Source organism: Oncorhynchus kisutch, unplaced genomic scaffold, assembly GCF_002021735.2.
Source record: "Oncorhynchus kisutch isolate 150728-3 unplaced genomic scaffold, Okis_V2 scaffold1493, whole genome shotgun sequence".
Lineage (NCBI taxonomy): Eukaryota > Metazoa > Chordata > Actinopteri > Salmoniformes > Salmonidae > Oncorhynchus > Oncorhynchus kisutch.
The window spans coordinates 1-72,089 of record NW_022263438.1 but is presented as its reverse complement, the minus strand read 5'-3'; the positions used below and the strand labels follow the sequence as shown (position 1 = coordinate 72,089).

The following is a 72,089-nucleotide window of genomic DNA, read 5'->3' as shown; positions in this document are numbered from 1 at the left end:
CGATTGCTCAGTTTTGCCGGGAAGCCAGCTCTAGGAAGAATCTTGGTGGTTCCAAACTTCTTCCATTTAAGAATGATGGAGGCCACTGTGTTCTTGGGGAACTTCAATTTTTTTGGTACCCTTCCCCAGAGCTATGCCTCAACACAATCCTATCTCGGAGCTCTGTGGACAATTCCTTTGCCCTCATGGCTTGGTTTTTGCTCTGACATGCATTGGCAACTGTGGGACCTTATATTCACAGGTGTGTGCCTTTCTAAATCATGTCCAATCAATTGAATTTACCACAGGTAGACTCCAATCAAGTTGTAGAAACATCTCAAGGATGATCAATGGAAACAGGATGCACCAGTGCTCAAGGTCGAGTCTCATAGCAAAGGGTCTGAATACTTATGTAAATAAGGTATTTCTAAAAAACAGTTTTCGCTCTGTCATAATTGCGTGTAGATTGATGAAGATTTGTATTCTTCATCCATTTTAGAAAAAGGCTGTAACGTAACAAAATGTGGAAAAAGGGAAATGGTCTGAATAAAATCCGAATGCTAGGGCCCCGAAACAGTGGAGAAGTTGAGCTTCACACTTCAACGCTCTTCGTTGTTGAGGAAATGGATCCCTACTATGCTGTTTAGTTTCTGCACCTACGTCACATCACAGAGACTACCTTTAAGTAGAGAGGACAATGCCATGCTGACTCATGTGTTTACATGTGTGGGTGGGGTGGGTGGGGATAAGTCTTAAGAGAGTGGGAACGATGCTGAATCGGCGTAAACAAAGAGGAGCTCTCTAGAAGTGTAAGGGAATTTTTATCAGCTTTTGAAGGAGCATAACTACACCAAGTTTCCTCCCACTACAGTTTATGATATACCATGTTAAAGCTCTTACATTTGATAGAAGCCTCACTGGTGAAATCCAGACACATTTTGTTGAGGTGGATGGGCCAATAAAAAAATGACTTGAAATTCATGTTGAATGCTGTTTAAATATCGTCCATATTCAATTAGAAATATTTCAAATACTTCTCCCACTGATAATGCCTCGGCTCTAAAGCACCTGAGTGTGTTTTTTTAAGCACTGTTATTCTAGAAGGACTGATATAGTATGGCGTATGCCGAATGTTAAATCACGGAATATGGGTTTTCGGATAACGTGGTCAGTTAAAGTTGTAGAGCTTTTGCATTGAAAAATGGAAAAGCTACTGTGCAAATTCCGGTGGTTTTCTAGTGGAACAAATTAGGCCTACCACATGAGGGCAGCATAGAACAATTGTTGGCGCTGTATGTTGACAGCTCTCTGGATATCTGTTCTCTATTTGAAACAGCCCACTGTACGCACATAATATTATACGGTTTATTATAAGGTTTAACATTGATAACACCAGCCTTAGAATATCCATAGATTTTTATGTATGCCTCTAATGTGCCAATGTCCATTGTTAGAGACCAGCGAGTGAGCTGCGCATCATTGGGTGAGTGGGTAAAACTCAGTCAGTAAAAGCATATTGTAGCCTAAAATATGTCTCCTCACACCTAAGTCCAGGCCAGGGTTACTCAACTCTTACCCTACGAGGTCCGGAGCCTGCTGGCTTTCTGTTCTACATTATTATAAAGGTGTTTTCTGTTCCTCAAAGTGTTCTAGTACTGCAGAACTCCCCGGGTCACCCCCCTCTCGCGCTCAATTTTTGTTCCGGCACCTCTCCATTGACAAATTAAGCACTGGAGAGAGAGATTGCATTCCCTTCCTCTACATCAGGGGTGTCAAACTCATTCCATGGAGGGCGAAGTGTCCGTGGGTTTTAGTTTTTTCCTTTCAATTAAGACCTAGACAACCAGGTAAGTGGAGTTCTTTACTATGAGTTCTTTACTATTCTTTACTAAGTCCCCACTGGAATGAATTTCACACACGTCCCCCCCCGTCTCCTCTTTATCCCATCTCCCTCACTCCCCCTTCTATCAACCCCTCCACCGTCTCTGGATAAGATGGTGACATTTTGATATGGATTCATTTCTCGATGACATTGACATTCTTTTGACATTTTGAGTCATTTAGCAGACGCTGTTATCCAGACCGATATACAGTGGTAAATGCATACATTTTTCGTACTGTTTCCACGTGGGAATTGTACCCACAACAACCGTGGCATTGCAAGCACCGTTCTTTACCAGCTGAGCCAGGACCAAGAGGTATGGACAGCGTAACCACATTCCCAGTCTACGTTTTAAAGGGACAACTAAGACCCCTGTGTTGCAGGGTTCCCCACTATGGCCCAGCTGTGCTCAAAGTCAATGTTCTGTGTCTGCATGCACTCTATATGAAAGTGTTCAACTTCTAAATATATTAGCTATATCAAAAATGTCTGAATTTGTAATTGTGCTAATCATAGACAGTGATAGCAATAGCCTACATATAGGTCAGGGATGGGCCACTCCAGTCCTTAGGGGCCTGATTGGTGACACACTTTGGCCCCCGTATTAGCCGACACACATCTGACTCCAATAATCAACTAATCATGCTATTCAGTTTATAATACAATGAGTTTAAGATGGTGTGTTAGCTAGGGCTGGGAAACCATGTGACACCAGTCAGCCCCTCTCTGACTGGATATGCACATCCCTGATATAGGTGATCAATTAGTTCATTGATGACCTTTAGTTGACATTCCCACTCCACTTCCAGGATGAGGAAGAATACTACTCTTCTTCCCCTTTCTTCTGCTATACATGCAGACACAGAACATTGACTTTGAGCGCAGCTTGGCCATGGAGTAGGTTGAGGGGGTGATAGAAGGGGGAGTGAGGGAGATGGCATAAAGAGGAGACGGAGGGGGGACGTGTGTCAAATTCATTCCAGTGGGCCAAGTGTGGGTTTTCGCTCCTCCCTTGTACTATATTTTGTTCAGTGCCCAGAGCCCTTTGGAAGACAGCTCCCCTGAGCAGTCTGACCGGTCGCCCCCGAGGCCTCCATATACCCTCTCTGTCCTTGTGGCTGCCAATCTGGAGCCTCGTTCGCCTACCCAGGGCAGGCCCCTGTGGGACTCGCAAGGCTTCCCTGGGCTCTGATGAAAGCCATAACCGGCCACCCAGGAGCCTGGACCTCCACACCCGCCCACCCAGGGTAGGCCCCGCGGGATCCCCAAGATTCCTCGCTCTGCCCGGCCTCTGAAGCTGCTGGAGATGGCCACTTCACGACTAGAGCCTACCCCACGCCTCTGGAGACCCCCCTCCTCCCGCATGCTCGGCACCTTCCTGCCGCCATGCGGGAAAGCCCTGCCCCCCCTGGCCCCCAAGGGGAAGAGCAAGGCAGGGAAGTGTGAGGCAACCACTTTCCAGGCATCCGTCCCTGGTATTGATGCCGTTGGCAGTAATAAAATGTTCTGTCTGTTAGGCCTTTTTGCAGTCAATTTGCCGTCTATACTGAACAAAAATATAAACGCAACATGTAAAGTGTTGGTCCCATGTTTCATGAGCTGGAATAAAATATCCCAGAAATGTTCCATAGGCACAACATTTTTATTTACTTTAATTTTGTTTACATCCCTGTTAGTGAGCATTTCTTCTTTGCCAATATAATCAATCCACCTGACAGTTGTGGCATATCAAGAAGCTGATTAAACAGCATGATCATTACACAAGTGCACCTTGTGTTGGGGACAATGAAAGGCAACTCTAAAATGTGCAGTTTTGTCACGCAACACAATGTCACAGATGTCTCAAGTTTTAAGGGAGCATGCAGTTGGCATGCTGACTGCAGGAATGTCCACCAGAACTGTTGCCAGAGAATTCAATGTTAATTTCTCTACCATAAGCCATCTCCAACGTCATTTTAGAGAATTTGGCAGTACGTCCAACCAGCCTCACAACCGCAGACCACGTGTAACCACACCAGCCCAGGACCTCCACATCTGGCTTCTTCACCTGCGGGATCATCTGAGACCAGCCACCCGGACAGCTGATAAAACTGAGGTGTATTTCTGTCTGTAATAAAGCCCTTGTGTGGGGAAAAACTCAGTCTGATTGGCTGGGCCTTGCTCCACAGTGGGTGGGCTAATCTCCCAAGTGGGTGGGCATATGCCCTCACAGGCCCACCGATGGCTGCGCCCCTGCCTAGTCATGTAAAATCCGTAGATTAAGGCCTATCCTCTATATGAACTGTAACTCAGTAAAATCATTGAAATTGTTGCGTGTTGCATTTTATATTTTTGTTCAGTATACAAATTCTTTGTAATTATGTTCCGGCCCCCTGACCGTCCGCTCAAGAAAGAATTGGCCAGCGGCTGAATGTAGTTGATGTAGTATACTGTAGCTCTCTAATGATGTTTGGGTCTTTTCAGACCCGAAGCCTCAGGGGCTCCCACCATGGTATGATCGGAGAGGGGACACTTCAAGAGCTGAGCCGTACCATCACAGGTCAGTCTAATAGCTAATACACCACTTTAGCTGCTCTACTTGGCCTAGTTATATGTGTAAGTTTTTATTTTTTTTTACCTTTATTTTACTAGGCAAGTCAGTTAAGAACAAATTCTTATTTTCAATGACGGCCTAGGAACAGTGGGTTAACTGCCTGTTCAAGGGCAGAACAACAGATTTTGTACCTTGTCAGCTCAGGGATTTGAACTTGCAACCTTTCGCTTACTAGTCCAATGCTCTAACCACTAGGCTACACTGCCGCCCCAAGTGTCAGGGTCAAATCTCTCAATCAATTCCTGTACTAGACTGGCTGAGCTCCACTGGACCCCCCTCCCCGTTCTCCAGGACTATCTAAAGTGGGGAAAGAAATATTAGCAGAGAGACATGCCTCAAAAGAGACTGGCTCAACAGGAAGTCCGATCTCCAGTACCACATTCCAATTGAAATTACTGCCGTCCTCTCCTTGACTTGGAGTGAGCCCTCCGATGACGTATCTATGACGTTTCCCAGAGTAAGTCCTTCCCAAGAGGAAGGGAGTGGGAAAGTGTGGGGGAAAAATGGGGAAAGAAAGAAGACTTCCGATCTCAAACACACTTTCAGATCAGATGGAGGACATAACCAGGGAAACAACTGTCTGAACTGGACACCCACATACTCCAGGACTGAAGAATCCAAAGTAGGGAAACCTTGGAGATGTCAATGACTTTGTTGGATCTCCGACTGTGTTGGATCTCTCACTCCTGTGTTGGATCTCCGACTGTGTTGGATCTCTTACTCCTGTGTTGGATCTCCGACTGTGTTGGATCTCCGACTGTGTTGGATCTCTGACTCCTGTGTTGGATCTCCGACTGTGTTGGATCTCTGACTCCTGTGTTGTATCTCTCACTCCTGTGTTGGATCTCCGACCGTATTGGATCTCTGACTCCTGTGTTGGATCTCCGACCGTGTTGGATCTCTGACTCCTGTGTTGGATCCCCGACTGTGTTGGATCTCTGACTCCTTTGTTGGATCTCTGACTCCTGTGTTGGATCTCTGACTCCTGTGTTGTATCTCTCACTCCTGTGTTGGATCTCTCACTCCTGTGTTGGATCTCTCACTCCTGTGTTGGATCTCCGACTGTGTTGGATCTCCGACTGTGTTGGATCTCCGACTCCTAGCCAGGAGGACGGTATCCCCATATAGCATGCCCCTGGGCTGGTCAACCATCTACTGGATGACACAAGGACTCACATTGCTTGAGCTGGTATTTATATATATTTTTTAATATTTCCTATAACTGTTGAATGTCAGAATTGAGCTTCTAATGTCTTATTTGCAGCCTAGTCAGAATTCTCCACCATGAATATAAAACATGTCATAGAATGCCAGACAGTATGATTGAGGAGAATGTTATAACAGGCTACATTAATGCCAGGTCCAAAATCAATGGTGAGTACAGATTCCCAGGACCAATGTGATGGTGAGTACAGATTCCCAGGACCAATGGGATGGTGAGTACAGATTCCCAGGACCAATGGGATGGTGAGTACAGATTCCCAGGACCAATGAGATGGTGAGTACAGATTCTCCATGTTGAATGTGATGGACCAATGGGAAGGTCAGTACATGTCCCCAGGACTAATGGGATGCTGAGACTAGACATCCAGGACCAATGGGTTGGTGAGTATATACTCCCAGGACCAATGGAATGGTAAGTACATATTCCCAGGACCAATAGGATGGTGACTATTGACTCCCAGGACCAATGGGATGGTGAGTATCCTATAGACTCCCAGGACCAATGGGATGGCGAGTATACAGCGCATTCGGAAAGTATTCAGACCTATTGAATTTTCCCACATTTGGTTACGGTACAGCCTTATTCTAAAATCGATTAAATTAAACATTTACCTCTACACACAATACCCCACAATGACAAAGCGAAAACAGGTTTTTAGAAATTTTAGCAAATTTATTAAAATTAAAAAATAAACATAGTTAAGAGTGCATGTCAGAGCAAAAACCAAGCCATGAGGTCAAAGGAATTGTCCGTAGAGCTCCGAGACAGGATTGTGTCAAGGCACAGATCTGGGGAAGGTTACCAAAACATTTCTGCAGCATTGAAGGTCCCCAAGAACACTGTGGCCTCCATCATGCTTAAATGGAAGACGTTTGGAACCACCAAGACTCTTCCTAACACTAGCCACCCAGCCAAACTGAGCAATCGGGGGAGAAGGGCCTTGGTCAGGGAGGTGACCTAGAACCCGATGGTCACTCAGACAGCGCTCCAGAGTTCCTCTTTTGAGATGCGAGAACCTTCCAGAAGGACAATAATCTCTGCAGCACTCCACCAAGCATGCCTGAATGGTAGTTGCCAGACGAAAGCCACTCCTCAGTAAAAGGCACATGACAGCCCACTTAGAGTTTGCCAAAGAGCACCTAAAGGACTATGACCATGACAAACAAGATTCTCTGGTCTGATGACAGATTGAACTCTTTGTCCTGAATGCCAAGCATCATTACTACAATTTATTTAACTAGGCAAGTCAGTTAAGATTAAATTATTATTTACAATGACGGCCTACTGGGGAACAGTGGGTTAACTGCCTTGTTCAGGGGCAGAACGACAGATTCTTACCTTGTCAGCTCGGGGATTCGTGCCAGCAACAGTTATGTTACTGGCCCAATGCTCTAACCATTAGGCTACCTGCTTTCCCAATGAAGCATGGTGGTGGAAGCATCATGCTGTGGGGATATTTTTCAGCGGCAGGGACTGGGAGACTATTCAGGATCGAGGGTAAGATGAATGGAGCAAAGTAAAGATAGATCCTTCATGAAAACCTGCTCCAGAGCGCTCAGGACCTCAGACTGGGGCGAAGGTTCACCTTCCAACAAGACAACGACCCTAAGCACACAGCCAATACAAGGCAGGAGTGGCTTCGGGACAAGACTCTAAATGTCTTTGAGTGGCCCAGCCAGAGCCCAGACTTGAACCCAATCAAACATCTGTGGACAGGCCTGAAAATAGCTGTACAGCGACGCTCCCCATCTAACCTGACAAAGCTTGAGAGGATCTGCAGAGAAGAATGGGAGAAACTCCCCAAATACAGGTGTGCCAAAGGTGCTTTAACAAAGTAATGAGTTAAGGATTAATGTGATGTTTCAGGTTTTTTTTTATACATTTACAAATAAATTTAAAAAAAATAGTTTTTGCTTTGTCACTATGGGGCATTGTGTGTAGATTGATGAGGGATTTTTTTTTTTTTAATAAGGCTGTAACGTTAGAAAATGTGGAAAAAGTCCACGGGTCTGAATACTTTCAGAATTAACTGTAGATTGCTGGACCTGTGGGAGTAGGCCTATTACCTGTCAGGATGGTAAGTTAAGACTCCATGACGACCAGCTGCTGTTGGAGAGATTCACCCCTGATATATAGGTAAGAGGTCCAATCACCTTCTCACTCTCACACACACACACACACACACACACACACACACACACACACACACACACGCACACGCCAAGTTATCTGATGACACACACAAGCGTGACAGCACAGATACACACACACACACACACACACACACGTGAAATGGAACTGAGAGCACTGCGGGACACTGACTACATATTTCTCACCATCTTTGTGTGTGAAGGTTGCAGGTAGCTGTGGCAGTCAGACAGACGTACCTGCAGTCAAGAGGCAAATCCAAGTGGAGACGACGACAAAGATAAACAAACAGCTCCAACCATGACCACCTCAGATTTTTTTATTTTAATTACACTATGAATGTCATCAGAATGGTAGTGAGGTCTCATTTATTTGAATCAACTCAATAGAATGACTCTCTCTCCTCTCTGTCTGTATATCCTTCATGAATCGATCCTTCTGGCCCTACAGAATATTCAGACTTGCCATTATGAATTAGTCAGTTAATGGCAGGACAAAGACGGCCTGCAAGTCATTTTCATAATCTGGAGTATTAATAGCTCAGAGAGGCGAGAGAGAGAGTCCTGTCGAAAGGTAAATATGTAGGGAAGATGAAACAGGGGAGACTGTTTTCAATTAGCCAAACATAAATTACATTCAATGATTTGATTAGCCTTTCCTGTCTGTGACAGTGAGCCCAATAGTGGTTTAGGTTACAGGTTACAGGTTACAATACAATAATCTACAAGAGGAATGGGAGAGATGACAGCGAAGTATTACTGCAGTTTAATGTCAGTGACCTAGACACATGGAAGCAATAACCAGTTTCTATTGGAATGCAGGCGATTTCATTTCATTTCAAATGGTGTTATATTTCACTTCACACTGTATGCACAAATGTAGTGAAACCAGCCTATTTGAACCTGAGAGGTATATTGGGTTGTACGTAGGAGGTTAGCTAGAGTGTGTCCGTCTGTCCTCCTTAAATTTAGATGAGGGTTTTGGCACCATCGAATGACATAATGACAGGCTTTCTCTCTCTCTGTCATTGTCACTTTCTCGGTCTCTGTTTGACCCTCTTCCCCTTTATCCCCCTCAACTTACTCATCACTTTCCCACCCTTTTTCCATCCCTCAAACAACAACCCAGAGAGTGAGTGATGAGGGAGGGGTGAAGACAGGTGACCTTTAAATCATTTACTTTTAACCACCCTCTCTCTCTCTCTCTCTCTCTCTCTCTCTCTCTCTCTCTCTCTCTCTCTCTGTTTATTTCGTCTTCCCCGACCGCACACAAAAGCAGCACCTCACCTCTCAATAACGGTTTCCTTTATATAATATCAAATGTCATCGGTCACGTACACGTATTCAGCAGATGTTCTTGCGGGTGTAGCGAAATGCTTGTGTTCCTAGCTCCAACAGTGCAGTTAGTATCTAGGAATTCACAATTTTGCTTTTTTCCAGAGTACAATCCACATTAGTACTAGAAAGCTAATTTCCCATCATGTGATTAAAGTATAATTTAGTTTTCCCCCCAAAAAAATTAAAGGTAGACTCAGCAATATGACGTAGTAGAGGGAATTAAACAGCACAGTGGGTAAATTTCCACAACACGTAAGAGTGTTTGAAGCAGGTTTATTGACAAAGTCACGAAGAATTGAAGAAACCCCCTTTGGGCTGTGATAAAAAAAATGTGCCTCTTGGGTGAAAATGATAGCTTGAGGGTTAAAACTCAAAACAGGCTCCCATTGCACCCTTCATTCCGTTCCTCGTGTTTCTATATACCATTCTGTCAAGGAGGCCTTCTTTATACTGAAACTAGATGTTCCAATGGGCTCAGGGGTCATGACTATTCAGGGCTCAGACCTGAGATGGTGCTAGTAACTGTTCCTGGGTTAAAGCCAGGGTTAAAATGATCTGTTTTGATTGTGTTTGACTATGGGCATGGCCCCGGGCCAATGCCATTAACACAACCCAGGCTAAGACATTTACCAAGACAGACACGCTCGCAATTAACCTTTCAAATCTTCCCAGTTCACCCGCATAATCATAGCCATTATAGCAGACTGTATCTTCGGGCATCAAGGAGACGGGAACACAATCACATCTGAAGCTTAAAAACGATGTTTGTTTTTTTTACTATGTATTTACTCTGTCAATGTTGACATTGGTGGGCTGTAAATAAGTTATTGCAATTTTCACTCTAAAACTCTTTCAACAACAAGCCAAAGCATAACTTCTAGGCCCACGCAGTGTGTTTAAAACGTTTATTTGGAACAGCAAACAAAAATCACTTCTGCAACAGCGCTCCAAAAAATGACACTAGAAAACGGGTGTTCTGTGCACGGTATGCATTTGCTACGTGTACCCCTGCAACTGCAGCGTTGATGGTGATAACGCATGGGTTAAATCGGATCAAGCGTTAACCGGCGACAGCCGACACCCGGCAAAGATGATGTTCTGGTGTTGTCAGAGGTGTAATTGCGTTGGGAGCTGTCAAATCGGTGAGCAGCTGCTCTTGTGTGATCATTGTCATGAAGCTACACCTGTCCCACTCGCGTTAGAAGTTCACGAGAAAATTGAGCCTGTTTCAGAGATAATGACGCTCAAACTGAAAGTCATTCAAGGAAATAATTAAGTTTCTATCGTCCTAATCGAGGTGTAGGTTGCATCACATTCCAGTCTTCAAACTTGTAAACAATGCCGCGTGTATCCGTGCAGCCAATGGCAATGCCCGCTTTAGGTATAATGCCGGGAGCCGCTTGTGGATTTCACAGCTCTAACACATTTCCACCTTCGACACCGCCAAAAATAACCGCTATGTCCGCTAAAGCGGAACTGATTGAATCGAGACCTAAATTTGCTCATAAATCCCCCCCCCCCCCCCCCCCCCCCCCCCTCCTCTCTGATTTAGAGGGGTTGGGTTAAATGCGGAAGGCACATTTCAGTTGAATGCATTCAGTTGTACAACTGACTAGGTATCCCCCTTTATCGATGGCAATTTGAATGCACAGAGACACCGTGAAGAGATCCCGAGGCCCATTGTCGTGCCATACATCACCATCACCAAATCTTTGAAATTGTTGCATGTTGCGTTTAATACGGTTTATACGTTCATCCATGACAAATTCTTCACACCAATTTACTGAATGTTCTGTGAATCTATTTCAGAAGATAACTTTTAGGTTATTATTAGCAAACAGTTCTGATATCACACAACTTCACATTTCCCTTCTTCACATAAAGTAATTGACCCAGGGAGTAAATGTGCCAGTCCATAAAAGTGTAGAGCCGGGCCCGAAGGGGAAAGTGTTTTGTACAGCTAGTGTACCTGAATCGGGCCCGGCTCTACAATGGGGCAAAAGGGGGCATTGCTTTAGTATTATGTCCCTATATAACACACTCATATTTAAATAGACTCACTGCAGTTATCTGAAACTTCGCATCCATCCTGCAAACCACACTCTCTCTCCGCTCTCCGAGTAGGCCGTTGTTGTTGTTGGCCATAGAAATACAATTTCAAAATACAATCGCAGGTTGGAAAGCAAATGCCTAATGCTGAAAAGAAAAGACTACTATGACTGTAGAAGCTACCAATTTTCTTTTTTTCTCAACAACTAGACATTTTTAGCGAACAGCAATTTTTTTTCCTGTTGCCTATACTGTAGCCTATTGTACTGTATATACAGTGCCTTAATTAAGAAACCTATGTACACCCCTTGACTTTTTCCAAATGTTGTTGTCTAACAGCCTGAATTTCAAATGGACATTGCCCCATATTGACACTGTACCCGCTATATATAGCCTCATTATTGATATTTTATTGTGTTACTTTTATAATTTTTTACTTTAGTTAATTTTTTTATTTTCTTAACTCTTTCTTGAACTGCATTGTTGGTAAAGGATCGGTGTCCCGCTAACAGGACAACTTCCGGTGAAACTGGAGGGCGCACAATTTAAATAAATAATCATAAATATTATGGATTTGAAACATTTAGGTACATATAAGTGTCCTATATTGGCAGAAAGCTTACATTCTTGTTAATCTAACTACACTGTTAGATTTACAGTAGCTTTTACAGCAAAAACATGCCATGTGATTGTTTGAGGACGGCGCCCCACATCAAAAATATTTTTCCACCGGCACAGGTTTCATACATTCAGATATAAAGATTAAATATTCACTTTTGAAAATCTTTCTCTGATTTGTCATCCAAAGGGTCCCAGCTTTAAAATGAATGTGTCGTTTGTTAGATCAAATCCTTCTTTATTTCCCAAAAAGTCTAAGTTGGCACCATCAATTTGAGTAATCTACTCGTTCAATTGCAGGGAAAGGAATCCTAAAATCTACCTCTAAACTTAGTTTCAACAAGTCAAAATACGTTTCTATTTACTCCTCAGATACCAGACAATGTAATCAAATTATAATATTTATTTTGGAAAGAAGTATGTTCAATAGGAAACTGATTTTAGTAGGTGGGTAATTTCTTCATGGCGAGCGCAAACACGGATTTCTAAGACTTGTCCTTCTGTATTTCATATTCGTTTACAAGCCTAAAACCTTGAACATAGACTGCTGACACCCTGTGGAAGCCATAGGAATTGCAATTTGCATTTCTCTGGCATTTCTAAGGGGATGGTCTCTCAAAAAAAATATTCTGGTTGGTTTTTCTTTGGATTTTCTCCTACCCTATATATTGTGTTAAATTCTCCTACATTATTTTAACATTTCTACAAACTTTCAAAGTGTTTTATTTCCAATGGTACCAATTATATGCATATCCTGGCTTCAGGGCCTGAGCTACAGGCAGTTTACTTTGGGCACGTCATCGAGGCAGGAAATTGAGAAAAAAGGTGCATAGCCCTAAGATGTTAACTTGATTTTTTTGAGGATTACCGTGCCTTCAGAAAGTATTCCTACTTATTCCACATTGTGTTGTGTTACAGCCTGAATTCACCCATTTTCACACAATACACCATAATTATGAAGTTAAAACACGTTATTAGAAATGTTTGCAAATTATCACTTCATATTATTTTCTGAATGCTATGTCAAATTGGTTGTTACTCATCGCTATACAACCATTTTCAGGACTTATTGTATATTTTCATGTAGATTTAAGTCAACACTGTAACTCGGCCACTCAGGAACATTCACTGTCTTCTTGATAGTGTAGATTTGGCCTTGTGTTTTAGGTTAGTATCCTGCTGAAAGGTGAATTAATTTCCCAGTGTCTGGTGGAAAGCAGACTGAACCAGCTTCTCCTCTAAGATTTTGCCTGTGTTTAGCTCTATTCTGTTTATTTTGTATCCTGAAAAACTCCCCAGTCCTTAGCAATTACAAGCATACAGTACCTATAACATGATGCTGCCACCACCATGCTTGAAAATATGGAGAGTGGTACTCAGTAATGTGTTTTTTTGTATTTCCTAATATTGTACAATCTGTGCATTCCGTCTTTTCATTGGCATGGGCTATTGGTTGCATTCACGACAAGGCCATTTTAATCTCAGTTTGTCAATGTCAGAGTAGTCACTCATTTCAGTCAATTATGTGGTATAAAAACAAGATTCCAGTCATGTAGGCTAAATTACATACAATAGCATGAAATGTGTTCATGAAAGGCAACAAAAATTCCGGACAGTGCAAATCCCATAAACTCCTCTGCTGAACTATATTCCACTGGGCACACATTTGTTGAATTAATGTTTGTTTCTTCATCATTTGTCAACCGACTGTGACCTGAAATCTATAAACACCAGTACTGTTTCCTCTCATTTCAACCAGCTTTGTAAACATTAAAACATTCAACTCAAACATTCAACAACTTAACCTGGCTAACAGGTTGTTACATCAATCTTATTTCAACATAATCATCAGAACTATGTATATGTTGAAATTGGGTTGAAAATTCCACGTAGAAATGATACAATTACATTGAATGAAAATAAATTGTATGTTGGGTGGTGGAAATTTTGTTGAATTTCCTAGTTGATTAGACATTTTATTTGACCTTGTTTCAATGTTGATAGTAAAATGGTATGCTTGAATCAACGTCTTGCTGGGAGGTATATTGAAATAATATGTAAAGCCACTGTCCATGGATTCCTGCCTGAACAGTGACTCCTACTGGTATGTGAGGAGTAATGCACTTCCGTACTCATTTGCATAGACTACCTACTGTAAATAACATTGAATAGTTGAAAGCAATTCCTCTTGCTTTTCTTACACAAGCTGTTTGTGAAAGTCAATTCAGAGCGAGGTTGGGTTTATGTAGGCTACGTTGACGTCTGATTTACCCAACGGATACCATCATTCCAATGTGAAGGTATACTTTCATTCATCCATGGTTGTTGGAGTCTTTGGAAGTTTAGAGGTAGTTACCGTTAGCCCAATAATGGGATGCCAAATTCATGATATTAATAATACACTTTTACCTTTGGATATTGTCTTTTCTATATGTTATTCATTACATGCACTGAGTGTACAAAACATGAAGAAGTTCTCTCTGCTACAGCACGGCAAGCGGTACCGGAGAGCCAAGTCTACTTCCAATAGGCTCCTTAACAGCTTCTACCCCAAGCCATAAGACTGCTGAACAATTCATCAAATGGCCACCCGGACTGATTGACAAATAAGATTTGATTTGATTTGATCACCTGCCCTTTCCATGACATAGACTGACCAGGTGAATCCAGGTGAATCCAAGTGATCCCTTATTGATGTCACATGTTAAATTCACTTCAATCAGTGTAGATGAAGGGGAGGAGGCAGGTCAGAGAAGGATTTTTAATCATTGAGACATGGATTGTGCATGTGTGCCAACATTCAGAGGGTGAATCGGCAAGACAAAAGATTTAAGTGCCTTTGAACTTTCAATGCACTTCAAATGAATTTGATTTAATCCTAGACTGGTTTTGTTTGAGATGGAGATGTGAATTCAACGTATGAATTACCAACTTGAAGATGACATTTGTATAAAAGATATCCAACGGTAAATGTTTTATTAATGACATGAACTTGGCACTCTATCTATATGACTAATGTTTAGTTCGTTTTTGTTCAATCACTTAGGTGCAATTTTTGGTGCAATGTTTTTTTTTTTGTGGTACATTTTCTATGAACAAAAACCTAAACAGATCATCAAAATGGCTCGTGTTTCAAAACTCTAAGCACAAGTCACGTTCAGCGCACCAACTCATGCATATTCAGTCTACGTATCTGCTTTTCAAAATGCAATATTTCGATATGATTTGCTTGTCATTTCTTAAGAATACAATTAATTATCACTATGTAGTGCCTAGTTAATGTATTATTTTATTTAACGTTTATTTAACTAGGCAAGTCCATTAGGAACAAGTTCTTCTTTACAATGATGGCCTATGTATAGTTTGATAACTGCTGAACACGCAATTTCTATATTGTTACTTTTATACATGTATCAATTTGATATCAATTTATGTTGGAAGGTAAAACCAAATCCTATGTGGATGTAAATGCATCATAATTCTCCATCAGCCAGTGTCCTTCAATAGATCAAAGTGGAAAGACTCCATCTGGAATGATAGTGTCGTGTACAATGCACTGCTATAAGAATGCACTGTATAAGAATATATTCTACTCATTATCTGAATTTCATTAAAGGGTGTAGAAGGGGAAAAACTCCACCCAAAAACAATATTTTGGTATTTGTTTCATTAGTCAATTGTTGACCTAGTCCCAAAATGTTTTGCTTGTCAGCAATCAAGTTTTCAAGATACGTAACTTTCAAAACACAGGAATCAACCACGTATGACGCATTTTGCATCATATGATTATCATACGGGGATTTCTGTATTTTGAATGTGACAAGCAAAACATTCTTGGACCATATCAACCAGTGGTGGAAAAAGTACACAACTGTCATACTTGAGTAAAAGTAAAGATGCCTTAATAGAAAATTGGTGAAAGTCAACCAGTAAAATACTACTTGAGTAAAAGTTGTAAAAAATATTTGGGTTTTAAATATACTTAAGTATCAAAGGTAAATGTAATTTCTAAAATATATTTAATCAAAAGTGAAAGTAAAATTCCTTATATTAACTAAACCAGACGGCAGCATTTAGTTTTTTATTTATGGATAGCCAGGGGCACACTCCAACACTCAGACATAATTTATAAACTAAGCATGTGTTTCGTGATTCCGCCAGATCAGAGGTTGCAGGGATGACCAGGGATGTTCTCTTGATACGTGTGAATGAGGCCATTTCCCTGTCCTGCTAAGAATTCAAAATATAACGAGTACTTTTGGGTGTCAGGAAAAATGTATGGTGTAAAAAGTACATTATTTTCTTTAGAAATGTAGTAAAGTAAAAGTTAACAAATATAACTAAAGTATGGATACCCCCAAAAAACAACTTAAGTAAAAATACTTTAAAGTACTACTTTGGGTGGAATTTTACTTTAAGAATGAACAAAAATTCAGGAGCGAGGACCAGGCTTCAATGCAACCCTTAACTAGTTGCCTTGAACGCAGCTCCCTAGCAACTCAACAAGCACCAGCTGCTAACCATTACCAATCAGCCTCCTACTGTTTGCGACACTTAACTAGTTGCCTTGAACATAACTCTTCAAACAATCTCCAACTGCTAACTGCTAATCAGCCTCCACACCTGTTCTCACTCTTCTTATTAAACACCACTTCCACCCTATTTAAAACCAACCAGTCATTCTTTGTCCCCCCCCCCCACCTTCAAAAAAAGTCATTTCCTTTCACTTAGGTTCCTTCAAGGATCTTATGGGGGTTGCTGTCACCACAGCAGCCTGACTGCCTTTGCCTGACAGTGATGTCTACCTGTAACTCCAAGCCAAACCCGACAGCAGAGGTATCAAACTCATTCCCTGGAGGGCTGAGTGTATGCTGATTCATTTTTTTGTTTAGTTATTTCCTTTCAATTTGTGTCCAATTAAGACCTAGACACCCAGGTGAGGGGAGTTCCTAACTAATCAGGGACCTTAATTGATCAAGTACAACAGACGAGCGAAAACCGGTAGACACTTGGCCCTCCGTGGAATGAGTTTGACACATGTGCCCTATAAGAGTCAACGTCCCTGGATCCTTCATCTGCAGCCCTTGGCTTCATCTGGTCCATTCATGCATCCTTCAATTTCCTCAAATATGCTAAACCCATTTAAATTTCTGGTCCTTACACTTGTGAATACACTGTAAGCTGATACATTTATACAATGTAGGGTTGCAAAATTCTGGGAACTTTCAATCAATTCCATGGTTTTCCATAAATCCTTGTTGGATGATTCTGGAATACCTCCTTTTTCCCCATCTGATTCCCGGAATCCTCCAACCAGGATATCTGGCAAAAACAAGAATTTATTGAAAGTTGCTGGAATTTTACAACCCTAATGCAATCCATTTCAAGTTTTAGTCAAATACTGTATGGAAAACCTGAATACTATCCATTCCTTCTAAAGAAGCACTTCAAAAAGAACAGTTTCAGTATTTTGCTGTTAGATTAGTGAGCCTATCATTATCTGATGTATTGGTATCTAAACAAAATGTTCACATGGTATTTCACGGAAAACTAAGATTTTTCGTGAATGACTCCAGGGTGAAAGATGTGTGAAACACCAATTCACAAGGTTCAGAACACAAGATTACAAGGTGTTATCAGTTTTGAGTTGTGTACTTGGAGTTTTGAAAATATATTACTTACATCTGATGATTGAACTAACATTAGCCCAATAGAAAGATGTCAAATTCATAGTATTAATTATAAACGTTTACCTTTTGAGTATCTTAATCATGTTGAGCTCCCAATCCTATTGCAATTGGTTGCCTTAGGGCTCGCACACGTCGCACCAAATGTGGATCTAGCATTTGTCTGCCGTTATGTTCAGCGGGCTGGGTTTTAGGGACCAACCCCTTGTAGACATCTGTTGAAATTCCTTTGCGCGATTCTACATGTAAAATCAGTGCTCACTCGGTTCGTAAATTACATTCAGAGTTGTGTGTACACTCTCAGCCAGAAAAGGCTGTTGATGTGTCTGAGCCCTTACAATTGTACATTGATTAAAAATATTTAAAAAAAACTGACTGTGTGTCACAGGAGGCTGCAGAGGGGAGGACGGCTCATAATAATGGCCGGAACGGCACCAATGGAATGTGTCAAACGCCTGTAAACCATGTCTTTGCTGTATTTGATACCGTTCCCGCATATTCCACTCCGGCCATTACCACGAGCCTCCCCAATTAAGATGCCACCAACCTCCTGTGTGTGCGTGTGAGGCAGGAAGGGATGGAGGGATAGCCTACAGAGAAATTTAATTGCAGACTTGTTCATATAATATTAGCATATAATTTTATGCAGGTTTGGATTTGTGTCTGAGTGCATAAGAGAGAGAACCATATGTGTTGCATTGTGCACTTATGGAAGGAGGTTAGCCACATGTTTTAGGAGGGGAAATAATGTAGAAATTCATGCAGGGTGTGTGATTGACATCTCTGGAGGGAGAGCGAAAGGGAGATGGAGAAGGGAGGGTAGTGTGGGGACACCACACAATCTCTCTTTTCAATCACTTTTCTATATGCTCTGAGGGGAAAGTGTTCTCACTCTTAAGTCTATATGAGCATCTGTGGTACAGGCACTGGCTGGGCTCAGAGAGAGAGAGAGAGCGAGAGAGGGGGCATGCTCACAGCACAGGGAAGGAGGGAAGAGAAGAGAGACAGTCACAGAAGTGAAGAGACGTGACAGAGAGGAGAGACGCGTACTGCCTCTCAGGAAAAGCAAGGCACAGTACAAGTAGGCTTCTCTCTTATCTTACACACTCTGTGCACACTACTACACACTGCACAGCTATGCATACAAACACACAGAATGCACATAATTACAGTTTAAATCAATGTTGCTTGTTTTATTGTGGAATACAGAAAATATGAACATTTGAAAAATATATTGTGAAATTTGAAATTCTATTCTATACCCCCCCCCCAAAAAAAAAATATACTAAAACTATGTATCGTTAGTTTGATGGATGATTTCTTAAAATTGTTAATGGTTCAAATGGTATCCGATATTAGAATGTGTAATCACGTGTTATTTGTTCAATCACAAATGTACTATTATCCTGATATTCGTGTTAGTTTTGCATTAGCCAGACTTTTTGTTGTGTTTTTTGTTGTTGTTGTTGTCTGCCTGATCCTTCAGTGTACTCGATCAGATAGTGTGCCATAACGACTTTGAATCTGTTGCCCTGCTATCATGACGGACCAATGTGTTTCAGGAGCATTTTGATGGTTATCTCTGTTGCCGTACTGTTTTTAAGCTCACTTCAAAGTAAATCCTTTCACAGTTGAAATGCCACCCAATACTAGACCGCAATACCACTCCGAGTTTCGGACTGACTTTCATCTCGATGTCTCTCTCTGCTTGGACAAGATCCTACGCAGCCTGTGAAGACCTGACGACCCAAATCAAATGCACTCTAGGCTCTCGACATTGTGCCACGGAGACGCCGTTCACAAATGCATTTCATTACGTACAGTTGTTTGTCATGTCACCGCGCAATGACTTGGGCAACATGTTCAATCCCTCCTTCTTCCTCACCACCTGTTGCTTTACCATATTCAGAGTGAACCTTCATCTATTTTTCTCTGTATGTCCGTCTACCCATCTCTGTATGTCCGTCTACCCATCTCTGTATGTCCGTCTACCCATCTCTGTATTTCTCTGTATTTCTCTGTATTTCTTGGCTGAAGCATATTTGATAATGGCCGATCACAATCCAATTCCTCAAAGTAGGCTGTGATGATGAGGCCACTAATAATCTCATTTTCCTAATCTATTAAATAATGATAGTCGCCCACATGAACTAGAGAAAAAAAAAAACATTTTAATTGATAAAGCCATCTGATTAATCGCACACACACAACATGCGTCAGTGCAGGCGTGAAACGGTTGGGTTCTGGATGAGATGTCGAGCTCCCCTGTTTTGCAGTCAGAGGGTTTTCAGCTCTCATCAAGGCTCAGAAATGAGACTGGGAGAGCTCCATCAGGTGCATGGCAACAGCATTACAGGGGATGCACATCTGAGGCGCCGGCGCTTAGACCAAGTGAGTAAAGTGAGTGTAGCCAATAAGGTGGGCGGTCACGGTATTAAAGAGACTGGACAGGAGAGACATGACGTTTGCACAGACGCCCTCACCCCCTCCCCCCAAACAAAATGAAATTCTAGTTAGTACATACATAGAGAAAGAGAGAGGCCCAACACGGCGGCGGTGACGTTTTCTCATTGTTTCGCCCACCAAGCATTGAGTTTTTGTTTTGAGGTCAATGAGATAGTGTCGAATTCGGTGAGCAGAAAAATGAATGGCTTTTTTGCTATGTAAGGTTTATTTGATCGAATAGAAGTTTCGTAAGTTGTTACAAGTGTGCTGATATAATTAGGACACGTGACATCCTGGTATCTTTGAGAAGAAACACTTTTTAGCGGAGTGGTCTCGAGATGGCTATGCATTTTCATGGCATGAGACTAGTAGCATAGTATCTCTCCAATGAATACAAGCGTTTGACGTCAACAACCCTCATTGAATATTCAAAGAAGGATTACCATAATGCGATCTATGCACCAATCAAAGGAAGGATAGGCAGGAGCTAGACAGCCCGCCGTGCCACTTTGTGGACAACGAGAGACACGTATCTTGTCAGTACATCTATAATCTTTGGTATATATTAAGTTAGCAGCCAAGGGAGACGGGGCTGCTGAGGGTCAAGGTTATGAACTTAGATATTGGTTCAACTATATTCTTTGCTCTATCATGCTGTAAATGATAGGAACCACTGGAGGAAGCTCTAACTGCCACAATGGAGTGACTCCCTATGTTGTGCTGTAGGGGAGCAGTGTACTGAGATGGATCCCATCCTGGAGGAGGTCCTGAGTGGAGCTAACACTACTGGAGGCCCCTCCCTGAACCACAGCAACAACCCCCTGGACGTGTTCTCTGGCATGCAGCTGCTGCTGCGCTTCAAGCCCCTCTTCCTGCCCCTCTACTGCCTTCTGGTGGCCGTGGCCGGCATAGGCAACTCCATCCTGCTGGCCTGTATCCTGGCCGACAAGAAGCTCCACAATGCCACCAACTTCTTCATCGGTAACCTGGCGGCCGGCGACCTACTGATGTGCCTGACCTGTGTCCCTCTGACCGCCTCGTACGCCTTCGACAGCCGCGGCTGGGCCTTCGGACGCCCTCTCTGCCACCTGGTGCCGCTGCTGCAGGCCGCCACCGTCTTCGCCTCTGTGCTGTCCCTCACGGCCATCGCTGTGGACCGATACGTGGTGGTGGCCCACCCAGTGAGGAGGAGGATCTCTGTCGGGGGCTGTGGTGCGGTGGCTCTGGGGGTGTGGGGGTTGTCTCTGGCCCTGGCTGCCCCTCCTTCCCTCCACACGCGCTACCTAGACCTGAGGCCCCGTGGGGTGGAGCTGGTGGTGTGTGAGGAGTTCTGGCCGAGCTCTGGCCAGCTCAGGCTGCTCTACTCCTGCTGTATCCTGGTAGCCTCCTACATGATCCCTCTGCTGTCAGTCAGCGTATCCTACTGTGCCATCACAGTGCACCTGAGACGACACACGCTGCCCGGAGAGCCCTCACACTGCCAGCAGCGCTGGAGCCAGAGGAGGAGGAAAACCTTCTCTCTCCTGGTGGCCTCCGTGCTTGCCTTTGCCCTCTGCTGGCTGCCCCTGCAGGTGAGAACACACGGTTGTGCGTGCACACACACAGGCACAGGTACAATGCACTCACAATGATAGCCCACTGCACTTTCCTGATAGCCCGTTAACTTTCCTGACATTGTTGACATTTTTATATAATTAAGCAGATTTCTTTGAGAAAATATGAAGAAAGAGCATTTTAGGGGCAGTTACATCACCTAGGCTGTGCGTAATCCCAATGTAATCTCAATGTAATCCTAATGTAATCCCAATGTTATCCTAATGCATGTGACCCACTGACTGTGTGCATTCCTCCTCCCTCCCTACAGGTGCTGAACCTGCTGCTGGACCTGGACCCAGACTACCACATTGTGGGCAAGCGCTATGTCAACGTGCTGCAGGTGTGCTGCCACCTGGTGGCCATGAGCTCCGCCTGCTACAACCCCTTCATCTACGCCTCCCTGCACAGTAAGGTCTGGCTGCACCTCAAGGGCTACCTGTGCCCTTACTGCCGCCAGGAGCCCCCAGGGGGCCAGCTCCTCTCCCGCTCCACCTCCCGGAACCCGGCCACCTGCCTCAGCCTGCTCTCTGAGGTCTCTGCCCCCGCCAAGGAGACCCCGGGAGCCATCGGTCCTGAGTCCGACCCCACCAACGACAGCACCCTCTGAAAACATCAGGAACATCACGGTATGGTTTATAGGTAGGGGTCAAAGGTCATACACCACAGCAGCAGCCATTACATATATCTCATATACGCGTTAGAGACGACAACGGGTGTCCAGCCAGACACCCGCTGTAGGAGCAGGGAGGAGGGAGGAGGGGGAGAACGAGGAGAGACGGTGTGACAGGGGTTTTAGACTGATCTGTGGAGACCGTCACCCCTGTGGATAGTTCGTTCTGTTTGCCTTGGGTGTCACTACATAAGCCCTGCTGCCAAAGACGATGAGCAGGTCTCCCAGCCATTGCGAGGCAGAGAGTGTAAACACTGTCACGACCATGGGCTGGGATGCAGGTCTGGCAGCGGCAGCGGGGGAGATGACCCTTCTCTGAACTCCTCACTCTCCAAATGGATTACAAACTCAACAGAGGAGGACGGCAGGGCAAAAACAGTCTGCAAAGACAGCTCGCTCTTTTCGGTCGTTCCCTCATTCGACTATGCTTTTGCCTGATTTTTGAAATCTTTCATACTTTCTCTCCCTCTTTTTAAATCTCTCTTTCCGATTTATTTCAATGTATGTCGCTATAGTTTTATATTGATTCCTCTCTCTTTTTCTCTGCCCCCCCCCCCTTTCCCTATCTGTCTCCCCCCCTTCTCTTTCTTTTCGCCTGGGCGATATGGGACTGATTCCCCAGCCCAGTGCTAGTTACTGTAGGTGTGTTGGAGTATCTTTGAATAGGTGTTGATCCCTGCAGTTGTCCTCTGCAGTCTCAAACCCAATCAGCTCCCTGGAACGCAATTAACCCAAAGCGAAGTGTTATCTGTTCAGTTACCAACAGTGACAATATGGCTGCCATATTAACTGACTGGACAGGAACAGCACCCAGTCTGCCAAATGTACCTCACAATTGGATTAGTTCCTTATCTGTTGCTGGTTAGCCCAGCTAGAACACAAGGGACTTTTTTTAGTCTTTGTTTCGCCACTTGCTGAACCCAGAGATACTGGCTTTGAGCCTAATCAAATGGATTCATTCCCAGAGGCCCTCTCAGGTGGTGTCTGTGACTTGGGTGTTAATGCTCTGTGAAAAAGGTTAGAATGTTTTCAAAGTGAATTTCTCCTCCAAAAAAATGATGTTGCACGACGTTCCTACCGTCTGATTTCCCAGTGTGTCGTGATACACTGGGTTTCCGAGGAGGTGTGTGTTTCTAACGGGGTTGGGCAGCGGTGTCCATGCCTGTCTTAGGGTGGTGGTTGAGACCCTAGTTTCATTCTGACAGTTCATTGGAGGTGTTAGGATGGCTTAGTTAGCCGGCGTTATTGTAGCTACCGTTCACAAGGCCTCCTGAGCACGCTGTCACTGACTCACTCTAGCAAACCACCCATAGCGTCATTCCAACAAGAACACTGGGCCGGAATGACTTTAATTGTGATTGTTATGGATGTTTGTGTTCAACCCGATTTAATCCAAACTGAATGCTGCTGTTACGTGTGAGCAAAATGTGTTTTTTTCCCAATCTGCTAAATATAATGGAAAAGTCTCAGGGGTTTTGAATGAAACTCCTTCAAACAAACGGTTCATGTAGGTTGTGAGTCACACATACACACATTTGAAACAATTCCTCCTGCTATAATGCGCATGCTTGCAGTTTCACACATCCCTGTCGCACGCACACGGTTTCTGTTCCTTCTCTGAAGAGGCACCTGTTCTACCCTACCTCTTTGTTGGCATCAGGTTGGTTTCCTGTATGCTGTTCAGGGGCCCCATGCCCATAGGGGGCACAAGGGCACGTACCCCATTAGATTTTTCCTGTTGGTTTATTTTTCAGATGTTGCATGAATTACTGAATTTACATTTTTAAGCCCACATTTTAGTCATAATTATTTATTTAAAAAAATAAGATCTGACAGCTGTATTTTGCAGTGGGGGGGGCACAATGACTGGACCAGGCAAAGTGTACCCCCTTATTCTGTGGAGATGAATTTTAAAAAATGAACTAGGCAAGTCAGTTAAGAACAAATTCTTATTTACAATGACGGCCTACCCCCGGCCAAACCCGGACGACGCTGGGCCAATTGTGTGCTCCCCTATGGGACTCCCAATCACGGCCGGTTGGGATACAGCCTGGATTTGAACCAGAGTGTCTGTAGTGACGCCTCAAGCACTGAGATGCAGTGCTTTAGACTGCTGCACCACTCGGGAGCCCCTGGCAAATGGTTCCTTCCCAGGTGCATGACAGAGTATAGATAGGCAGGACGCTAGATACTGTACTCTAGTGCAGCGGTAGTCAATTCTTACCCTATGAGGTCCGGAGCCTACTGATTTTTTGTTCGACCTGATAAGTAACTGCACCCACCTGGTGTCTCAGGTCTAAATCAGTCCCCGATTAGAGGGGAACAATGACAACAAGAAGTAGAGCTGGCTTCGAGGTCCAGATTTGAGGGCTCCAGTGCGTGCAGACAGTGTCGTCAGTGGAGGAGGAGAGAGAGTGTCGTGACACACACAGCAGTTGATTTGGTTGTAATGGCCAGTGATGGCTAGGACTCGCGGGAGGTAGGTTTGGAAATGAATTCGATCAAGCCATGTAGCCTATTGTTCCTTCTTGATGAATAAATAAAGCAAAAATGTTTTGTTGTTTCTCTGTAATACTAAGCCACCTAGCAATTGTATGAAGTTGGCTTTAGCTAGCCAGCTAGATATGTTCCCAATCTCCAAACCTCTACCCAGCTATTTCAGGCTATCAATCAAGTTGGAGTAGCTTTTCTAACTAGCTTAGCTCACATTAATTTCTATATTTGACCCAGTATTTTAGCAGAGATGCAGAAAATAATATTTCGTTTCTTTAAAAAAACAACTAAAAAAACACCAGTAGGAGGTATGCTTAGATATGCAGAATAATACGTTGTTTAAATGTAATCTGTCACCTTATGATAATATGTTATTTGTGTATTAATTATGATGCCCTGATATATGCCTGTATTGATGATGTGTGTTATCATTCCATGTACTGTGTTTGGTCATTTGGATGTAATATCCTCGGCATGTTAGTGCAGTATATTGAGATGTGTGATTTACAACAGTCAGAATGACACCCTCATTAAAATGACAAATGAACAAATGAAGAGGTTTGCTTAGATAACCTACGCAGAAAAATATAAAAAAATTTAAACATAAAATTAGGCATAATGATTATGGATACATTGTAGGAAAAAGCTGTGTCAAGTGTTTGAAACATGCTAAATTCTCCCCCCCCCCCCCCCCCCCCCCCCCCCCCCCCCCCCCCCCCCCCCCCCCCCCCCCCCCCATCATCCTCCGAGAATAATTGGTGCATGACGCACGCCCCTGATCCTATTTGTTTGCAAATTAAAAAGCCTGTGAAATCAGTCTTGTGAAAAAGAAATGACTCAATTCTCTTTTCGCCTATTTCACACGTCACATTTTCACACACACACAGAGACAAACAAAGACAAACACTTAAATACACACACGCACATCCACCAATAGCGAAATGATGTAGCTATTTAAACCAGTACCAGTGACAAGTGCCACAGGAAGTGGCTCTAAACAAAGGGCAGAGCAGTTAGACGGACCAGTAATGTCATGATGTTAAATGTGTGTGCATGCTAATTGGTTTCATTTATCCTATCTGGCAGCCATGACAGTAATGGGATTAGAAAGCCTGGATATAGGCTGTCTTCCCCAATCCCAGCAGGGCTCAACACACAACAGCAGCAGTTTCAGCCCATGGCCTTATAAGTATATAGTCTATGGATGAACCCTAGAGACCGTTCACACTTTATCTCCTCTCTCTCGAGCTGGTGTTGGGGTGTGTGTGTGTGTGGCATGTAGGGAGGGAGTGAGTCACATTACCTATATAACATTGACATGCATTGCAATTAGGGCTGTCAAACGATTAAAAAAACGATGTAATCAAGTTAACTGCAGGATTTGCTGGGATTAATCGCAAATTCCAAATGTTCTCAAATTGAGGTGTAATTTCAATATTTTTTTAATACAAATAGCATTAGATGAATATTGGGCTAGTGGCCAATTCTCAAAAAGGGCTTTAGGTTTTTTGAGATACCACTAACCGAGGTAGAACAAAACACAAACATGTTTTTTTCACATCTCTAATGTCTAACATTTATGAAATGGATGGTGGGGAACAAATATTTTACTGTAAAAGTGGTTAAATTAATAAATATTGTGACACACCACCTAAACTCAAACAGTGCAGAATAATCCCTAGTTGGAAGGAGGGGTTGTGGGCCACATAAACTCATGTAACCCAATTATACAAGCTCTGATATTGCTCAAATTTGAAATACAAGTTGTCTGCCCTACACACACACATAAACCTGTAAACAAAGAGATACAATAGCCTAAAATATCAACTATGAATATTTATAATGAATGTAAGCTTTACTTTTTAGTCGCCGAGTGATAGACTACTTTCCAAGTCAAATTTGTTCAGTGCTGTATGGTCCTGCCTGACAAAAATACATGCAGTTACACGTTTTTTATGTCGTGGCTATTGTAATCTAATCGGCTCTATGGGAAACAAGTGGGCTGAGACAGTGAGTGAAAACAGTCGTCTTTTCAGTCAAAAGGTTCCTCTCGATTTTATACTGAGCAAAAATATAAACGCAACATGCAAAAAATGTCTACATTTTCCAGAGTTATAGTTCTATGGATTACACATGACTGGGAATACAGATATGCCTCTGTTGGTCACAGATACCTTTAAGAAAAGGGTAGGGGCATGGATCAAAAAACCAGTCAGTATCTGTTGTGGACACTTTTTTGCCTCATGCAGCGCGACACATCTCCTTCGCATAGAGTTGATCCGGCTGTTGATATTGGCCTGTGGAATGTTGTCCCACTCCTCTTAAAAAAATTTTTAATTTTAAATTTTTATTTCACCTTTATTTAACCAGGTAGGCTAGTTGAGAACAAGTTCTCATTTGCAACTGCGACCTGGCCAAGATAAAGCATAGCAGTGTGAACAGACAACAACACAGAGTTACACATGGAGTAAACAATTAACAAGTCAATAACACAGTAGGAGAAAAAAAAGAGAGTCTGTGAAAAAGGGCATGAGGAGGTAGGTGAATAATTACAATTTTGCAGATTAACACTGGAGTGATACATTTTTTTATTTTAACTAGGCAAGTCAGTTAAGAACAAATTCTTATTTACAATGACGGCCAAGGAACAGTGGCTTAACTGCCTGTTCAGGGGCAGAACGACAGATTTGTACCTTGTCAGCTTGCAACCTTCCGGTTACTAGTCCAACGCTCTAACCACTAGGCTACCCTGCCGCCCAAAATGATCAGATGGTCATGTACAGGTAGAGATATTGGTGTGCAAAAGAGCAGAAAAGTAAATAAATATAAACAGTATGGGGATGAGGTAGGTAAAATTGGGTGGGCTATTTACCGATAGACTATATACAGCTGCAGCGAAGTTTCTGGACATTGGTGCGAACTGGAACAGAGCATCCCCAAACGTGCTCAATTGTTGAAACGGCTGGTGAGTACGCAGGCATGGAAGAACTGGGACATTTTCAGCTTTCAGGAATTGTGTACCGATCCTTGCGATTAATCAGGCTGAAACATGAGGTGATGGCGGCGGATGAATGGCACGACAATGGGCCTCAGGATCTCGTCACGGTATCTCTGTGCATTCAAATTACCATCAATAAAATGCACTTATGTTCGTTGGCCGTAGCTTATGCCTGCCCATACCATAACCCCATTGCCACCATGGGGCACTCTGTTCACATCGTTGACATCAGCAAACCGCTGGCCCACACAACACCATATATGGTATGCGGTTTTGAGGCCGGTTGGACGTCCTGCGAAGTTCTCTAAAACAACACTTACGGTAGAGAAATGAACATTAAATTCTCTGGCAACAGCTCTGGTAGACATTCCTGCAGTCAGCATGCTGCAATTGCACGCTCCCTCAAAACTTGAGACATCTGTGGCATTGTGTTGTGTGGCAAAACTGCACATGTTAGTGTCCATTTATTGTCCACAGCACAAGGTGCACCTGTGTAATGATCATACTGTTTAATCAGCTTCTTGATATGCCACACCTGTCAGGTGGATCGATTATCTTGGCAAAAGCAGAAATGCTCACTAACAGAGATGGAAACAAATGTGTGCACAAAATTTGAGAGAAATACACTTCTTGTGTGTATGTCACATTTCTGGGATCTTTTATTTCAGCTCATGAAACATGGGACCAACACTTTACATGTTGCCTTTTTATTTTTGGTCAGTATACACTATATATACAAAAGTATGTGGACACCCCTTCAAATTAGTGGATTCAACTATTTCAGCCATACCTGTTGCAGAGATCCCAATGCTCAATGTCAAGTGTCGGCTGGAGTGGTGTAAAGCTCGCCGCCATTGGACTCTGGAGCAGTGGGAACGCGCTGTCTGGAGTGATGAATCACGCTTCACCTTCTGGCAGACCAATGGATTAATCTGGGTTTGGCAGATGACAAGAGAATGCTACCTGCCCCAATGCATAGAGCCAACTGTAACGTTTGGTTGGCCATGTTTTTCATGGTTTGGGCTAGGCCCCTTAGTTCCAGTGAAGGGTTAACCCTAACCCTGACCCCCAATGTCAATGCCATTCTTATTCTCCAAGAACTGTCCTTGATAGGTCCACTCCACCATCAGTCCCCCTCTGGCAGTTAGTAAAGACAGAAATGTCGTGTAACTAGACTGCCACACGTCAGGAGGCCATTCAACAGCCAACGGCTGTATGTGACAGCCCTTTCACAGACAACCAGACAACGAACCATTCCACTATTGCAGTATCCCCAGCGTCAGTCAGGCGGATGGGTCTCATTGGCATGCAAGCTGCGTCTGCCGAGTGCCTGCACCCAACTTTTGTGGAGAAACGAAAACTGATCACCACACAGCCCCCGAGTGCCCTGCCAGTCATACAGGAAGGATACGGCCTTTGTCTCTGTATCTTTCCCAGAATGACCAGTTAGCTGTGCAACCCGGTCAGGACACAGAACTACAAACACTAATGGCTACTTTGCATCTTCCCCCTTTTTGGACACACTCATGTCCTGGTCACCTCAAAGACTTTGAATTAACCTTTGCACACTTAGTTTCACTGGGGGGGTGGGGTGGGGGGCTGTTAGAGCTGTACATATGCGCTGCTAGAGTGGCTGACTGTTGTGGTTGCAGGTTGCTTTCCTGTGTACATTGGTTACACTGCTTCGTGCTTGTGTCGTGAGAATTGAGGAACACATAGCTTCAGCTATTCAAACACAATGTCAGGTACGGCAGTGGCACTCATAGTCCTAGGTATACCAAAAGTCGTACGAAAACCTTCCTTTAAAGACAGAATGCCGCAATGCAAAAATAAACCAGGGCAATTTATATGCAGGCGGACGTGTTTGAGTGTAATTATGTTGGCCGTACTGGATTCAGAGTTTAAAAAAAATTCACCAAAACAGTCTCTATGGGCATGAATGTTGTACACAACAAATGCCTCTCATCAGCAAAATGTATATTGACACATGATACCCCCTCCTCTCCCCTGTAACTATTCCCCAGGTCATTGCTGTAAATGAGAATGTGTTCTCAGTCAACTTACGTGGTAAAATAACGGATAAATAAAAAATAAATAAAAAATTGACCTTCAAATGGTATTATGGCAGCCATATTGGACATTGGAGAAAAACAAGCTTTACCTTTTGGGTTTTCATGGGGCATGACAGTTGAACTAAGCTCAAGAGGCATTTCTAAGTTATATTCTTCAAGAATCAAGGGTCTGTATAACATTAATTTATAAGTCCACAAATGCATGTACAGTAGCAACTACAGATTGCCTTTTTAAGTCTGTGTGTCCATTAGGGCTATGGGTTTTAGTTATTTTTTTAATCAGCACAAAATAGATTGAGCAATAAAAGCCCAACTTGTGGTCTTCTTAAATTAACTTGTTTTTGACAGTATGGAACACAATACCACAGAGGATTAAAGAAGGTAGGAACTCCCTCAAACGTTTATTCCATAGGCTGGGATCCGCACTATGCAGCTGTTATAAGAGCGCATTTTTCACTGGCTGTCTACAGGTCGCAAAAACAATGATTGGTAGGCTGCCCAAACTCGGTTATGGGGCCCCCCCTGGGTGCACATATTGGTTTTGCCCTAGCACTACACAGCTGCTTCAAATAACCAAAGCTTGATGATGAGTTGGTTATTTGAATCAGATGCATAGTCCCAAAAGGTTTATCGGTTGTAAGCAAGAATTAGGAAAATAGAGTTATGGTCAAATTTGCCAAATGGAGGGCGAGGGAGAGCTTTGTGTGTGTTTCTGTGTGTGGAGTAAAGGTGATCTAGAGTTTTTTTTGCCTATAGTTGCACATGTGACATGCTGGTAGAATTAAATTCACCTGCCACTAGGAGTGCCAACTCTAGATGAGCATTTTCTTGTTTGCTTATGGCCCGTGGAGCTCGTTGAGCTTGGTCTTAGTGCCAGCATCGGTTTGGGGTGGTAAATAGACAGCTACAACAAACATAGATTATAACCAAAAATGCCCGGGCAAAAACCTGATGTAATGTAAAATCAACGTCCATTTTTGGTTGTCAACAAAACTGTCTTTATAGCTAGAATCCTTAGTTACTACATCCATTTTTGGACTCCTACATTAATAATATACCCTGTAAGTATATAACTTATAAATGCCTCATGATTCTATCTTTAGGGCTGTATTCAATTCGTATCGCCAAAGCATTGCGGAAGATCCGTGTTAAAAAGTGACACATGCAGCGTTTACCATGAATGCCGTTTGTGCTACCATGCCTTTGACTTTAAGTGTCAATCGTGTTATTTATTGTCAATCCTGTTATAAAGTGTATCTTCAGCGATACGGATTGAATCGAGCCCTTGAAGCAGAAATCTGTGGAAGGGGAAAGAGTGCCACTGTTCACCCCAGCGCCTTTGTTATTGTGTTGTTGATGAAATGAAAAGGGGGCATCCGGCATCACGGTAAACATTTGGCCGTTTTAATCGCGCTTTGATGTCCACAGGACAAAAGAGTGTTCGATGTTTGAGGTTAAACCTCTTTGTTGTTGTTGTTGTAATATTGAAAACGGCGATGGCAGTTTCACCAACTACAGATCTCGCTTTCAGTTTACCCCGACTGCATACCTCAACCTTGTCAATGTGGGAAACGCTGCAAGTGTTCACCATAACACACAACACTCTGTGTGATCAGTAATAATGGCACATTGATTGGGACTCCAACTGTGAGAGTGGCGTGGCAGGGAATCTGTCAGTTGTCACTGGCGTGTTCATTGTAGCTGCTCCATGTCACATTTGGCAGTAATGGAAGACGTGGCATTGAGATACAATAGACGAGCTTTTAACTTGGATCTGAAGTACTTGTCTTTTGTAATTTCTGTGTTCTATTGTCTACTCCTCTAGAAGCTTAGTGCTTAGTTGTATCTCGCAGGATTGCTGTCGGGGTACAATATACTCATGTTTTAAGGGAGCTTGTCATGGATAGTACCAACACACACTCTCTAAGACCATGGTGTCCTTCAGGCACGGGGAGAGCGAAGCTTTTCCACGTTGGTCATTGAAAGCAAATGTCTTGGTGTGCTCTCTTCTTGTAGCGTCCAATACGCTTTCAGTGTTTTTACTAGGATTGCAAAAATTCAGAGTTTCCTGCTTATTTTCACCAGATTCCCGATTGCAACCCTAGTTTTTACACAGATCTGTGTGGAGTGAATGGGACAGCGTGTAGCCTTCCGAGAGCGCTGCAGAGATCCTCCGACGAACATGATCGACGGTGTGTATACACGTGTGTGTGCAAGCCATAGTTGACATGAAGAGACTTGGACAAGGGTCTTGGAAGTGTCTCCAATCATACACGGTCACACAAAACATGCGTATCAAGGAGAGTATCGTAACTGTTTGTTCCACAGAGGGCCAATCCTTTGCTATTGTTTACAAACTGCTCATTGGTCAAGTGTTTTCTATACATACAGCCATTTTATGTAGTATGATCATATACAAGCGTCAGCTGGATTAATCTCTCGTGGACAGATGAAACGGCTCAAATCTGTCTGGGCTCATGTAGAATTATGTGAAATACGAGCAGCAGTAGTTCCTGGTTTTCGTCATTGATTTTCTATAACGGTGCAGTGATTTTCAAGCCAGTGTGCGGATGATAAATGGTTTCCGCTAGAGTCCATACACAAAGTCAAAATTGTCTATATCATTTTAAAAAATCATGAAAACAAACATTTTCTTTTTTGGCCATGGTGAACACTGGTGGAATTAGCTGAAGGGATGGGTTTGGTCCTAAAGTTTCTGTTTTCCAGGGAGGAGACTTCACTTCCTTCTTTTGCAAAAAGGTCATCACAACTGTTAATGGCATTCTCCCAGAAGTAGAAGAGGACATGACAAACTCTGCAAGATAGTTTTACGTCTGGGTAACCGAGATAAGCTCTGCATCAATGGGGTGAAGTCACATATGCATTTATTTGCATAATTTTACATGTCACGTGTTCAAAACTCCATTCATCTCGGCCATTTGTGCCTGGGTGCTAGAGAGCTGCATTCATTTACTAAAAAATAACATGATATTGCTACAGTTGATACATAATTTAGCACATTGCTTTCACAAATGTTACACGTCGAAATAAGGGTTTAGGCAATCTAATATTGATCCATAATTTGATGAGAAATATCAAGGACCCTCAGACAGAGGAGATTGGTTTTCACTGAGGGGCTACATTTATAAAGATCCTAGAATGACATGTTGTGTTTGCAAACGAAACTCACTAATGGATCATACATAATTTATGAGTTGCTTCCCGGAAGCAGCTCTCACAAACAGAGCAAGCAGACAACGGAACACACCCGTGGCTTTTTAAGAAATAGGACCTAGTTTGCTACCTTGAATTAGTTCTATTTCTGCAGAATGTTCACAGTCTCCAAAACTAACACTGTCTGCATATCTTTCCTTGGCATCATGTCCAACAAAGCTCGGGCACTGAGACAGACCAATAGTGATTCAGTGAAGTAAAGAGAGGAAATTACACTGGAAATTACATTTTTTTGCTCTGTGAAAGTACCTTATCTCTAGGAGAGGGGTGTTTCCTTCTGTAAACAGGCTGTCCCCAGCCCTCATGAAACCAATTCAATATGACAGATAAATCTGTGCGTCTCATTTCAAGAGTTTAGTCCCCGTGAGCAGCTCAGAAACAGAGCAAGCATTCACATCAAAGCCTACTGTTCCCACCCGGGAAAATGCCAACCACTCAGCCTGCTACCATATCGACGGGCACCGTGGGAGCTTTATTGACGAGCCGCATGCTATAATGGGAATCATTCAACACCATTCCACACATAGTCCAACACTGTCCCTCTTTAACTTACTCCACTGTCAGAGCTGAGAAGGTCACAAAAATGATTGCCACTGAGAAGCGATAATTGAACCCTCCGTTTGGTGACAAAAGAATGTGGTGGCCCGATTGTGTTCCAAAATCAATGCAGTCTGGACTGTGTCTGGAACCCGACCGTTCCTGTCAGATTTAGTTAAAGATCTTCTTTTCTCAGCCCTTATCAGCGCTGAGCAGATAGAACAAACTTCACTTCCAATAAATTAGGACCATCTCAGCGTCATTCATGCAAACACTGTTATATTGGTTTGGAGTAAATTATTTAATGATAAACTTTCCTTCTCACCACTGGTTATTGGATTTGCCTCATGCGACCTACTGATATTAGCTTATAACGGCGTTCCTCCAAGGAATCAAGCAGGACTGAAATGACCTTGTTTGGCAGCAATACTCAAATAAACCGTTTGAAAGCAGTGGATGATATCATGTTGCTCATCAATGAGTCGTGAAACACTCAATGCTTCTGATTAGACAGGTTGATTACAAAGGCATTGCAGTATGGCGACTGGTGAGCTCTAAGTGGCTTTACGGCTAATCATCCTCAGTCAGTGCAGTCAGTGGAGGAATGTGTATTTTTGTGATGCATCAGAAAAGGAGTCGAGCAGCTGCCAGAAAGAGTGATGACGGCATTCCTCTGGGGAAAAAGGTAATTGTAAGCTCAGAGGCGGGGGGGGGGGGTTAAAAGAAGGAAGGAAGGAGAAGCAGTCAAAAAAAAAGTGTCCAAAGTCTCAGCTTCTCCGGGACCAGCAGTGGAATCTTGTTATGTTTAGTTTATCTGACAGATTGATGGATATCAGATGGTAAATGTCTCAATCTTTCCTCACACTTTCTCTACTTTTACCTTCGCTCTCATTCTGTTTCTCCGGTCTACTTTCCCTTCCCCGTCTCTGTCCTTTCCTGTCTTCCCCTATCCCCCCCCCTCTCTATTTTCTCTCTCTCTTTTCCAGTATCTCTCTATATCTCCCCCTTCCACCTAGCTCTCTTTGTCCCTCACATTTAAACACCACTCAAGTCGTCCCTACACACACACAGACGGATTATCAGAGAGAGAGACAACCATGTGTGGTGACTCGCAACGCAAGCTCAGAAGAAAACGCCCATCTCTCTCTCTGTAACTGCAGCAACATAGCCGTTTTAATTATTGGCGTGTGGGGCCATCTGTGTTACCGGCTCGAGATTACGGACTGCGTGTCCGTTTTAATTGCGGCTCCGTTTGCTGTATTTTGTAGTATGTTAGCTGTCAGTGAGGCGGATTGAAGCCGTGCTCTCCGTGAGCCACTGCGTCTCCAGAGTTTTTCGGTTCAGCTTTCCTCATCAGCGCCAGAGCGCTCTTATCCAGACCGTAAGGACCATAGGGACCACCACTAGGATGGGAACCATGAGCCCTACAAATACCCTACCCTAGCACCAACCTGGGGACAGAGGGACAATGTCCCATCCCCACCACACTCCTTCGTTAAAGCGGTGGCCTACAGTGATCTCTCATGTTCAGAACATGAGTTAAAAAAAGATGTACTGACTCAGTTGATGAGGAAGTTAATTATTTTCCAGTACTGTATGTTTGTTCTCTTTTTGTAGTTTACCTTGAGGGACTGAGAGAGGAACTGATTGAAACCATAATGGAATTGTACGTGTAAACATAAACACATATGCAAATGTGGGTAGCTTCCTTTTTTTGTTTATTGGATGAACATTGTCAACATGTCTTCATTGTCCCGTACTGTATTTTCTGGGATTTCAACACCAGTTTACTACATAGATTTTGTTTAGGATAAATGCGAAATTGAACAATGTTCTCATTTGTCGGTCCACAAAGCAGGAAAATTAGAATATAAAAGGTTCATTTGTAAACCAAGCGTATATCAACAAAAACCTCTGGCCTGAAGAGATACAAGGGCCCTTCAAGCGGAACGACCCTGTAACATAAAGCCAGAACAGACAGCCTTTGAAAGGATTTTCCATTCCAATGAGGACTGGCATTAAGAGAAAGCTCCAATTAAAAAGAACATGATGCATATGAATGAATATCCATCCTCATCACCAAGCAGGATATTAGAAAAACTACACAAAGGCTGCAGTCCTGTTCTTTGAACATTTTAAGGACAACCTGATTGACTGATTGTCCATGGAAGTGGGTTGATATGAAAGAACATGTTATTGAAGTCCCACAGCCAAACCTGCTGTCCTTTTTTTACAATGTGCACGGAAGGGATTTACTGCAGTAGATGGAAGGGCATAAATACAACAGACACGCTCAGTTACATGTAATCTGATTACAAAAAAAATAACTGTATTCAATTACGTTACCAGCAAGAATATTATAATCAGATTACAGATATTTTTGAAAAACTAGATTACTTCTTAGATTACTTTTAAATTCAGAAAGGATGTTGTTTTCTCAATGGTATTCAATTCAGTATTGAAAAAGCATCCGTTTGTTCCACCTGAGCGAGTCAGGGATCACTATGATGACACACCAAATGCGTTTGATGGATAATTTTCGTCTTCTTCTAATGCCTCAAAGGGAAAGTAATCCAAAAGTAACAGAAAGGGAGTTTGGGTAATTCAAAAGTTACGTTACGGATTACAATTTTAGACAGGTAACTAGTAACTGTAATTGATTACATTTAGAAAGTAACCTACCCAACCCTGCACACAAACACTATGTAATCATTTCATGTTTGTATGTGTCTTCCATGTTACTGCGATGACGGAACTGTCTCTCTCCCTTTGACTCTTTCTATTCCCACAGCAGCACAGTCTCATGTCCTCCCTCACCCCGTTACTGATCAGCACATACAGCACTGGGTCCACCACACTGTTCAGGCTGGACAGGGCCAGCGTGCACGAGAAGGGGAAGTGCATGATCTCCTCAAACTCACAGTACCTCTCTCTGCCCATATAGTAGTAGGCCAGGGAACGGGTCAGCAGGAGGAGATGGTAGGGGGCGAAGCACACAGAGAAAATCCCCATCACCCCGAAGGAGAGCAGCCGTACCTTCCTCTTAACCTGCTCCCCCAGCCCCTCGCTCTGCTTCACCTGGCCCATGATCCTCCAGTAACAGAGCCCCAGCACCAGCAGGGGCAGCAGGAAGCCGATGCCCACCCGCAGCAGGTTGAACAGGGCCACGGGCTTTGGCATGGGGTAGGTCTCGTAGCAGCGGTCCTGCGTGTCGTCGTGGGCGTCCTGCAGGTTGTCCTTGAACAGCACCAGGCCGTGTGCGGACATGACAGCCACGCACACAACCAGACACAGCACCCAGGCGTAGCGTATGCTGCGGAAGGCCTTGGTCCTCAGGGGGTAGGTGACGGCCAGGCAGCGGTCCACAGAGATGCAGCACAGCAGGTAGATACTAAGGTACATGTTGGAGTAGTAGAAGAAGCCGGCCACGCTGCAGGACAGGCTGCCCAGGCTCCAGTGGTGGTCCTGGTGGTAGTAGTTGATCCAGAGAGGCATGGTGAGGATATAGAGTATGTCAGACAGGGACAGGTTGAGCAGGAATACCCCAAGGACGTTCTGGCTGCGGACCTGCTGGACGATGGGGCCAAGGGTCAAGAGGTTAAAGGCCAAGCCCAGGATAAAGGCCAGGATGTAGATGCCCATCAGGAAGTCACTGATAGGGCTTTGAGAGATTGTCACGCAAGTAAAGTTTGTTTTATCCATCTGTTTCTCCATCTTTGTTCAGGTCCAAACTGGAGTAGTTCCTGAAAAGACAAACAAGTACATTTTGTATGTAATTTGTGTAAAATAAAATACAGTTTGAATCGCTTGTGATGTATGAACCCTGATCAGAAAAGCTTGATTATCACATCTATGCATTTTTCCCCCTTTATTTAATCAGGAAATTCATATTTAGTCTCTTTTACAAGGCCGTGACTCATGAATGAGACAGACTAGTCTCTCTTTCCTTGAACTTCCCATAGTCTAATTTATCAGAAAGTTACTCACATAGGGCTCTATTCAATCCACGTCGCAGAAGTTCAACTTTACAGCGTGATTGGAAGTTAAGGGGCTCCCGAGTGGTGCAGTGGTCTAAGACACCACATCTCAGAACAAGAAGCATCACTGCAGTACCTGGTTCAAAATCCAGGCTACATCACAGCCGTATGTGATTGGAATGTTTTGTCTAAGCATACCTCTTTACTTGTTCAATATTAATGAGGTTGTCATTCTGACTGTTGTAAATCTCACATCTCAATATACTGCACAGGATATTACATCCAAATTACCAGACACAGTACATGGAATGATAACCCACATCATCAATACAGGCATATATCATGGCATCCTAATTAATACACAAATAACATATTTTCATTAGGTGACAGATTACATTTAAACAAAGTATTTTTCTACATATCTTGGTTCACTCCAGACCTGACTGCCCTTAACTCGCTAACATGTCAAGAGTGTTTAAGGTGTGTCTTAGTAACATCTTGAGGAAGTTAGAGTTAAGTTTGCAGAGAGTAATATGAGCCCTGCTCGGTTGTAGCTAAGAATAGCTTCGTACTGAGAGTAGCTGCCATTTTATGTCGATTGTGAATGAACATGTGCGTTGTTTGTATAATGGTTTTTCAGACACTTTATTGCCTGTTGGTTTACTGAGTTAAAGCTTTGTGCTTGACAATTATATTGAAATTAGTATCTGTTTCAGTGAATTACAGTGTTGTGACTTGAATAAGCCTTGTACCCTAAAGACTATCTATTTCCTGTAGATCTGTTGTTCTGTAAAATGTGTTACTTCTGTAAAATGATTTGCACTAAAAGTTATTATTGAGAAAACAAGACCGTATCACACTGGCACTTCTTTGGACACCGTTAACAAACCTCCCGACGAGCTTCAATGCCATACAACACTCCTTCTGTGGCCTCCAACTGCTCTTAAATGCATGTCAAACTAAATACATGCTCTTCAACCAATCGCTGCCCACACCTGCCCACCCATCTAGCATCACTACTCTGGACGGTTCTGACTTAGAATATGTGGACAACTATAAATACCTAGGTGTCTGGTTAGACTGTAAACTACAATGTGATTTTCTGGATATTTTTTCTCATTTTGTCTGTCATAGTTGCCCCACTGTATATATTTACGTCTTTCTTCGCATATCTTTTATGTATTTCCTTTTCCAAAAACTCAACTTCAAAACACTCTCCTGCAACCCGCCTCACCAATTAAAAAAAAAAAGTATTATTTACCTCAAATCTGAAATCCACAATAGAAGCTAGCCAGAAGCTAGCCAGAAGCTAGCCAGAAGCTAGCCAGAAGCTAACCAGAAGCTAACCAGAAGCTAACCAGAAGCTAGCCAGTTTACTGGCTAGCGTTAGTATTCAGTTAACCACGGTTTGTGGTCATCAGCTATCCTTTAGCTCGAAAAGCTATCGCCAGTTTTGTACAACGCGACCCAGACCAGAACATACCGGACCTAATTTTCTCTCCATATCCCCGGATTTCAACCTCAAGCTCTGGACATTTACACCTGGATCTCGCAGCTAACTAGCTGCTATCTGTGTGACTATTGGCTTACGTCGATCCCAGAGCAAATATAAATGATTCCGGAGCTAGCCAGCTGAAGAGTTCCATCAGCCACTCTTGGGCTACAATCACCTACACGACTGGACTACCGACGTTATCTGCCCGAGGGAGTTTTCCAACTGGCTCCTCTGTCGCGACGTTACCTGAACTTCCATCTAATATTTAGTTGTCTTATCGGCTGCTATCTGAATAGGTCTATCGGACAATTTTTCTTGGGTCACTATAACTATATCTATTTTGCCAATTGGATTGATTCCCTCTACCACACGGAACCCCACTAATCTACCGACGGAAACGCACAAGGTGGCTAGAAACAGACCTCCTTCTTATGCTAGCTTTTACCGATGGCCCGGCTAGCTGTCTGAATTGCCGTGACCCCAACCAACCTCACTACTCACTAGACCCTTATGATCACTCGACTAAGCATACCTCTCCTTAATGTCAATATGTCTTGTCCATTGCTGTTCTGGTTAGTGTTTATTGGCTTATTTCACTGTAGAGCCTCTAGCCCTGCTCATTATACCTTATCCAACCTTTCAGTTCCACCACCTACACATGCAATGACATCACCTGGTTTCAATTATGTTTTTAGAGACAATATCTCTCATCATCACTCAATACCTAGGTTTACCTCCACTGTATTCACATCCTACCATACCTTTGTCTGTACATTATACCTTGAAGCTATTTTATCGCCCCCAGAAACCTCCTTTTACTCTCTGTTCCGGACGTTCTTGACGACCAATTCTCATAGCTTTTAGCCGTACCCTTATGCTACTCCTCCTCTGTTCCTCTGGTGATGTCGAGGTGAATCCAGGCCCTGCAGTGCCTAGCTCCACTCCTATTCTCCAGGCGCTCTCTTTTGATGACTTCTGTAACCGTAATAAACTTGGTTTCATGCATGTTAACATTAGAAACCTCCTCCCTAAGTTTGTTTTATTCACTGCTTTAGCACACTCTGCCAACCCGGATGTTCTAGCCATGTCTGAATCCTGGCTTAGGAAGACCACCAAAAATTCTGAAATCTGCGCTCCAGCTGGTATATCTCTCTGGTCACCCCCAAAACCAATTCTTCCTTTGGCCGCCTCTCCTTTCAGTTCTCTGCTGCCAATGACTGGAACGAACTACAAACATCTCAAACTGGAAACACTTATCTCCCTCACTAGCTTTAAGCACCAGCTGTCAGAGCAGCTCACAGATTACTGCACCTGTACATAGCCCATCTATAATATAGCCCAAACAACTTCCTCTCCCCCCACTGTATTTATTTATTTTTCTCCTTTGAACCCCATTATTTATATCTATACCTTGCACATTCTTCCACTGCAAATCTACCATTCCAGTGTTTTACTTGCTATATTGTATTTACTTCGCCACCATGGCCTTTTTTTTGCCTTTACCTCCCTTATCTCACCTCACTTGCTCACATTGTATATAGACTTATTTCTCTACTGTCTTATTGACTGTATGTTTGTTTTACTCCATGTGTAACTCTGTGTTGTTGTATCTGTCAAACTGTTTTGCTTTATCTTGGCCAGGTTGCAATTGTAAATGAGAACTTGTTCTCAACTTGCCTACCTGGTTAAATAAAGGTGAAATAAAAATACATTTTTAAAAAATACCCTCGTAAAACTGACTATCCTGGTGATCCTTGACTTTGGCGATGTCATTTACAAAATAGCCTCCAACCCTCTACTCAGCAAATTGGATGCAGTCTATCACAGTGCCATCCGTTTTGTCACTAAAGCCCCATATTCTACCCACCACTGCGACCTGTATGCTCTTGTTTGCTGGCCCTCGCTTCATATTCGTCGCCAAACCCACTGGCTCCAGGTTATCTATAAGTCTTTGCTAGGTAAAGCCCTGCCTTATCTCAGCTCACTGGTCACCATAGCAGCACCCACCCATAGCACACACTCCAGAAGGTATATTTCACTGGTCACCCCCAATGCCATCTCCTACTTTGGCTGCCTTTCCTTCCAGTTCTCTGCTGCCAATGACTGGAACAAATAGCAAAAATCACTGAAGCTGGAGATTCATATCTTCCTCACTAACTTTAAGCATCAGCTGTCAGAGCAGCTTACAGATCATTGCACCTGTACATAGCCCATCTGTAAATAGCCCATCCAACTACCTCATCCCCATATTGTTATTTTACATTTTTTTGCTCCTTTGCACCCCAGTATCTGTACTTGCACATTCTTAATGGCTAAACTGTAATTATTTCGCCACTATGGCCTATTTATTGCCTTACCTCCCTAATCTTACTTCATTTGCACACACTGTATATAGACATGTTTATTCCATGTGTAACTCTGTGTTGTTTGTGTCGCATTGCTTTGCTTTATCTTGGCCAGGCCGCAGTTGTAAATGAGAACTTGTTCTCAACTAGCCTACCTGGTTAAATAAAGGTGAAATAAAAAATTGGAAAAAAAAAATATATCGATTTCAGTGCAACTCGACAATTCCAAATTGCCTATGAAACTACAGCATCTCCCCACTTTTAACCCTTTCGTGTGAAAAGTTTCACCAATTTCAGGCTTTGTGACTCATCTTTTCTGACCCCCTCAGTGTATGATAGCAGTTACTGTCATAGGGTTCAGGACCTTATGATTGGACAAAAATGTGTCATGGAAATATTGGCTCCCACCTCCTAACGGGTTTATATGACCTAATGTTAATGCCGCTCCGCTGTCCAGTAATTGCATCTAAATTTGCCATGGATATTGCTCTGCATGATTTCAAACTGGCTGACTATCTGCTACAGCACAGGTTGTGATTAGTGGGAGAGCATTTGCACTTCATTGTGACGTCCGATGTGCCAGAGCCAGACTCTATGATTGGATGAACTAGATATTTGGAGGCAATAAGACTGACAGCAGGACAGTTCGTAGGTTTAACACTTGTTTAAATCCTTTACTCTAATGTAAGGACGGACATACAGTAGTTCTATAGAGTTCATACGGGTTGTTGTGATGATAGCAGGAAGAAATCTGTAACTTGGTGATGACATTCGGACTGGTACTACACACTGATAATCAGATCTAAGCTTCTGTCCTAGCTTGCTCATGAAATAGACAGGCAAGTCCGACTGTCACATGGAACCGAGATCATCATTCAAATCTAAATCCCAATTAGACTCTGGGAAACACGGTAGCAACAATCTGATGGATATCTATATTCCTTTCAATACCACCTACACCAACGTGCATTTAGATTATTAGTAGCACAATCACATAATTACCTTTTCAGGTCTCCGGTGGAGTAATACAAGGTATAATTTATTTTGCTGTTGATTGCACTAAAAGGTGTTGATTGGTATTGAGGAGTAGTTTGGTTCGAGCTCATTGGAGAAAGAATTAGTTATGAAAGATAAGACAGGAAATCAGTTTTTTTATTTTTTATGAGGCTGAGTAGATTATGTTGCTATGTTCCATCCATCTCCTACTCGGGCTTTGTTGTTGTCAGTGTGCAGAAACAGAAGACCCTTAATGGTATAAGTGGATGATAGGGAGGAAGGTTGATTTCTTATCCAGCCTCACGAATTGAGATGCCATTTGGAAGTAGAGCAGAGTGCGTGTGTGTTGTGTGAGAGGCAATGTACAGTATGTATGATCTTAATTTGATCCAGTTTGCTAAAGCAGGAAAATATTCCTGCAGCAACAGAACATGTGACTTATAATGTGGATTTTAATTAATGGGCATTCTTGTAGGGGTTGATACATTTTTCTTGCGAGAAAATCAAGTCTGAAATTTGAAAGTGGAAATTCCAAACTTCAGAAGCCGTCTTAAACCTCAAATACACTACAAGTTGAGCATTTCCTGCATTTCCAAAAAGGTATACTGTTACAGGGTGATCAAATTAAGATCCTAAACGCTAGGGGGGAAATGGTGCTCTCTAGAACATAAAAGAGTTGTTCGGCTGGCCTCATAGGAGGACCCTTTGGAGAACCCTTTTTGGTTCCTGGTAGAACACTTTTAGTTCCAGATAGAACCACCTTCAGGGGTCTACATGGATCCCAAAGGGGTTCTACCTGGAACCAAAAAGGGGTCTCCTATTGGGACAGCCAAAGTACCCTTTTGGAACCCTTTTTTCTAAGAGTGTACACGTGTAAGTATGGGTGTGTTGGTGTGCATTTGTGGGTGTGGGTGTGGGTGTGGGTGTGGGTGTGGGTGTGGGTGTGGGTGTGGGTGTGGGTGTGGGTGTGGGTGTGGGTGTGGGTAGGCCTATGGGTGTAAGTAGCAGTGCATGTGTTACGGAAGTTGGCAGTCTCACTAAATTGGCATGAAATGTGATGTAAAGGTACTCTAGAGTATAGAATTAGTGTTTATCTAGCCTGATAAAGCACTCAATCCTATTCCCTGGTTTATTCCTCGTGGTCTTGATCTAAAAGGTCATTCTATGGGTGATCCACAGATGTGTCATTAATCTAAGCTCTCACCATGTGGATGACTGAGACATAACATGCAAAATAAAAAGAGCCTGCCTGACCAATGGTCCATGAGGTGGGATTAGTCGTTCATTATGTACCCACTAAGACTGAGCATTGACTATGTGATGTTTTCATTTTTACCACGGTAGTCTAAACCCTCGTGAATAGGGGCAACCTGAGAACTGTATTTTGGTTTGCTGAAAGACTACAGACCTGAAAGACAACTTGTGTAAATCAATAGCCAGAACGTTCTGCTAGGCTGGTGTAATCTACAGGGTTTCCCAAACCCGGCCCTGGGCCCCCCCTGGGGGCACGTTTTGTTTTTTTTCCCACCCGCCACACAGCTAACTCAAATAACCAACTCATCATCAAGCTTTGATTAGTTGAATCAACTGTGTAGTGCTGGGGGGAAGAAACCCAGAGGGGGTCCCAGGACCAAGTTTGGAAAACCTTGTACTAGAGCACTGACTAGTCAAAACATTTGGCCCACAGTAATCACTGTGGAATCTAAAAACATCTTCTAGTTTCAGAGACATTGGTGGGATAATCATTGCGTTGTTGAACCTTTTGCCAACAGCTTGAGGTGTGAGTAACTCTGGTATTCCCCTCGTAGTAACAAGGATCACTAATGTTTCGTCGACTCCTAAAATACATTCATATTGCGGACACATAGTGCATGATACTGTAACACTGTGACCGCTGTGCGTGTGTTCTTGATACCTGTGCTATTGTGGTTACCCTTCACTCGAACACAGTTCCATTTCCTCTTTCTTTCGAAAATAAATGCTCGCTGAATTCCTGTCCAAACTTGTACATTCCAGTACATTACTGAAGAACACCGGAGGTCTACTTTCTCAGGCAAGCTTTGGTCTCAAGTTTGACCTGGAGAAAGTACTTTTTTTTTTTTAAAGCTTTCTGACCTGTCTCATTCATAAAGCATTGTGAATATTAGTGTAGCGGGCAACCCTTCATAAGGAGTCTGCATCTATACATGCTACCTGTCCTTGCGTTCTCTCCCACAGGTGTCTCGGTCTGCTACATGTCAGATTTAAACACCGTCTTGGATAACTCCCTGAGATTGTGGGTGTACTTTCCTCCTTGTATTGTCCCTATTCTCTCAGCGTCAAATGAACCTTGCTTAGCGCCTAGAAGAGTACATTTGACTGACACGACACGTGATATCTACCCACTGAAGCCACCCTTCCTAGCCCTCTAAAGACGTTTCTAATGAGGGTTTCAGTTCATTACATCCATCCAGCAGTATGCTAACATTCTCTTCACCAAACACACAGGCGTGGACTCTCAGACGTCCAGTGACAGCGAAAAGTCAGCCCCTCTCAGGTTACAGTCAGCCTCGTGTCCCAACGGTCTCGAAGCACAACTCGTTTACATCTTGAGAAAAATGTCCTCTTCTTTCTCAAATCAGAAGACTGTTCTCCTCCACATTTCCACAGTTCTCAGAATCCACCCTCTGTTTCGCCCTATAAGCACCTGTGGGAGCAATTAGCATGTCCTCGATCATTGAACCAGTCACTGGCTACATTCCCAGGCCTCTTTAGTCTAATCGTTTAGTAAGGCTGACACACTGCTACGGGCTAGTCATCCTTCTTTTTACCACTGTCATCCTGGGGCCAGAGCAACAGGGAAAAGGGCGTGTTGGGGGGGGGGGGGGGGCAGTTCTTTTAGGACCGAATTCAAATTAAACTTGTCCGCGCAATCTTTAGGTAGAATATTTAAAAAGCATGCACCTGCATCTGTGAGGCGATTTGAACTGAGACCTGAAGGACTCACCGATCAACTTGAGAGAATGTCTCATCTTCCAAAACATACAGTGATACTCTGTGCACTAACTTTTAGTGAATGTCTTAACTCCATCAGAGAGGAAGACGTTGACAAAAGCTTTATCATTCCTTCAGCTACACTTTTAAATCACTTCTGAGTCCTTGAACACTGTTTTTAGAAGCCCTCACCTGCCAGTTGTGGGACTTCGCTTGTTGTCGACAACGGTTCTCCACAGTGGGTCAAGAACTTCTGTCTCCTTCCGTAACCCTCATGCACAGGAGATTTCAATTCAGTCAGCCTGAGGGGAGGCTTCAGAACATTTGAGGTACTGCCAGACCGTGAGAGTCCCACATGGCGACAGGAAGAAAGCTGCGACCACTCCAGTCAGAAGCACTCCGATGAGAGAAGACAACCGACAGGCTGGTGTTTTTCAACCCAGTACACGTCCTCTGTGACGGGGAAATGCCAACCATTAGCAGTCAGTCCACTCACTGAAGTCAAGACGTCAGACAGACAGCCAATGCACGAGAGGAGACACGGAGAGAGAATAAGTCAGCCACGAGAGGGGAAGAGAAGAGGGATGTTTAGGGCAAGAGGGTGGGAGTTTCCTTTCAGAATACACGTGCATCTTAAAAGTAATGACTTTAGGGCGGGGGCGGGAGGGTAGAGACTCAGCTAGAGCCCCCTGTCACACACACTATCTCCCCCAGCACCTCCAGATGGATCATTCTTACTGAAACGTTCAACTTGACTGGCAGTCAGGCTGCCCACAATGGTAGTTTCCTCCACGAGAGACCACAATGAAACTGAAACTAACAAGAGACAAAAGAGAGCTAACAGAGGCAGCAGATTCTCCAGACATGCAGGCATTGTGAGTCAATAATACAATGGAAGATAACGATCTTTGATATCTGTCTAACGGGCTATTCCTGTGACGTAGATGTCCAATACAACACGTCAAGCGGACTGAAACCGCCAGTGAAAATGCCGAAATGATTCAACACGGGTCAGGTCGTCCCTAACGTCATCTCTGTACTAGAGGTGAACCACATCTGGGGGGAAATCACATGACTTGGACAGCATCTGCCTATTAGTACAGGAGGGAGATATGTGTATCACAGTCTATGTTTATCTTGGAATGGGAAGTGAATATCCTGTATAAACCGGCTCTCCCTACACTCTGTGTAAACATGTGTCATTCGGTCTTTGAATTTTGTCTTGTCGTGCTCTCTCAACATGCATGTGAGGTTCAATGAGTCACAGCTGTGACAAAATGATTTTTTAAAAATGAGCATCACCGCAGGGAGATGTACAGTACAGGAATGCATGAAGGGACAGTGCATTTGGAAAGTATTCAGACCCCTTCTATTTTCCACATTTTGTTTCATTACAGCCTTATTCTAAAATGTATTAGATTAATTGTTTTGCTCATCAATCTACACATAATTATTGTATTTTTATTTAACAACGTCCCATAATAATTACAATGCGAAAACAGGTTTTTGGACATTTTTGCAAATGTATAAAAAAAATAAAAAAAACGTATTTACAACCGTTTTGCTATAAGACTCTAAATTGAGATCAGGTGCATCCTGTTTCCATTCATCATCCTTGAGATTTTTCTACAACTTGATTGGAGTCCACTTGTGGTAAATCTAATTGATTGGACATGATTGGGAAAGGAACACACCAGTCTATATAAGGTCCCACAGTTGACAGTGCATGTCAGAGCAAAGACCAAGCCATGAGGTCGAAGGAATTGTCCGTAGAGCTCCGAGACAGGATTGTGTTGAAGCACAGATCTGGGGAAGGTACCAAAACATGTCTGCAGCATTGAAGGTCCCCAAGAACACAGTGAAGAAGTTTGAAACCACCAACACTCTTCCTAGAGCTGGCCACCAGGCCAAACTGAGCAATCGGGGGAGAAGGGCCTTGGTCAGGGAGGTGACCAAGAACCCGATGTTCACTCTGACAGAGCTTCAGAGTTCCTCTGTGGCGATGGGCGAACCATCCAGAATGACAACCATCTCTGCAGAACTCCACCAATCAGGCCTTTATGGCAGAGTGGCCAGACGGAAGACACTCCTCAGTAAAAGACAGCTCGCTTGGAGTTTGCAAAAAGGCACCTATAGGACTCTCAGACCATGACAAACAAGCTTCTCTGATGAAACCAAGATTGAACTCTTTGGCCTAAATGACAAGTGTCACGTCTGGAGGAAACCTGGCACCATCCCTACGGTGAAGCATGGTGGTGGCTGCATCATGCTGTGGCATTGTTTTTTAGGGGCAGGGACTGGGAGACTAGTGAGGATCGAGGGTGAACGGACAAAGTACAGAGAGATCCTAGATGAAAACCTGCTCCAGAGTGCTCAGGACTTCAGACTGGGGCGAAGGTTCACCTTCCAACAGTACAACAACCCTAAGCACACAGACAAGACAACACAGGCGTGGCTTCGGGACAAGTCTCTGAATGTCCTTGAGTGGCCCAGCCAGAGCCCGGACTTGAACACAATCGAACATCTCTGGAAAGGCCTGAAAATAGCTGTGCAGTGATGCTCCCCATCCAACCTGACAGGACTTGAGAGGATCTGCAGAGAAGAATGGAAGAAACTCCCCAAATACAGCTGTGCCAAGCTTGTAGCGTCATACCCAAGAAGATTTGAGGCTGTAAACGCTGCCAAAGGTGCTTCAACAAAGTAGTACTGAGTAAAGGGTCTGAATACTGTGATATTTCAGTTTTTATTTGTAATAAATTTGCTAACTTTTCTAACAACCTTGCTTTGTCATTATTGGGTATTGTGTGTAGATTGAAGAGGGATTTTTTTTCTCATCCATTTTAGAAGAAGTCTGTAACGTAACAAAATGTGGAAAAAGTCAAGGGATCTGCTTACTTTCCTAAGGCACTGTAGGTGGGTAAGTGAGCAGATGTAAATGTCAGTGGTGACATGTTTCAGAGATTAGAAGTTGGAGTTGGAGAGAAAAGGAAAATCTGTCCTGACCTGAGGATCTGTTGTGCTCAACAGGGAGATGGAGAGATGAAGTGAGAAAGACAGAGCCTCTACGGGGTGGGCAAAGCCGGGCGTAGAGTCACCAGACAGAATTTGTGCCCCCTCTGTTTTGTTTCCCCATAAACATAATGAATGGTATATGACTTACAATGCCTGGTTTTGCCAATGTAGTGTTGTTGGGCCTGCCAGTAGCGCAGACCGGGACAGAGGCTATGCCGGTGCGCTTTCATGATCTGAGGAGGGGGAAGGAGGGGGGGGGGGGGGGGGTGTAATAATGTAATATTTAGTAGTTAAAATCCCAAAATGCATTGTGATTGGGCACCTAGCCATGCAATGCCATAAGATACCGTCTTCATCACCTTCATTTACGAATCTAATTGGATCCCACCCAGGTCAGGGTCAAATTAACCGTTCTTTTTTCTCAAAGAGAGAAAAAAAGTTGTTCACTTTTCCAGACAGCTACAGCTAATAATAGGCTAGCTAGTAGCTACTAGCTTCGTTAAGGTCAGGAAGCAGTGAGCTGAATATTTATAGCTGGCTAATCAGCGTGGATATCTGAAAATGGCTAGGCACTGCCAAAAGCAAAAAGAAACGGAGGACCATCATGTCGAGTGCGATCCCAAGCTCACCGAGCAGCCCGCTAGGCCTACCACCGAGATTGAGGAGCCTAGCAGCAAATGTAATACCCGCCCACCCCCCACGCTGCCTGCTGACCAACAAGATTGAGGAGAGCCAGGGCCTAGCACCAACACCACGAGGGTAACATCACAACGAGCACCTGCACCTCCATTACCCCAGCCACTAGTAACTAGCTCCCGAGGACTTGTTGGATCTAACCCAAACTGAACCAGTGAAAGCAGAGCTCATTGGTTCTTGCAAAACGAAATCGGCACCACAGCCAGCAACAACAAATGGACCCCAATCAGTTGTCTTCAAAGATACGGCGGGCCTTTGTCAGCACTGCAGACTGTGCTGTTGGCACTGAAGCATGGGTTTGGATTAACATTTTGGGGACATCTACAGCAATGTGTGAAAATTCCTTCTCCACTCTTAAGGGCTTCCTCAGTGAACACAGGCGCAGCACAAAAAGCCTAGCTGGACCGGCTGGCATATGAACGGGAGCTGACAAGTACATTTCGGCAGGAAAGGAGAATGGAATCTGACATTTCTCATGAGGTTCAACACAGCATGGAGGAGGCTGCAACTCGTCTAAATGGTAAGCTATAACCTTTATGGCCCTGGCTACCGTGCCTGAATGATTCATTCGTTGGTTTTCCCTTATGTAACCCTACTTGTTGTTAGGCTCATTTAAAAAAAATGTAATGTAGAGTTTAGGCCTTTGCTTTTTACTTCAATTCATCTTTTAGATGTATCTGTGATTCATGTCATTCCTTGCTTTTGTGGGACTAATTGCTATTGATAGATATACAGTTTTGTGTTATTTGACGGGTATAGGCACAATGACCAATGTAGCCTATTGGTTGTGCTCGGAGGTGACGCTGCCGGCACATCTAACATTATCCTTTCATCGAGCTGACTGGCTGTAGCCTTCTGTCCACGGTCCGGAATGACGTTTCCAGTGTGTGTTGTTTTAATGAGCGCATCTTGGGCTACCAGTCTTTGCGGGGACATCTACAGCTGGTGCTTTCTTGTGTGCAAAATGACAAGACAGTTGTTGTGTATATGACTGCATTTCAGATAGGCCTCCATTTGTTGTACATTTTGTATGTAGGACCCATACCGTGTGTGGCCTACTACAACAAGTGGGCAAACTTTCACTCGGTTCTTATTCATTTGCGTTACAGTTATTGTGTGAGAGGCTATTGTAAAAGTGGTCAATACTATGATAACAATATAGCCTACTTTCTCACCTCTCCCTGCTCTCTCTCTATGCCGTTTGTGTTTGTGTGTGTTGAGCTCAGAATGGGAATTTACTCTTATTCACGGCAGATTCAAATTAGATACTGCCAGGTAGAACATTTTACATAAGCTATGACTGTAGAACTTTTTTACATCAGCTATGACTGTAGAACATGTTTACATCAGCTATGACTGTAGAACATTTCACATCAACTATGACTGTAGAACATTTTACATCAGCTGTGACTGTAGAACATTTTACATAAGCTATGACTGTAGAACATTTTACATCAGCTATGACTGTAGAACATTTTACATCAGCTGTGACTGTAGAACATATTACATCAGCTGTGACTGTAGAACATTTTACATCAGCTGTGACTGTAGAACATTTTACATCAGCTGTGACTGTAGAACATTTTACATAAGCTATGACTGTAGAACATTTTACATCAGCTATGACTGTAGAACATTTTACATCAGCTGTGACTGTAGAACATATTACATCAGCTGTGACTGTAGAACATTTTACATCAGCTTTGACTGTAGAACATATTACATCAGCTGTGACTGTAGAACATATTACATCAGCTTTGACTGTAGAACATTTTACAACAGCTATGACTGTGGAACATTTCACATCAACTATGACTGTAGAACATGCACTTACTTTGATTGAGTTTGCTTTCCTGAAACTCTCCCACACAGAAAATATTGTGCACCTGAAGAAGTGGCGGCTTGGTTACACTCATTGCAAAGTGTCTCAAATTCAACAGAAATATAGAGAAATATAGAGATGAATGCTATGCTATGAAGCCTGTAAGAATCTTTTAGCAACTAGTGGTGTGCTCCCTGTCGAGTTGATTGATCTGTGCATGTTTTTAGCCTAGTGGATAGAGAGTTGGGCCATCAACCGAAAGGTTGCTAGATTGAATCCCAGAGAAAGGCAGTTAACCCACTGTTCTTACGCCGTTATTGTAAATTTGTTCTTAACTGATTTGCCTAGTTAAATAAAAAATTAAAATTTTAAAGCCACAAATTATGTGTGTGCCTACTGCATCTACAGCTGCATTTCGGATACACATCTCCTAGTGAGGCACATATCCTTCTTGCAACCCAGTCTCTCTTTAATGATGTACTATATGTACGAATTAAAACTGGGTTACTTTCTTGTGTTATTCTGTTAAATGACGGTTGTTGATGTCCACGGCTACATTTCAGATACATTTTTGTATCTTGTGTTATTAGGGCTGTAACACAATACTAGTTATGCCCCCTCAGGTATGTCATCCTGGAGCGAGGGAGGGAGGGAGGGAGGGAGGGAGGGAGGGAGGGAGGGAGGGAGGGAGGGAGGGAGGGAGGGAGGGAGGCAGGCAGGCAGGCAGGCAGGCAGGCAGAGACAGACAGGCAGACAGACAGGCAGGCAGGCAGACAGACAGACAGACAGGCAGGCAGACAAGCAGACAGACATATTTGAATTGACATTTTTCTGCAGACAACATATCTCCTTGCCCCACCTCTGCTCTCCTCCATGAATTCAGTTAGGTCCTGCTGCCTGTGTATGCCAAAACTCTGCACTGCATCATACAGTAGTTATGGCAATGCCTGTCTCCTGTAACATTCTGTAACAGTTAGCATCAAGGTCATCTGTACTTAGCAAGTAGGAACATTTAATTTGGGTAGAAATGTCATGAAAAATATGGGTGATGGTCTTACTCTACTCTGAGTGCCCAACTGAGAGTGTATATGTCCATCCATGCCTTTTGAATGTTTGGAGATATTATAAATACGATGCGAATGTATTACTAAGGCCTAGATTCAATCAGATGACGTGTTAACGTGTGATAGCAGACACCCACATAGGGCATATTGTGGCTGTGTCGGAGGGGGAATTGCGTTGGATCACTCAATTCCGTGAGATGCTGCTCTTGCATCATTTTCATGAAGCCACACTCATATCGGAAGTTCAGAACGAGTAAGTGTAGGCCATATAGAAATAATAACTCTCAAATTGAAAAATCATTCAACTAAATAATGAGGTTTTCGTTCATCTTAAATGGAGGTGTAGATTGCATCTCACATTCCAGTGCTTTAACTTGTTTACAAGGCTGCCTGGGATTTCTGTTCGTGTGATTCTGTGCAGCCAATGGCAATGTCTGCTTTAGGGGCCACTTGTAGATTTGACACCTCTATTATAGTTTCACCTCTGACACCGCCAAAACAGCGCTATGCGATTGTCAGCTAAATCAAATTGGATTGAATAGAGCTCTTAATACATTGTAGCCCAGAGGAGAAACTGATATCTCAGGGATTCTTGAAAGATTGGAACGAGAGACAAAGCTACACTACCATTCAAAAGTTTTGGGTACTATTTAATGAAGCTACCAGATATTCCATTGGGTGTCCAATGGAATATCTACATAGGCATGCAGGGGCACATTATCAGCATTATCGCGGTAGGGGATTTTGCTATAGGACCGTTATTAAGGTACCCCCCGTCGAGAGTGATACAAGTCGTCTCACTCAAGTTCTTATGTCACCCGGCTAACAGGTGACTCACAGGTCCGCCGGACTGGCCTGGTTATGTATCCTGCCCTTTTATTCAGAGATTAGCCTTGTGTGGTGCCGTTAGGCTCGTTTCGGGATCCTAGATAATATCAATCAGACTTAGAGCACCTCTTGTTTTACTTTCTCTTTCCCTTTGTATGCTCTTATATCTAGACTCACGCAAGCTATAACTTGGTTACGATTTACAGTCTATGTCCGTCGACTAATACTACTTGAGTATTAATATAGAGTTTTACTATTACAATAAAATGATTATTCTGTCCAAATCATTATATTGTCTTTAGTGTAGAAACTAGACTTGTTTCCCTAGATTGGGAGTGTCAGAGGTGTTCTCTCCCCTAGGGTTTTGGGTCTAGTTTCTGCTTTTTATTCCGTGTTTGCAAATCACACAGTTGCACACGTTATTACGGTTAATTTTTTAGTCCTTAATCTATAACATCAAAAATGATCAAAACACTTACTACTATTAATGCCTTTATATATGTATTACAACAAGCGGTTAATTACCTTATATATGTATTACAACAAGCGGTTAATTACCTTAGGGTTGACCTGGTTGGTCCCCAAAGAGTATTCTTCCAACTCACAATTTCTCCAGAGGCTTATCCAATCACTCAGTATCTGTTTCTCCTACGAGAAGAATGTACTATGATTTACTGATTAGTGAAGAGAACGGTTCGAGATCAAGACCCTTTGTAACACCACTGATGCTATTTATCTACTCCGGTTAAGGGGTGGATATCTTTAAGCAACAGGGGTGTAGAGGGTAGTTGTCTCAGTATGTCTCGTTCAGAAATCAGAAGTCAAGAGATACAATTGTTCTAGAGTATGAAAGTCAGATATGACCTTTTAGGTTGATGATAGTTGAAGTATCACAAGCTGTCTGTCAGTGATAAGTCAAGTAGCACTATCATGTTGAAGGCATGCTTCTTATATACTCTTTTGTCGGGACCAAGTCAACCCTGACCTGAATTCTGTTTTTTTCACAGTGTAGCCTAGCACTGAAAATGCCGCTGTGAGCGTGTCGTAGCAGTGCTATTACTAGTTGCAGTACTTCGGGTGGCTGTGGTGTGAGGTGGCAGTGCTATTATTATTTGCAGTGCTTCTGGTGGCTGTGGCTATGCATCATCTAAACCCAAATCTTCCATCAAGTTCACCCAGTCAAACTCTACTTCTGGGTTGACTCCCTCCGTCTTGCTTGATGGCTCATCCTCCCCTTCATCTGGGGGTGGTGCCTGAACCCGGGGTATGTCATTCAACCAGTTGTTCGGCTCCCATTCCAGAGGAGGAGGTGCCCTCAAAGCTCTTTTTTGTGCTCTTGCGTCAGCAACCATCACTCTTGTGTTCCAATGGCACGTTGTGTTAGCTAATCCAATTGATCATTTTAAAAGGCTAATTGATCATTAGAAACCCCTTTTGCAATTATGTTAGCACAGCTGAAAACTGTTGTACTGATTAAAGAAGCAATAAAACTGACCTTCTTTAGACTAGTTGAGTATCTGGAGCATCAACATTTGTGGGTTCGATTACAGGCTCAAAATGGCCAGAAACAAAGACCTTTCTTCTGAAAATCGTCGGTCTATCCTTGTTCTGAGAAATGAAGGCTATGGCATTCTAAGCAGAGTTGCACAGAAAAAGCCATATCTCAGACTGGCCAATAAGAAGAAAAGATTAAGATGGGCAAAAGATCACAGACACTGGACAGAGGAACTCTGCCTAGAAGGCCAGTATCCCAGAGTCACCCCTTCACGGTTGACGTTGAGACTGGTGTTTTGATTGTACTATTTAATGAAGCTGCCAGAAAAATGTCGCCCATACAAAAGGGGAAACTAACAAAGAGTCACTGACAACAACCAAAATGAAACGTGGGGTTTTAGGAGGGGTGTCCACTGAAGGTTGACTAGTCAAAACACTTTTTCAGAGAGTTTGAAATTAGGATAATTTTCTCCGGACAAGGGCATTTCTGGGTATAAAGTCGACATGGAAATGAATAATATTGAACGTTTCCCCTTATAAAATCCCCCTAAATGTTTAAGGTCAAATAATGTAACCAAATGCAAAAATGTCAACTTAAAAAAAAAAAGTTTCCCTGCCGGACAAGGACTGTCCCGACTTTCAAGAATCCCTGCTCTACAGGTTACCAATAGTGTCAACTTTACCAATTACATCCACAGCAAATTCAGGAAGTTGTGCAAAATAGGATCATGGACAGGATGTCTCTACCGTGTAATCTAGGTTGATAACAGGGCATTGTGTGTTCTCTGTTTGAAGACATTTAATTAAGACTGAATAGACCAATCACTGGCACGTGACATCCATCACCACTCGGCCATCTAATTTCCCTGTATGGGTAAAGAAAAGTTAACTTGCCCATGTTTATGATCTTCTCTAAAATCTAACATATAACCTTTTTAGTGCCTGGAAACAGCTACTGGTCACAGATGCACAGAATTCACCATGGCACCATCATGCTACTTATGATTCTAGCCACATCACCCTGGCTGACAGTCCGCAGAGCAGCTGGTGCCAAGTCGAGTCCTGTGTTAGCTAACCAGGGACTGTTTTTCTGATGACTGCAGCTGTCCAATCACGGCTGTATGGTAAACAAGCCCTCAGCTTGGAGGACAGATAGCTCTGCTATGATTACACATACTTCAGCTTCACATATCTTTACACAGTTTGTTCATCTCACTCTCACTTTTTTTTATTTATGTGTATTTATTTTTTGCAGATAAATGGTTGATGAATCATGATGCATTTAACCTCCAGCGTGACACTGTTTATCTTTTGTAAAGTGTAGTTGGTATTTTAGAGCCAAACAACGTGTCACATGTATCCATGTTATACTATATTTTGTTTTGAGCTGGAAAAATATGGTAATGGACAGGTCATGTATTCTTCCACATTAGTAGTAGAGCAACTTAAGCTTTCCATTATCAGTTCCACTTGCTTTGCCAAAGTAGTTGTTAAATGTATGTCGTTTGACATTTGTTATGAAGTCTTAAATCAATATGGCTGTACGTTACGTGGGTCAAAAGAGGGATATATCAGCCCATTATTAGAAACTCTGTAGGACAAGGTGGGTGGATGCATAGAGGTGAGCGCTGGCCTGGTCTGTTTCTGAGATACAGTATATATGAGAGGGATTACAATGTCACAATGACATCCAGCACTGTACTTTTAAAAAAAAAGTTGGTGTAGGTGCGTCTGTGCTTGTGTCCGTGTGTGTGTTTCCATGTGTCTGTGTGATAACTCCTAACTCATGACCATGTTTGGCGTTGTACCGAGAGGAAAACTGAACTAGTCTAAAAATGTATACTGTAGGCCTATTGTCTGTTGCCATGGCAGCTAAAGGTCTAGGCAGAGTCCTTTATGGGTTTCATACCTGGGTTAAAAATACTATTTAGTGTATTTAAATTACTTTCAAATACTTTTTGGGTTTATTTATATATATGTTTTTATTGAAAAGACAGTTGAATGTATTTGGAAATTCACTTGGAAAGTATTTGAAAATACTCAAATACCCTCACTCTAATACATTCATTTAACCCTGGTATTTGAAAATAGGATTTGAAATAAGTATTCAAATACACTTTCAAATAGTAGGCTTTTCATAGGAAATTATTTGACAGATCTTTCAAAAATACTCCCAATAGAAGTAGTTGATTATTTGAAAATACTCAAATACACAGAAAATACATATTTAAATAACAAATACCGAAGTATTTCAACTCATGTTTGTTGGGTTTGTTGCCACCAGTAAGTTCAGAGTATGATGTCCTTTTTACCTGCTGTGTGAGATTGCCACTTACCAACCAGTAGGAGTAACAAGTGTTCCTCTGTCAGACCCAGCAGGCTAGTGAAGAACTCTCACCGTTCAGTTTGGTCCTGTGCAGCTAAGTCGGTAGAGCATGGGGGCTTGCAACGTCAAGAGTCGTGGTTTCAATTCCAGCTGGGTCCACCATATGCAAATGTGAAATAAGCATCTGCTAAATGGCATGTATATATAGTAGGTACTTTCCTTCACAGCTGGCCACAAGGCTCTCATAATATGCCCATGTAGAATCATGCAAAAAGCTGGCTTTGTATCCTGACAAGTGGCACAGGTGTCAAACTCATTTCATGGAAGGACGAGTGTCTGCGGTTTTCTCTCCTCTATTGTACATGATTGATCAATTAAGGTCACGGATTAGTTAGGAAATCCCCTTACCTGGTTGTCTAGGTCTAAAGTGGACACAAATTGAAAGAAAATAACAAGAATCAACAGACACTCGGCTCAGCATGGAATGAGTTTTGCACCACCCCCTTCTAAACCATGAGAATTGAATGGAAGGCGGTTGGAAGCCATGTCTATCTGAAGCCCCAGTTCTCTCCCATCTGTAGTATGGCATTTACACTCGAGATCTAGGAGAGCTGATTGACAGCCTGTGAAAAGGCCTTGGAAGCAGGACCCCCAAAATGTGATGAAGATGTATTAAGTAGGCAGATATTGGCCTGTCAATCAGAAGGAGAGAAAACATCTTACGAGGAAAATCTCACCCCACACACGTTGATTATTAAGCATTGTCGACGCTCTCGCTCTCTCTCTGTATTTCTCTCTCTCAATCGGTCATTCAATCCACATACTGTATGTGTTGCAGTGTGATGGAAACTCTGAGCAGATAATGTCTGATGAGCACCACTGATGCATGTCACAAAAACATACGTGCCAGGACGCAATTTGATCTAGATACGAGTGGTATGCACAACCATCATTATTCACCCCTGTAATTCTCCCAAGTCTTCCATATGCCCCCCCTAATCTTCCGTCTCATTGTTCAAGAGGCAACGCGCTGAATAAAATGACACAGATGAAAAATGGTATGTCAAGGTTTGTACTGATGTTACATATAAATGCCGGGATCTTCGATAGGTTTACATTCGCAAGGCATACGTCGGTCACACTACATAAAGACATGGTTATACGTGTACATTAATAGTCCTTCATAACTATGCTTTTCTCCTAGACAAATCTACTTCACATGGACATGCAACTTGTTGACACGCTAGGTTCATAGTCAGTCATCAATATCATAGCCCTCCTCCCACACTTTAACATTGACTCCAAAGATGGGCCGTTTGTTGCCTTTCTACTGTATCTAAAAGAGCAATAGCATCCCCCCCCCCCCATTGGTGTTTATTGGTGTCCATGACAAACAATTCAGAAAACGTCCACATTGCCTCCATCATAGCAGTGTATGTCTACAGGTCTAGGACCCACTCGAACCACCATGGCTTGTGATTTAGTACTTCCGATGACGAGCAGTCTCTAGTCTTCCCTAATAAGTCATCATCAATAATGGCGTTGCACCAACCAGGACAGTTCCGTGCATTTTTCCTATTTTGTTGCATTACAACCTGTAATTAAAGTAGATTTTTATTTGGATTTCATGTAATGGACATACACAAAATAGTCCAAATTGGTGAAGTGAAAAAACAAAAACAGAAAAGCTGTGTGTGCATAGGTATTCACCCCCTTTGCAACGGAGCCCCTAAATAAGATCTGGTGCAACCAATTTCCTTCAGAAGTCACATAATTAGTTAAATAAAGGCCACCTGTGTGCAATCTAAGTGTCACATGATCTGTTACATGATCTCAGTACCTGTTCTGAAAGGCCCCAGAGTCTGCAACACCACTAAGCAAGGGGCACCACCAAGCAAGCGGCACCATGAAGACCAAGGAGCTCTCCAAACAGGTCAGGGACAAAGTTGTGGAGACGTACAGATCAGGGTTGGGTTATAAAAAAAGATCAGAAACTTTGAGCATCCCACAGAGCACCATTAAACCCATTATTAAAAAATGGAAAGAATATGGCACCACAACAAACCTGCCAAGAGAGGGACATCCACCAAAACTCACAGACCAGGCAAGGAGGGCATTAATCAGAGGCAACAAAGAGACCAAAGATAACTCTGAAGGAGCTGCTAAGCTCCACAGCGGGGATTGGAGTATCGGTCCATTGGACCACTTTAAGCCGTACACTCCACAGAGCTGGGCTTTATGGAAGAGTGGCCAGAAAAAAAGCCATTGCTTAAAGAAAAAAATAAGCAAACGCATTTGGTGTTTGCCAAAAGGCGTATGGGAGAAGATACTCTGGTCAGATTTTGCTTTTTGACCATCAAGGAAAGCGCTATGTCTGGCACAAACCCAACACCTCATCACCCCGAGAATACCATCCCCACAGTGAAGCATGGTGGTGGCAGCATCATGCTGCGTGGATGTTTTTCAACGGCAGGGACTGGGAAACTAGTCAGAATTGAAGGAATGATGGATGGAGCTAAATACAGGGAAATTCTTGAGGGAAACCGGTTTCAGTCTTCCAGAGATATGAGACTGGGACGGAGGTTGACCTTCCAGCAGGACAATGACCCTAAGCATACTGCTAAAGCAACACTCAAGTGGTTTAAGGGGAACATTTAAATGTCTTGGAATGGCCTCGTCAAAGCCCAGACCTCAATCCAATTGAGAATCTGTGGTATAACTTAAAGATTGCTGTACACCAGCGGAACCCATCCAACTTGAAGGAGCTGGAGCAGTTTTGCCTTGAAGAATGGGCAAAAATCCCAGCGGCTACATGTGCCAAGCTTATAGAGACATACTCCAAGAGACTTGCAGCTGTAATTGCTGCAAAAGGTGGCACTATAAAGTATTGACTTTAGTGGGGTGAAAAGTTATGCACGCTCAAGTCCTGTTTTTTTGTATTATTTCTTGTTCCACAATAAAAAATATTTTGCATCTTCAAAGTGGTAGGCATGTTGTGTAAATGAAATTATATACAACCCCCCCCCCCCCCCCCCCCAAAAAAAAAAATCATTTTAATTCCAGGTTGTAAGGCAACAAAATAGGAAAAATGTCAAGGGGTGTGAATACTTTCGTAAGCCACTGTATTACTACATCCATTTCTGGCGTTGTTTTCTTTGCTGTCATTTGAACTACAGATTTCCTCTGAGACCATGACACCCCACAAGCACTGATCTGCTGCCTACAGTTATAAGCCTTTTATCTACCATTCACAGGCACTAAATGACTGGTCTGCAGCAAACAGGTCTGACAGCACATGCAGGGCGATTCCACTCATCACATTCAATGAAAATAAAAAGGAACGGTTCATAAGGATTTGTTTATGGGTGGGTATAAGTTACGCATTAGTGGATCGATCGAGTCCTTAATGTTTTTTTTGTCTGTCTCTCTCCCTCCCCATCTCTCTCTCTCTCACATCCAAACTGACCTTTGCCATACTGCAGTTTAGACTGAATGAGCACACTGCAGCAACGATATTCTACACATCCCCTGACCACTGGATACAGTATGTCCTTGTGGGATACAGAAGAGCAGTCTGTTAAACTCAAAGAGTTCTAGGGTTGAAGAGAGAGTGGTCAAGGATGGGGTCTGGAGATTGGACAGGCTTGGGCAGGAGTGGGACACCATTAGTAGACGGACAGGGGCGGGATCATGTCTATAGAAGGCGCTGTTCTACAGCTAAACCTCCCAGCCTCACCCTCCCCACTCTCCAGACCTCCAACCATCCATCCAGCCAGCCCCTCTGTCTCTCCACTCGCTCCCCACACTCCCCTCCTCTTCCCTGGGTCAGTCTTGAGTCCCTTGGGCCCTCGTGGGTCCTGGTTCTGCTGGTTCTCCAGGTTCTCAGAGTATGCTGACCCTCTCGGTGAGCCCCTGCATGTCTGCGTCCTCCCCGGCCTCATCGTCGGAGCCAGGCGCAGGCAGAGGGGGAACCAGGTGGGCCGGGTAGGGGAGCGTGTGCTCGCGGGCAAACATCTGCCAGCGGCAGTCGTCGCTCTCATGGGTGATGTAGCGCTCACCCAGCTTGGTCTCCAGCTCCCTCAGATCCAACCACGTCTGGTAGTCCTGGAGAGGAGGAAGGGAGGGAGGGAGGATAGACATGAAGGGGAAGAAGATAAGAGCATAGAAGGAGGGAAGTGGATGAGACAAGAGGTTTGAGGATGGAGAGAAACATGAGAAATAAGTAAGTTAGGGGGCCTTGTGTCTCCACTGTAGGTAATGGACTTCTGTATAGCCGCCATGATTCTGTTGACGAGCGTACCTGTAGATAGGAGTGACTAAGGCTCTTGTCCACGCTGTAGCGTTTCCTCATCTTCACCTGGAGCAGGTTGTTGATCAGGTCAGTGGCTGAAGAAAAACACAGGCACACAGGTGAGAACAGTATGTGTATGCCAAAATAATCTGTATATTTGGGTATACTTACCCATGCACAAGACACTTGCATTGGCCATTTAACGGTGCAAGTGTGTGTGTCTTACCATCAGGTGAGATCTGTTTCCAGGGGTTGGGTGGGTACATGAAGGCAGCGTTGTGGATCTGGTCGTTGATGTCCTCGTCCTCGTTGAAGGGGAAGGTGCCACTGAGGCTGACGTACATGATGACTCCTACAGACCACATGTCCAGGGAGCGGTTATAGCCCTGGTTGAGGAGCACCTCTGGGGCCAGGTAGGCCGGGGTGCCCACCACCGAACGCCTGAACGACTTCTCACCAATGATACGAGCAAAGCCAAAGTCACACAGCTTCACCTGGGGGGGGAGAGAGAGAGACAGACAAGAGTGAGAGGGAGTCAATAAGAAGAAGAAATACTGCATGAATCGCTACTTTGGAGTAGAATAAAGTCAGGGTGAATTTGTATACTATGCATTAAGGTGCATTACACGGAGTAAAGGGCTGTCTACATTAGCTTGGATGTGTAGAGTCTGTGTGTGATAGTGTGATGACAGGGTTCTGTACCTGGGGGAAGGGCTCGGCAGAGGCCAGCAGGACATTCTCAGGCTTCAGATCACAGTGGACGATGTTCTTAAAGTGCAGGTTCCTCAGAGCTGCCAGAATCTACACACACAAACAAACCCGGATTTGGCTTTGACTCTCTGGGTCGTAACAAGAAACTAGAAACACACACACAGAGAGTGAGAATACACCCCCGGGAAAAAAAACATGCACCTAGAACGTGTGTGTTACATAGTGAGTGAACACGAAACGGTGACCAGCAAACCCTCAAGCGAATATGAACATTGCGGCTTAAATTGTTTTTTTTTAAACTGTATCCAAAATAGTATCAAATCTTTTTTTATATATTTCAAATGCATTTCAAATTTGAATCTTTGCTAAAAATGCATGTAATGCCTGACCATATTCCAGAAATGCATGGCTGCGACATCTAGTCTACAGGGTGGCTAAACTGGTTACTAATGTGGCTTCTTAAATGACTCGTTACGTATTGATCAGTAGTTAGGTTTCCATCCAAATTGGCACAGATTTGACTGTGAATATTCTGAAATCGGCATTTTCCCACCAGAGATGCGTTTCCATCAAATTGACTTGTTGCAGATGAAAGGTTGTCCTGTGATGACGCAGTGCACATAAAAATACATTGTGGTTAAATTCCCAAGTACTGAATAAAAAATACAAGGTAGAAAATACAAGTTAAATGGGTTTCCATCACATTTTCAACTCTACTGAAGGTTTTTTTCACAAAAATGTTGCCTCATATAGCGAGTGTGTCCTCTATGGTATTGGCACATGCACTCTAGCCAACAGCGCTATCTGCTTTTGGCTAGAGAACACGGAGTATATCAAACATTAGGGACACCTTCCTAATATTGAGTTGCCAAAGTGGCTAAACTAAGTTGATCTTATTCGGGCAATGGGCACGGCCATCTTTGACTTTGACTACTTGTGTTTTATAGTGAATGGCATTCTGGGATTTAGGGAGTTTTCACTTGTCAAACACAAACAAACATGGCTGCCGTCGTAAACAATTTATCCTCTGTTAGCTGACACGTATCTCGTTGTGCCTGCCAGAGATGTGGTACATTGTAAACAAGTCTAGCTGTTCGGTCGCTAACTTGTGTTTTATTTTTGTTATTTAGACTGGTTCGTGGATTGAGTTTGGCTGTGGATGTGTTCTGTATGATGCTTGGCGTTCGCATTTATCTTTTACGATGAAGTTCGCATTTATCTTTTACAATGAAATATGAAATTGAGGAATAGAGTTGTGAATAACTTAATTTTCCTTCAGTACAAAACATTGTTTAGAAATGTTTTCTGCATCATACGTTCTGTTGCTACTGTTCCAAATCACATATTTGCGATAGTACGCTGCAGGGACCACTCAACAATGATCACAAATATGAGCGTGAAAAACCCAGCAGCGTTGCATTTCTCCACACAATCCGGTGCGCCTGGAACCTACTACCATACCCCGTTCAAAAGGCACTTAAATATTTTGTCTTGCCCATTCACCCTCTGAATGGCACACATACACAATCCGTCTCAGTTGTCTCAAGGCTCAAAAATCCTTCTTTAACCTGTCTCCTCCCCTTCATCTAAACTGATTGAAGTGGATTTAACAAGTGATCATAGCTTTCACCTGGTCAGGCTATCTCATGGAAAGAGCATTGCGTACATAATGAGATTATGATGGACCAAAACAATCGTATTTTATTTTTATACGATTTTTTTTCTTCTCCAAAGGGCAGCCAAGCATCAATTATCTTGTGACCAGAATAAAACAAATTCACATAGAAATGTGAGATCTGTCATTCTCATGGCAAGCAAGTCAAAGAAGCAGTAGATCTGTTCTATGTGTACCATTTCTATGCTTCCCGTTCTTAAGTTTTGTTTTTGGCATCTTTTACTTCCTGTTTAGTACATCAGCTTCAAACAGCTGAAAATACTATAGTTTTGGTTATAGAAATATATTTCACAGCAGTTTAGATGGTACAATGATTCTCTACACTATACTACTTGTTTTGTCACATAAACTGAATTCAGGCAAACTATTAGAATTTTTGCAGCCCGGAAATGGATTTCTGAATAGGGCATCTTAACTTATCAAAAGGCACTCATTTCGTGGAACATTTCAAAATGGACAAATACATTAATTGCCCAATTGTAAATATTTCACATGTATCCTAAAAGGATTATGAAAAATACAATTTTAAATGTATTTTTCCCCCATACGAGAGCAAGAGCACACACACACACACACACACACACACACACACACACACACACACACACACACACACACACACACACACACACACACACACACACACACACACACACACCTGTGTGATGAGGAACTTGGTGAGCCTCTCTGGGAGCCGTCCTTTCTCACTGGACAGGATCATCTCCAACATGTCTCCATGTAGCTTCTCCATCACCACAAACACCTTCTCTGGAGTCTCAAACATACACTCCAGGTTCACAATGCCCAGGTGACGTAGACTCTGGGAGATGGAGAGAGGGAGGGGGATGAGGAAGAGGGAGAGGGGGAGGGGTTTGAGCGCGAGAGGGAAAGCGTGGGGAAAAAGTGCCGAGAGAAGAAGAGAGAGAGAAGAAGAGAGAGAGAACGGGAAGAAGAAAAGGGAGGAGTGACACATAGGGCGGGAGAGAAAGAAACAGAGAGGTAGAGCGGAGGGGACGGAAGAGTGAGAGAGATTTAGAATGAGTATCAGTTAGTTAGAGTATAGTGTGAAGACAGTGTTTACTGACCTTTATCTAACTACACCCCATAGAGATGATAACGATGCTGCAAAACCTGCCAATGTAATTGAATGCAGTTGGCATGACAACCCCACGATGTAAAAATGAACCCTCGTGGCCTGTACAGACGTTGGACCTTAATTTGATCACTCTTTTGTTGCTGATAGCGTGTAGTGTATTCGAGGTTTGCATGCCAAATGGCACCCCATTCCCTACATATTGCACTACTTTTTATCGGGGTAAGAATACGGTGCCATTTGGGATGCAACGCTTGTGTGGCAGCAGTAAGTCACCAGCCAGCCAACAATTAGCTGATGAACTAGACTTGTAGTGGGAGACCCGTTGAAAATGTGTTTCTGCGTCTCCCCCTGGTGGTCACCTGCAGTATGGCCACCTCGTTCCTCAGCTGGCTCTCCTGCTTGGTGGGGAAGCGCAGCTTGTCAATCACCTTCACCGCCACGTCGCGCCCTGTCTTCCTGTGCTTCCCTGGTGGCGGGGGGGGGGGGGGGGGGGAAGAGAGGAAGAGAGGAAATTACAGGAGTCTGATTAACTGAGATTCAACGACTCAAAACAGAGAGTGTAGACGATTAGGGACACTCACCCCCATACACCACTCCAAACTGGCCAGAGCCGAGGATTTCATCTGCAAATATCTGGTACACCATACCAATGTCCTGGAGGATAAAAAAAAGTTTTTTTAAGCATCATCACCATTATCATCACTACAAAGTCCTGGGTAATGATTGTGAACGGGTATAATGTACGATCATGTCTTACGACCGCGTGGCAAGAGACGACTCACCACGTTCTCCTGGATCACACTGTTGGACACTGAGATGCTGACTGAAGCCTGTCCTGCGGATCAAAGTCAAAAATGCTAACCATCCACACTAACATATACAGGACTTCCACCTGAGCTTATGTGGGATCACGACAGAGAGATTGAGCGTGTGTGTGTGTGTGTGCGCGTGCAAAGAGCTCTGAAAACAAGCTTCTGAGTTCCTCGAGCTATGGACTGCATACCACTCAGAAGCCTTTCACTGTTAAACTCCCACAACACCAGTCCTCTCCCCACACACACACACACACACACATACACACTAAATCCAGACTAAGAACATGACGGAGATCAGATCCAGACCTCGTGATTCTGTTCTTCAGATGGCTAACATTAGAACTAAGACACTTGGGAATGAAAGTTTCTCAAAATGAACATATTATTATTGTAAGGTGATATTATATCTTACTGTGAGGAGTGTGTCCCTCTACCGGTGGTGCATCCTGGAAGATGACTGGCATGAGGGCCTGGCGAATGGCGCCCTCCCACGCCTTGGCCACTTCCCGCCCCACGCCGCTATTGGGCACCACGTTGCTGGGGGAGGGGGGTGTGGGGGGGAAGGCCTGGGGGGTGGTGGGGGGCAGGGCAGGGACGTGGACGTTGGGGTCCTCCCCTACAAAGTAGCGCATGGTGCCCATGACAAGCTCGAAGCAGTGGGGGCTGGTGCCCGGCGGGACCAGGGTGAAGTCACCTGCGGGGCGCACCTCCAGAATCTCAGACAGAGGGATCTCCTACAGGACGGGGGGGGGGGAGGAGGACGTGAGCCCAGGGGATGTACGCAATCAATCATGTGAAGACAAGCGCAATCGAGACATTTTTAAAAAATGTTTTCTTTTTTTTACTTTGAAAATGTGGAATAGGTTGTGTAGATCATTAGGATTGTTTTTTTTCTTTCAATCCCTTTTAGATGACATTTTAAGGCAGAAAAATGTGAAAACTCCGCAAGGGGTGTGTAGACTTTCACCAGGTCAATGTATGTGAGAGCGTCTACACATCTGTATCGCTTTCTCTTCGGGGTTTTAGGCTGGGTATCTGTATAAGCACTTTGTGACCACTACCGATGTAAAAAACAAAAAGGCTCTATAAAATAAAGTTGACTGATCGATTGACTGAGACCAGACTCACATAGTACCTGTGATGTTTATTGGCTTGCTAACCTAGTTGGGCAGAGCTGGAGAATACAATACCTTATAGTACTTGTTGGTGGTGTTGTTCTGGAACAAGATGATGCACTTGCAGTCCAGACGCCAGTAGTGCCGCTTTCTCTGTGGGGGGTGCCGGAGGAGTAGGAGGGGACAGAGGGGTAAAGGGGGTCAACCAAGATTCACTGAGGGGGTCAGATGTTAAGCTGTGGTCCAGGAAGAGTGGACAAGGAGAAGGATGAGGCGGGCCAGCTGATGGGTGGAGGAGAGGGAACGAAAGGGAACGGTAGGAAGAGAGAAGGAGAAAAGAGACAGTGACAGTGTCAGTAAAGCCAGGACAGGTTGGCTTTGAGAAGGCAGAAAGTGTCAGGTAAACAGCAACACTTTGTAAGAGGAAGGAGAGAGAGAAGAGGAAGAGATTAAAAAAAAGGGCTGCGGATGTGAATTCAACACACGTCTCCCGGGTGTTTTCGTGCGGCGTGGAGCCGATATACACTATCTATCCCACTCAGCCGGAGACACACAAACACACTTTCACACAGATGAAAAAAGGGAGAGCATTAACGAGAGCATTAACGAGAGCATTAACGAGAGCATTAACGAGAGCATTAAAAGGGGAGGTCAAAGTTGCAGAGGTAAGAGAAACTCCGACCGAAAACATTGTGAAGAAGAGGCGGAGGACTGGAGGGGTAGGGGAGAATGATAAACAGTGTGTCAATGTCGCGGAGAACAAAGGTGGAGGAGAAAGTTTCTGTGAAAGTTCTAGAAAAGAAGGAGTGGAAACACTATTGTAAGGGAACCTAATAAACCCTTTCTACGGTCTTTGTATGTGTTCACCATGTATTAATCATTACTACAACATGTATTATTACATGTAGAAACCATTTACTAATCATTGTTTAGTCTTTCTGTAGTCCCTAATCTAAAGTGAGCACTATTTGTACTTTTTAAGTCTTTTTTTTGAATGACCAGTGTAATTTGTCACAACAGGATGGGCATGTGATTGGCTAGCTGACTAAACTCAACTTCAACGTTTTATGATGGCGTTGAGCGGCGACTAGGCGGACTGGAGCTCTGACATCACAATTTTTTTAATATATATATATATTTTTAAAATGTAAACGATTGATTTTAGCACCCAAAGAATAGCCCCCCATTTACACAGAACTATGTGGTGTGTAAATTGCCGGCTATTCCTTGGGTGCTGAAATCAGTCATTTTTTTTATAAAAAAACATCCTTTTATGTGAAGTTTATGTGGAGCTCCAGTCCGCCCACACTAGTCGCCGCACAATTCCAGCGTAAATCGTTGAGTTTAATCGGATAGCCATTGGTAGACATTCCTGCAGTACCTGGTAAAAGAAGAAGCACACAAAACAGGATGTGTAAGAAAATATATATTCATGTTAATTAGGTACCCTTAAAATAGAGTACAGTAAAAAATAAAGGAACGTTTTAGAAAAGAAGTAGAAAAAAAGTAACATTTGGTGTGGTAGAGAAAATGTATTTTATGCAAAAGAGAGAGAGAGAGAGAGAGAGAATAGAATCTGGTGTGGTAGAGAAAATGTATTTTATGCAAAAGAGAGAGAGAGAGAGAGAGAGAATAGAATCTGGTGTGGTAGAGAAAATGTATTGTATGCAAAAGAGAGAGAGAGAGAGAGAGAGAATAGAATCTGGTGTGGTAGAGAAAATGTATTGTATGCAAAAGAGAGAGAGAGAGAGAGAGAGAGAATAGAATCTGGTGTGGTAGAGAAAATGTATTGTATGCAAAAGAGAGAGAGAGAGAGAGAGAGAGAATAGAATCTGGTGTGGTAGAGAAAATGTATTGTATGCAAAAGAGAGAGAGAGAGAGAGAATAGAATCTGGTGTGGTAGAGAAAATGTATTGTATGCAAAAGAGAGAGAGAGAGAGAGAGAGAATAGAATCTGGTGTGGTAGAGAAAATGTATTGTATGCAAAAGAGAGAGAGAGAGAGAGAGAGAGAGAATAGAATCTGGTGTGGTAGAGAAAATGTATTGTATGCAAAAGAGAGAGAGAGAGAGAGAGAGAATAGAATCTGGTGTGGTAGAGAAAATGTATTGTATGCAAAAGAGAGAGAGAGAGAGAGAGAGAGAATAGAATCTGGTGTGGTAGAGAAAATGTATTGTATGCAAAGAGAGAGAGAGAGAGAGAGAGAGAGAATAGAATTTGGTGTGGTAGAGAAAATGTATTGTATGCAAAAGAGAGAGAGAGAGAGAGAGAGAGAGAATAGAATCTGGTGTGGTAGAGAAAATGTATTGTATGCAAAAGAGAGAGAGAGAGAGAGAGAGAGAGAGAGAGAATAGAATCTGGTGTGGTAGAGAAAATGTATTGTATGCAAAAGAGAGAGAGAGAGAGAGAGAGAGAGAATAGAATCTGGTGTGGTAGAGAAAATGTCTCACATTGTCAGTCGGTCAGTCAGTCAGTCAGTAGCATTACCAGTGTGTCCTTGTTGCTGTAGTGCACCACCCAGCCCTCTTTGATGGATGTGCTGGAGCGACGGGTGGTCTGCCTCATGGACTGAACCACCCTCATCAACGGGATGTTAGCGCTGAGGAACAAGCGGGACAGGGTTAGGTGGTCGGTGGGTGTGATACGTGTGGGCGTTAGTGTGCGTGAGCGTACGCGCGTACCTCTGGTCCCCGCCGACCCCATCCTGGCTGCTCTCGGGGGAGAAAGAGCCAGGGATGCTGCAGGCCTCGTCTGAATCGTCCATCAGAGAAGACTTGTCTGAGTCGGCATACTCACTGCTGTAGTCCATAGGCACCTCGTGGTCCACACTGGGACTCAACATGTCTGGAGGAGAGAGGAGGACAGAGCCAGCCACACATGACTACAAATTGATCTAGAGAATAGACAGACAAAACAGGGTAACACCACCTTCCATTACAACGCCCCACTATACCAGTACATACGTAGGCTGTACTTACCACTTGCGTTGTCTGATAAATAAATCAAATGCGCAAAGTAAGTACTATATAATATTAGTGCTCCATATAAGTACTAATACTGTATATAATATTAGTGCTCCATATAAGTACTAATACTGTATATAATATTGGAGATATGGATGTGGGTACGCAGACCCACAAGCCACTGCCCCGCATGATGAGTTTAATTTTTTGTGTGGCCCCCACCCCCCCACCCCCCATCAAAGTTAACCCTCCCTGCTGTAGACTACGTCCTCTCAAGTGCGGCTGGACAAATCATGGTACAACATGACACAACGTGATACAACATGACAAATCATGGTACAACATGACACAACGTGACACAACCCGATGAAACATGACACAACGTGACACAACATGACACAACATGACAAATCATGGTACAACATGACACAACGTGACACAACCCGATGAAACATGACACAACATGACACAACGTGACACAACGTGACACAACATGACAAATCATGGTACAACATGACACAACGTGACACAACCCGATGAAACATGACACAACATGACACAACGTGACACAACATGACACAACATGACAAATCATGGTACAACATGACACAACGTAACACAACCCGATGAAACATGACACAACGTGACACAACGTGACACAACATGACACAACATGACAAATCATGGTACAACATGACACAACGTGACACAACCCGATGAAACATGACACAACATGACACAACGTGACACAACATGACAAATCATGGTACAACATGACACAACGTGACACAACCCGATGAAACATGACACAACATGACACAACGTGACACAACATGACAAATCATGGTACAACATGACACAACGAGACACAACCCGATGAAACATGACACAACATGACACAACGTGACACAACATGACACAACATGACAAATCATGGTACAACATGACACAACGTAACACAACCCGATGAACATGACACAACGTGACACAACATGACACAACATGACACAACATGACAAATCATGGTACAACATGACACAACGTGACACAACCCGATGAAACATGACACAACATGACACAACGTGACACAACATGACAAATCATGGTACAACATGACACAACGTGACACAACCCGATGAAACATGACACAACATGACACAACGTGACACAACATGACACAACATGCCAAATCATGGTACAACATGACACAACGTAACACAACCCGATGAAACATGACACAACGTGACACAACGTGACACAACATGACAAATCATGGTACAACATGACACAACATGACACAACCCGATGAAACATGACACAACGTGACACAACATGACAAATCATGGTACAACATGACACAATGTGACACAACATGACACAATGTAACACAACCCGATGAAACATGACACAACGTGACACAACGTGACACAACATGACACAACATGACAAATCATGGTACAACATGACACAACGTGACACAACCCGATGAAACATGACACAACATGACACAACGTGACACAACATGACAAATCATGGTACAACATGACACAACATGACACAACCCGATGAAACATGACACAACGTGACACAACATGACAAATCATGGTACAACATGACACAATGTGACACAACATGACACAACGTAACACAACCCGATGAAACATGACACAACGTGACACAACGTGACACAACATGACACAACATGACAAATCATGGTACAACATGACACAACGTGACACAACCCGATGAAACATGACACAACATGACACAACGTGACACAACATGACAAATCATGGTACAACATGACACAACATGACACAACCCGATGAAACATGACACAACGTGACACAACATGACAAATCATGGTACAACATGACACAATGTGACACAACATGACACAACATGACAAATCATGGTACAACATGACACAATGTGAAACAACATGACACAACATGACAAATCATGGTACAACATGACACAATGTGACACAACCCGATGAAACATGACACAACATGACACAACATGACAAATCATGGTACAACATGACACAATGTGACACAACCCGATGAAACATGACAACATGACACAACATGACAAATCATGGTACAACATGACACATCATGGTACAACATGACACAATGTGACACAACATGACACATCATGGTACAATGTGACACAACATGACACATCATGGTACAACATGACACAACATGACAAATCATGGTACAACATGACACAATGTGACACAACCCGATGAAACATGACACAACATGACACAACGTGACAAATCATGGCACAACGTGACACAACAAAGACGTGTTTTGTCAGCTTTACCTCCTATGGTCTCCCCCAGGCAGTCGTTGGGAACTTTGTACGCACAGCGCTTGTGGCAGTTGAACTTGCAGTCTACGACACAACGCGAACAATCAGCGGCATTGTTAAGACAGTTCATCTTCCTCCCAATATGCATTCCAAATACGTTTATCCCCCTCTTGATAAATACCCAAAGGGGGTCCCCACATTGAACTTTCACCCCACACTAACCTTTGCATTGTAGCCCTTGTCGGAAGAGGCCCCGGAGCAGCCTCTTGCAGTACTGGCACACGGTGGGGCGCGTGTAGGAGTGCACGGCGAACGTGTGCGGCACCTTCACTTTGCTCATCAGGATCTTGTCCAGGTGCACCGGCCGGCCCGTGTAGAACCGCCGCGCCTCGCTGGGGGTCCGCGGCTGGAAGGGGACGCGAGGAGACCAAGAAACTAGACTTACACAGATCTATCAGTGGCATTTCTACCTATGTAAATCAGAGCGCTGGCATTCCCCTTAACTACCGCGC

The 72,089-nt window shown here is 43.4% G+C and overlaps 3 protein-coding genes across 6 annotated transcripts; 1 reads left to right on the top strand and 2 right to left on the bottom strand.

Moving 5' to 3' along the window:
• The first annotated feature begins 20,244 nt into the window (after nt 1-20,244).
• On the top strand, nt 20,245-24,214 carry LOC109904767 (prolactin-releasing peptide receptor-like). The gene is made up of 2 exons (XM_020501912.2): nt 20,245-21,534; nt 21,828-24,214. The coding sequence occupies exons 1-2, from the start codon at nt 20,707-20,709 to the stop codon at nt 22,164-22,166; spliced, it is 1,167 nt and encodes a 388-aa protein (XP_020357501.1). The 5' UTR covers nt 20,245-20,706; the 3' UTR covers nt 22,167-24,214.
• An 11,050-nt stretch (nt 24,215-35,264) lies between these two features.
• LOC109905434 (G-protein coupled receptor 4) lies at nt 35,265-57,525 on the bottom strand. Of its 4 annotated transcripts, none has more exons than XM_020502798.2 (2): nt 56,578-57,525; nt 35,265-37,306 (listed from the first exon to the last, which is right to left on the bottom strand). In XM_020502798.2, exon 2 carries the CDS (start codon nt 37,275-37,277, stop codon nt 36,273-36,275), a length of 1,005 nt encoding a protein of 334 aa, XP_020358387.1. In that variant the 5' UTR covers nt 37,278-37,306; nt 56,578-57,525; the 3' UTR covers nt 35,265-36,272. The 4 variants fall into 4 exon arrangements, with proteins under 4 accessions (XP_020358387.1, XP_020358385.1, XP_020358386.1 ...); XM_020502796.2 differs by having other exon boundaries at nt 56,602-57,525; XM_020502797.2 differs by lacking the exon at nt 56,578-57,525 and adding an exon at nt 53,330-53,851.
• Nucleotides 57,526-57,649: 124 nt separating this feature from the next.
• On the bottom strand, nt 57,650-72,028 carry LOC109905433 (serine/threonine-protein kinase D2; the record flags this gene model as incomplete). Its single annotated transcript, XM_031818572.1, has 14 exons — nt 57,650-60,695; nt 60,892-60,977; nt 61,109-61,376; nt 61,585-61,683; nt 63,927-64,088; nt 64,724-64,830; nt 64,946-65,018; nt 65,147-65,199; nt 65,592-65,913; nt 66,370-66,447; nt 68,780-68,891; nt 68,974-69,136; nt 71,590-71,661; nt 71,800-72,028. Coding segments are annotated over 14 exons (2,046 nt in total), but the record flags the coding sequence as incomplete, so codon positions are not given.
• Between the last annotated feature and the right edge of the window lie 61 nt (nt 72,029-72,089).

Coding starts and splice junctions, on each gene's coding strand:
- LOC109905434 (XM_020502798.2), bottom strand. CDS start 37,277: ATGGAGAAACAGATGGATAAAACAAACTTTACTTGCGTGACAATCTCT.
- LOC109904767 (XM_020501912.2), top strand. CDS start 20,707: ATGGATCCCATCCTGGAGGAGGTCCTGAGTGGAGCTAACACTACTGGA. Junction 21,535..21,827: donor TCTGCTGGCTGCCCCTGCAG/GTGAGAACACAC, acceptor CCCTCCCTACAG/GTGCTGAACCTGCTGCTGGA.